The sequence below is a fragment of the Carassius gibelio genome, chromosome A20, assembly GCF_023724105.1.
Source record: "Carassius gibelio isolate Cgi1373 ecotype wild population from Czech Republic chromosome A20, carGib1.2-hapl.c, whole genome shotgun sequence".
Lineage (NCBI taxonomy): Eukaryota > Metazoa > Chordata > Actinopteri > Cypriniformes > Cyprinidae > Carassius > Carassius gibelio.
The window spans coordinates 25112934-25184708 of record NC_068390.1 but is presented as its reverse complement, the minus strand read 5'-3'; the positions used below and the strand labels follow the sequence as shown (position 1 = coordinate 25184708).

Below are 71775 nucleotides of genomic sequence, written 5' to 3'. Positions count from 1 at the left end.
TTTGGCTAAATATATTAAGAATGACTATCTCTTGTAAATAATGTTCAGTTTTGTAAGCAACTGAGTATTTCAATAGGCCAATGTCAATAAAATCACATGTATATTCTCAACAGTACACAAACATTTGAATCTGACAATTTATTCCTAAAATAAACAGGCTACTTTTTTTTCTTTCAGTATCAAAGACAATCTTACTTCCCAAGATTCCCTGGAGGAACCTAAAACTAAAAATATAAATACAGTGTTCTCAGAAAGCAATCAGCTCTTTCCATTTGTCTCATCTTATACTACTAAACATATTTAAAACCTTTTAAATCCATTTTTTTTTACTAATGCAATAAATCCAACAAGCATATGAATCATACTGTATGAAAGGCACCCAAAGCACAATTAGGCCTATCAAATTTATGTCTTTGATAAAAAATTTCACTCAAAACAATTATGTCTTTATTTACTCACCTTTACATCGTTACTGTATGCTGTTTTTTGTTTTTAAACACAGGGTGAAGGGATTGAGGTTGCATGCAGTTGAATCATTTTCTCTAAGCATTCAACACTATAGTTTTGTGGAGACCTTTTTCTTAGAAAAAACAGTCAATAAATGTCATTGACAGTCAGGTGTCTCACTACCAGTGGGAAAAAAGGGACAGAATGTATAGGGTTCAGGGGTTGAGAGAGGCCCAGAATGATGTTCTCCTGGGGGCCCAAAAAACTCTTTTTAAAGGGACCCCATAGCAAAATCAGTGCAAGTGGCCCAGAATTTCTAGTGACACCACAGTTGACAGTGATATTAATAGTGTCACTAACATTAGCTATGTTATTTATTTAATTACTAAGCTTAACATTCTCAGCATCTTTGCTATTATTAAAATCACGTAGCTTGTTAATAGGGACCTTATCATTGAATAAGTAAAACGGTGGTGTGTTTGAAACGGTGCAGCATTTTATTTTTCTTGAAAACATTCTGTGTGTAGCCTACAGTATTTTCTATTGGATGTTTCATAACATCAGTGTTTGATTTGGGACTGAAAGTTTTGAATCGGTTCCTTTAAAACAGTATGAATCATGGTATGAAAAATGAAAGCTTATCAGTTTGTGTTTCAATTGATAGTAGATTGAGTGGATTCAGTGCAAATGAAAAAGCAAATTGTTTTGAACCAGTGCTTTGGAGTGCGTACAAACTGCTGAAGTCACATCATTTAAGTACAAATCTAATGTTTCTAAATGTTTTGAAATTTCAATGATTTTCAATGACGATCCCTGCAAACCCATGAATCACACATCTTTAAACAGGTGTGTACTGGATATAGTTTTTACTTGATCTCGGATCAGTTTTATAAAATTGTATAATTTATTATAAGACATTTGTATAATTAAAAGGCATACTAGTAAATAATAGCTTGTTTAGCTGAGCTATATGTAGCAGTCATGGCCTAATGGTTAGAGTGTTGGACTTATAACCTGAAGGTTGTGGGTTCAAGTCTCAAGTCCATCGGGAATTGTCAGTGGGGAGAGTAAATAACCTCTTCCACCTTCAATACAATGACTAAAGTGAGACCCTTGATCAAGGCACCCAACTGCTCCCTGTGTGTTGCAGTGACATGGCTTTACTGCTCTATGTGTGTGTGTGTGTGTGTTCACTACTCTGTGTACGTGCACTTGGATGGGTTAAAAGTTGAGTACAAATTCTGAGTATGGGTCAACATACTTGGCCACACATCAATTCACTTTCTATTTATTGACACTTATTATTTAATGACATTAGATTATTAGTTAATTCCATTTCTGTCATGAAGGATTAATGTATTTGGTCTTTGCGGAATAGATCTGGTACACTGCTGCTGTGGCAGAGCAAGTACCGAGACTAGCTACTGCTAGTACATTCGCAACATGCTGCTGTGAGCATGTAAGAAATATTGCTGCTGCACATATAAAATACATGAAATCAAACCATAGCATACATTAAACACGTCGTAGCGGATATATGCAGGTGAAGCTGGGGGAGGTAGAGGGTTTATATACATATACAGTATAGATATATGTAATTTTATTTCATTATTAAGTTATTTATTTAAAAGTGTCCCATTCTAGGAATTTACGCTCTGCATTTAACCCATCTAAGTGTGCACGCACAGCAGCAAGTAGTGAACAAACACACACACAGTGATCACACACATTGAGCTGTGTGCAAAGGGATGTCTAATGCTATTTCATGTATTTTGACTTATTTACACTGGTAATCATGGAGAAAAGGCCATCCTATTGGTGTAAGGATTCAAAAGAGGAGGACTATTGGGAGTTTCTATTACTATAAATCTGGGCTCTCTGATGAAGAGTGTGCCTTTGCCACTTGAAAAAAAAGGTAAGGCTCTGGATGGTTATGATACTGAAATTTTAAAATAAAATAAAATAATGTGTTGAAACGTTTCTTATTTTTATTTATTTTTACTTTGGTATTAATAATATGTCTGAAATTATTTTATCGTTTATTTGTTATTTGTAGGAATGATAGCTATTAAGAAAAAAATTTAAGAATCTGTCATTATGATTAGTGACGAGTATTATTTATTCATACATAAACAATAAAGCTTGTTTGCAAGTGTCAGCAGCTAATATTTTTTTATTTTTTACAGAACGGTGAATCTGAATTGCGTAAATGGATGCCCGGGTCAACATCAGCCAAATAGCTGTCTGGGAAAAGCATTTTCTCTGTTATGAGTTTAGTAACAGGTCTTGTCAGAAGTTTGTCTATCCTTTGGAAACTCGAATATTACTCTACATCCTTTTCAGTGTCTCTTCAATTGTCACAATCATAGGAAACCTGCTTGTGATCATAACAGTCATTCATTTCAAGCAGCTTCACACAGCAACTAACTACCTCATCCTATCTCTGGCCGTGGCCGATCTGCTTGTAGGAGGAGTTGTGATGCCTCCCAGCATGCTGCGCTCCATCGAGACGTGCTGGTATCTGGGAGATTTGTTCTGTAAAATACACAGCAGTCTTGATGTAACATTGTGCACTGCATCAATATTAAATCTATGTATAATTTCTTTAGACAGATATTATGCTATATGTCACCCCTTTCAATATCATAGTAAAATGACATCACTCACCACACTAGTTATGATTATTATCTGCTGGAGTGTTTCAGCTGCTCTGGGGTTTGGCATGATCTTCATGGAGCTTAATATTCTTGGCATTGAGGATTACTATTATGAAAACATTGACTGTGATGGAGGCTGCTTTGTGTTTCAGAGTAAAGCTGGAGCTCCTATATTCTCACTGATCTGTTTTTATGGTCCTACTTTTGTGATGCTCTGTGTGTACCTCAAGATCTTACACGCAGCTCAACGGCAGGTTCAGGCCATCCAGAGCGTGAATTCTGAATTTAAAAAAGAGGGGAAAGCCACTAAGACTTTAGCCATCGTCATTGGGGTGTTTCTGACCTTCTGGATACCCTTTTTCATTTGTAATCTTATCGATCCCTTTATCGGTTACTCTGTACCACCACTGTTGTTTGACTTGCTCCTGTGGGTTGGATATTATAATTCCACCTGTAATCCCATAGTGTACGCCTTCTTTTACAGCTGGTTCAGACATGCTTTCAGAGTCATTCTATCCAAAAGAGTATTTCAGAGTAATTCTTCAAGGACAATACTGTTGTAATAAGGAAACAGATCATATGCAAATGCATTTCTCAATGTTTTCTGATTGGGACATATTTAAGCTTATCTTTTCTTATTATTCTGTTTTGTTTGTTATTTCATAAATAAACCTTCACACTCTTCATACTCGAAATGCAAACCTAATCTTTCTTTAAATACTTGTGTGTATGTGATTTAAGTGCCTGCATATATGAGTGCTGTATGTCTTGACATTCAGGGCTCTTCTGAGTCCACCAGTGTTGATGTTTGCCCCCTCATGGATCCCTATGAATTAAATTCTAATAAAGTTTAGCTGAGTGTGCATATTCAGTGCTAGAAGATGACTTACAATCAAATTAATTCATTTTTAAAGGACCGTTTAATTTTATATAATTTTTTATCTATAACAACAAATTCAAGATGTCTGATGTGCCAAGTACATATTTCAGGATATTAGGTTAAAACTATTTTTCTGAATAATATACAAAAGACTTGTACAAAACAGCACTATCTAAAACTAAATTATATCACTTTTGCAAAGATATTTTTTACAATTTACAATTTTACTTACCGCTTGTTAAACATTAATTTTATGGGTGTTTGTTTGATTTGTGCCACTATATATCCACCATAATTGATGATGTGCACTAAACAAATGTATGATGAGACCTTTTATGCACATGTGAAGTCTATAGAAAGAAGATAGCGCTTATTATTTATAGTACACTACAACAATTATATTATAAAATTTTCTGTGCTGATTGTCAAAAGGCTAAAATTGACTGAAATGTATATTCAAAGGGAATGACGATGTAGGCCTAGAATTAAGTTAGCTTGCTAATTGTACCCAAGAGTATGATCTGTTTAAGTTCATGTCATACTAGCAATAAACTATGCTTAACCATAAGTCGAGAGCTGTAGTTCTAACCATGTGAAGTTGCGTTCACACTTCCAGCTATACGTAGCGACAAAATGACACAATCCCATTCATTGAAACAGAGAGCTTTCAGGCAATGCGAGTGTCACTGACCATTGGTGACAGGATGTAGACGTGTCCAGTGAAGCAACAAAGTTGAGATATCTTGAACTTTAAGCAAATGAAGAGCGAATTTTGGGAGTGAAAACCAATAGAATTGAAGTCAGTGGAATGCATGTGATCCTTCATCACATTCTACAGTGGAGTGTAGATGGAAAAGTTAATTTTAGCAGTCAGCAACTTCTGTACAATTTATTATGTCTCTGTGTACATACGGTGATACTGTGCTGACTCCAAACCTGTATTTTTCTTAAATCCAGAAAGGCCGGTGCTTAAGCTCTGGCCACAGATATATAACAATGATGGCAAAGAGCACCCACTGATCTTGTTAATCTTTATTATTGAGCATTATATGCATTGATTCCATTTATACTTGTTTGTTTGGCAAGTGGCAAGAAAACTGTGGCAAGGAAACTGATTTATTGTACAAAATGGAGTAACATCCGTGAATGTCATTATCAAATGTTATTAGACAACCAGTAGTGGGAACACCCACCAGCGACCTGACTGACATGCAGCGAAAAAGTCCCTAGTTTGAACATAGATTAAATTAGTGATGTTGCTTGCAAATGTTTGTTGAAACTAGGGAAACACCGGACCTTTGACTTGTCTACTGAAAATTTATATATATATATATATATATATATATATATATATATATATATATATATATATATATATATATATATATATATATATATATATATATATATATATATATATTATAACTAGATCTGTCTAGTTTTATTTTTAACTAGATTTTGTAATTTTAATATAACTTTTAGCTGGCTATCTGCACATTTGCTGAATGTTGGCATAAATGCAACACAGTAATAGAATCTGAGTGTGTTGAATTTACAACATGTCATTTCATCCACCTCTCCCTGAAGAAATAATACTGAGTGATCAGTCAACTGGGAGAAGAATAGGGTCAACATTATAGTCACCCAAGGTGCAATCAATTTTCTGAGAGCTTTCCTGTGACTTCCATCTGATTGCGGCAGATTCATTTAGGTGCTATAACTGCATTCATGCCATGTTGAATTGCTATAAATTTGAAACCACAACATGTGACGTATTACTCTGAGCGCTCCAAGTCCTCAGATTCTGAATTTTTTCAGAGGCACCATCAACTTCCCATCACACACTGACAACATGAATTGAGGTGGAAATAAGACAGAATCACAGATTAATTAAATTATTTTGTGGGTCAGATTAAATAAGGTGGCGGGCCAGTTTTGGTACTTGGGCCTTGTGTTTGACACCGTTGTAGACTGATGAGAACACTAGGTTTCCTTGGAAACTCAGATGTGGTGTGATTTGACAGGAGGGAGGTTGTTATGAAACTCTTATGCTATAAATGTGTGCTCTCTGCTTCTTGAGGGAGCCTTTTTTTCACCGTAGAAAGAAAGGTAAGAACATGGATGGAGAGACTTTGATGTGCTGTGTTGTATTTAAAATAATCCAATCATCAAGCTTTTAACATTCAATTCTTTGACAGAGATGCATACACCTAACTGCAGGCTGAAGTTAACTTCACTTCCTTGTTTTAAGCAGGGAAGCTCCAGAATTGTGTAAATGGAAATCCGAATCAACATCAGTCAAACTGAAATCTGGGAAAAGCCTTTTCTCTGTCATGAGTTTAGTAACAGGTCTTGTCAGAAGTTTGTCTATCCTTTGGAAACTCGAATATTACTCTACATCCTTTTGAGTGTCTCTTCAATTGTCACAATCATAGGAAACCTGCTTGTGATCATAACAGTCATTCATTTCAAGCAGCTTCACACAGCAACTAACTACCTCATCCTATCTCTGGCCGTGGCCGATCTGCTTGTAGGAGGAGTTGTGATGCCTCCCAGCATGCTGCGCTCCATCGAGACGTGCTGGTATCTGGGAGATTTGTTCTGTAAAATACACAGCAGTCTTGATGTAACATTGAGTACCGCATCAATTTTAAACCTCTGTATTATTTCTTTAGACAGATATTATGCTATATGTCACCCCTTTCAATATCATAGTAAAATGACATCACTGGCCACACTAGTTATGATTATTATCTGCTGGAGTGTTTCAGCTGCTCTGGGGTTTGGCATGATCTTCATGGAGCTTAATATTCTTGGTGTTGAGGATTTTTACTACGAGAACATTAAATGTGATGGCGGATGTACACTGTTTCAGAGTAAAGCTGGAGCTCCTATATTCTCACTGATCTGTTTTTATGGTCCTGCTTTTGTTATGCTCTGTGTGTACCTCAAGATCTTACACGCAGCTCAACGGCAGGTTCAGGCCATCCAGAGCGTGAATTCTGAATTTAAAAAAGAGGGGAAAGCCACTAAGACTTTAGCCATCGTCATTGGGGTGTTTCTGACCTTCTGGATACCTTTTTTCCTTTGCCTTCTTATCGATCCATACATTGGTTACTCTGTACCACCACTGCTGTTTGATTTATTTTATTGGGTTGGATATTATAATTCCACCTGTAATCCCTTAGTCTATGCCTTCTTTTACAGCTGGTTCAGACATGCTTTCAGAATCATTCTATCCAAAGCAATATTTCAGACAAATTCTTCAAGAACAATACTGTTGTAACGTTGAAACTAATTATTATTATTATTTTTTATTTATTATTTTTTCTGTTTGGAACATATTGCAGTGTATCTATTTTCTTGTATTTTGTGTTCCATTTCTTAACTAAACCTTCATATTAGTGCAAAAGAAATCATTGAAAGAAAATGTTTTAAGAATCTTGTATGTGCTATACATGCCTATATGTGCTGTATGTCCTTCAGAGTCCATCAGTGTTGATCTTTGCCCCTCTCATGGATCCCTATTAATTACATTTTAATAAAGTGTATGAAAACTGCACAGTCAATACTAGCATTTCTATCCTTTCACAAACATGCTTTCAGTGTAAACCTACAACATACATGCAGACAAGATACAATTATTGGATGGTGTTGGCACATGCCTTTGGTGTGAGAGACCCGGGTTCGAATCCACTGTGAGGCACCAATGTGTCCCTGAGCAAGACATTAACCCCTAGTTGCTCCAGAGGCGTGCGACCTCTGACATATAAAGCAATTGTAAGTCACTTTGGATAAAAGTGTCAGCTAAAGGAATTAAATTTAAATGTATTTTAACCTAAGATATAATTTTGTGCGTCTGTACTTTTTATTTCCATTTTTAAATTCAACATGTCTGACAAAAATGCTGAAGCATTTCAGAAACTTTCTTAAAAGTATTTAAATTAAAATCATAATTTGAAAATTTCAATAAATACAAAAATATATATTAAGTGTTTTGCATGCCAATCAGTGACAAAATGACTAGTCAAATCAACTTTGTGACTTTAGTGTTGCTTACAAGCGCAAACTCCAGAGAGATGCTTCAGCTGATGCATGTAGCTAAATTAAATATTTATTTTAGTTAGCAAACATTTATTTTTGCATATTTTAACTGACTTTGTCATGAGTTGCTTGTCAATGACAAAATGTTTGAGATGACCAATCAAATTAAAGTGGGCAGGCTTTACTGCTCCAGACCAATGCTTCAAGGGGTCATGATATGAGAGAATTGAATTTGGCTTGATCTTTTGATTGATCTTTGGCTTGATCTTTTGACATATAAGATCTGTACCATTAAAAAAATTCTTCTTCATGGGTAAATGGCTTGGTGCCCATGTCCTTGATGCATTTGTGTCAGGACCTCTCCCCGCAGGACAGATGGAAGAACCAACTGGAAGATCTCTTCGCCCCCATCTGGACATAATATTCGACAATGCAAAGTCCCTTCACTTTCCAACAACGATTCCAACACTTTCCAACAGCTTTGCAAACCCCTCCACAAAACGGCGGTAGTAGCTGGCGAAACCCAAGAATGCGCGTAATTCTGACACTTACTTGCTGGGCATTGCCATTCAGCTACAGCCCCAATCTCCCGAGGATCAGTAGAAACTCCCTGTGCAGAGATCACATGTCCCAAATATCTCACTTCACGTTGAAAAAATGCACACTTTCCCAATTTGGCTTTCAGCCTCTCACGTTCCAGTCGGCTTAAGACAACTTCGAATCGCTCTAGATGCTGTCCCACTGAGGAAGAAAACACTATGATATCATCAAGATAAAGTAGTAATGATCTGCACTGCTGATCCCCAAATACCCATTCCATTAACTGCTAGAAGGTCCTCGGGGCATTACAAAGCCCAAAAGGCCTTCGATTCCACTCAAACAACCCAAAAGGAGTGCAAAAAGCAGTCTTAGGCCTATCTTTCTCAGTGACGGGGACCTGATTGTATCCACTAGCCAAGTCCATAGTGGAAAGCCAACAGGCCCCAATCAAGGAGTCCAATGATTAATCAATGCTTGGCAAAGGGAAGGCGTCTTTCCTCGTCTTTGCATTTAACTGACGGTAGTCCAAGCACATACGCAAACCACCTTCTATCTTTTTAACAAGAACAATAGGGGAAGCATAGGGGCTACAATATTCCCTTATAATGCTGACCTCCAAAAACTAATTAATGTGAGACTTTACCATCTCATACTCCAATGGTGGAATCTTCCGGTACCGCTTCCGAACAGTAACAGAATCCAGCCGAGGGATATCATGAGAAATCAAATGGGTACATCCTAAATCATTCTCATTGGATGAAAACACAGACTAGAACTTGCATAGAAGGGCTCTCACCTGGCCCTGTTCCAGTTCTGGCAAAACAGAAAAATCTACTGCATCAATCTGTTCCTGTACTGCAGGGGCCACCGTCATGGCTTGGGAACTTACTGTAGCTGCAACAGGCTTAACTTCAGTTATCCCAGCAGGCAGACTTACTACACAGACACTATTTAGCATTCCCAAAACAGTGTTATAATGCAACATGACATCAGCAGTTCTCACATTTACCACCGGTAAGTAGGCAGGGCCTCTTATAACCTGCAAAAGCGCCGGAGAAGCCAACAAGCCAGCTTTACCCAGAATCTGGGGGCTCAAACAGCACCACCCCTTCTGCATACTTCTCAGAACAGGTTGCTGCTACAAACGTCATCATGCCACCTGGGATGCGACATGACTTATGACCTCGCAACCTAACAAGATCAGAATGCCTTACTGAACCCCTGTCTTCCATTCGGTGACAATGTTGAAACGCCTGCATGACAAAACTAGAGGCATCAACGGTTACTGCCAAATCAAAAAGAGCGGGGCCATGTCATCCAAATAGCTCCCGGTAGCAACGACTTAGGACATTCATTCCCAGTACCCCTGGGACAGATGCCACCAGGAGGTTCCCGGATGGCAAGCACTCCACACTTTAAAATGACTTGTCCACACAATTCAACATCCAATTTCATATAACCAAGATATGGAATTGAAAGACCATTAGCAGCCGAAACTGCAACCACTGGCACAACTTGAGTTGATCCTGACCCCATGGTTCAAAATGGTCACGAAAACAACTCTCTGTAATTGTATACACCATGGAGCCGGTATCAACCAAACATGGAACCTGAACTCCTCAAATTTGAAGAGCAAGATGTGGGCATGAAGACATTAAATAAGACATACTTAAACTTGAGCCGGTCACTGCCCCAACCGCGCCTTGGCCCTGTGACACGGTGGGAACTAGTTTCCCAATAACTCAGTTGGGCCAGACTGTCTACCTCCAGTTGACGAAGCGGGCATAGGGAGTTGAGGGCGAGGGAGTACACGTTCCTCATTACACTCTCTAGCAAAACGGCACCTCTTACATATAACAGGGCCATGATGAGGGGACTGACTAGGTGGCTGAGAGACCTGCAAGTGAACAAAATTTTGAGTCAACTTATTTAACTGCTGTGATCTCATCATTTGCCTCAGCTCACCCTATCCAGATTGATGGGGAAATCTATCAACACACGACTCACCTTGCACACCATACTGAATCCCATGGGCAGATGGAACTGAATGACTTCGACCCCTCGTACTCCCCAACATACCCTCCCTTTCTCATCTAAGAGCTTCACTCTGAACCTCTAACAACGTTAATGTGGGCTGATGACGTATTAACTGTTTTAACTCGGCGAAAGGTGAGGTCACACACATGTTCAATAAACTGATCACGTTCCAAGATTTGAGAATTTGGCATAGCATAAGGTTATTGCTGCTTACGTTCCAGCAGACCCATCAGGGCGAGAGAAAACAGCAAAGTCTCACCCTCCTGTTGCTTCCTAGAAAAAAAATGCCTCCTGCAATGACACATACGACTTTGAGCAACCATACAATTCCCACAACACAGCAATTATTTTATCTGGATCACCCCGCTCAATCTCTGAATGATACATAATCTCTTCCTTTGCCTCCCCCTCCAAATGGTCAACCAAAAAGAAAGCCTTATCGGAAACCGACAGGTGGCAGGCCTGCATACAAACTCGGGCCTCTTCAACCCACTCGTCAATACTCAGACCAACCCTGCCATAAAATTTTTGACATTTCCTGTCTTGAGGAACAAAGACAAATCTTATTGGCAGGACAGCTGGTGCGTTACTTGATTGAGAGGGGAGGGCAACAGAAGGACCAGGAACAACAATAGGAGGTGTGTCACTAGGGCCAGGTAGTGCAGGGAAACGTTCCTGAGGCAACCTCTCATTCTCTGCCCGCAACTGAGCTACTATTTCCCTCAATTCCTGCAATTCTTTCTCCATAATTTTGACAGCAATAACTTACTAACAAGATTAAGTAGACCCACAATGAAAATCTGAATCCACCGGATGTACGCTGCTGTCTTGCTGGACTAACAAAAAAAAAAAAATATATATATATATGAGAAAAAAAAAAACAACCACCGATACTCGCGCCCTTGCCGAACACAGAGACCCTGCCGACTATGCCAGAATGTAGCGTAGCTATGGAGGAGTAAATGGCACTATGAATACTAAACAAGAATTTATTTAATGCTGACTACGCCACCCCTTTCAAGTGAGGGGAACTAAACACTGACACACAGGTTCGTTACCATGGAGGGCAGAGACATGGGCATCGTAATACAAAACGTTTATTAAGTTCACAATAATCAGATAAGACACTTTAAAATGGCCAGACTAAGATATAACTCAATGGGTTAAACAACTACAACTCAGTACACCACATACATGACTAGAATGACTAAGGCTTAACTGTAGCAGGGTAGGCCAGCTGTAGAGTGATTATTCTTGACCCACGCGCGCACACACACACACACACACACACGAGTCAAGTCACCTTTATTTATATAGCGCTTTAAACAAAATACATTGCGTCAAAGCAACTGAACAACATTCAAGAAAACAGTGTGTCAATAATGCAAAATGATAGTTAAAGGCAGTTCATCATTGAATTCAGTGATGTCATCTCTGTTCAGTTAAATAGTGTCTGTGCATTTATTTGCAATCAAGTCAATGATATCACTGTAGATGAAGTGACCCCAACTAAGCAAGCCAGAGGCGACAGCGCAAGGAACCGAAACTCCATCGGTGACAGAATGGAGAAAAAACCTTGGGAGAAACCAGGCTCAGTTGAGGGGCCAGTTCTCCTCTGACCAGACGAAACCAGTAGTTCAATTCCAGGCTGCAGCAGAGTCATATTGTGCAGAAGTATCATCTGTTTCCTGTGGTCTTGTCCTGGTGGTCCTCTGAGACAAAGTCTTTACAGGGGATCTGTATCAGTGAGTGATTACACATTCCAATCCACACTTTGTGCTCCAAACGCCACCACCAGGGTACAATAACTAGCCTCCCTGCTCAGAAGCCTAAAACACAAGAGAAAACAATTAATTAAATACACCAAACAAAGTTATACCAGAGCCTGATTGGAGACATATGGCACTCTTAAATTACAAATAAACAAGACTCAGATGAAAGTCAGTTGTCACTTAATAAATGAAAAAAAATACACAAACAGAGAGTTTATAAAAGTACACGACAAAATAAGCTAAATCAAACAGCAAGAAACAAATCAATAAAGAAACCATACAATAAACAAAACAATACACAAACATTATGAAGGAAAGGAAGAAGGAAAATTTAATTATTTTGTGGGTCAGATTAATTAAGGTGGTGGCCAGTTTTGGTACTTGGGCCTTGTGTTTGACACTGTTGTAGACTGATGAGAACACTAGGTTTCCTTGGAAACTCAGATGCGGTGTGATTTTACAGGAGGGAGGTTGTTATAAAACTCTTGTGCTATAAATGTGTGCTCTCTGCTTCTTGAGGCAGCCTTTTTTTCACCGTAGAAAGAAAGGTAAGAACATGGATGGAGAGACTTTGATGTGCTGTGTTGTATTTAAAATAATCCAATCATCAAGCTTTTAACATTCAATTCTTTGACAGAGATGCATACACCTAACTGCAGGCTGAAGTTAACTTCACTTCCTTGTTTTAAGCAGGGAAGCTCCAGAATTGTGTAAATGGAAATCCGAATCAACATCAGTCAAACTGAAATCTGGGAAAAGCCTTTTCTCTGTTATGAGTTTAGTAACAGGTCTTGTCAGAAGTTTGTCTATCCTTTGGAAACTCGAATATTACTCTACATCCTTTTGAGTGTCTCTTCAATTGTCACAATCATAGGAAACCTGCTTGTGATCATAACAGTCATTCATTTCAAGCAGCTTCACACAGCAACTAACTACCTCATCCTATCTCTGGCCGTGGCCGATCTGCTTGTAGGAGGAGTTGTGATGCCTCCCAGCATGCTGCGCTCCATCGAGACGTGCTGGTATCTGGGAGATTTATTCTGTAAAATACACAGCAGTCTTGATGTAACATTGAGTACCGCATCAATTTTAAACCTCTGTATTATTTCTTTAGACAGATATTATGCCATATGTCACCCCTTTCAATATCATAGTAAAATGACATCACTGGCCACACTAGTTATGATTATTATCTGCTGGAGTGTTTCAGCTGCTCTGGGGTTTGGCATGATCTTCATGGAGCTTAATATTCTTGGTGTTGAGGATTTTTACTATGAGAACATTAAATGTGATGGCGGATGTACACTGTTTCAGAGTAAAGCTGGAGCTACTATATTCTCACTTATCTGTTTTTATGGTCCTGCTTTTGTGATGCTCTGTGTGTACCTCAAGATCTTACATGCAGCTCAACGGCAGGTTCAGGCCATCCAGAGCGTGAATTCTGAATTTAAAAAAGAGGGAAAAGCCACTAAGACTTTAGCCATCGTCATTGGGGTGTTTCTGACCTTCTGGATACCTTTTTTCCTTTGCAATCTTATTGATCCATTCATTGGTTACTCTGTACCACCACTGCTGTTTGATTTATTTTATTGGGTTGGATATTATAATTCCACCTGTAATCCCTTAGTCTATGCCTTCTTTTACAGCTGGTTCAGACATGCTTTCAGAATCATTCTATCCAAAGCAATATTTCAGACAAATTCTTCAAGAACAATACTGTTGTAACAATGAAACTAATTATTATTATTGTTATTTTTATGTCTTATTTTCTGTTTGGAACATATTCCAGTGTATCTATTTCATTGTATTTTGTGTTCCATTTCTTAACTAAACCTTCATATTAGTGCAAAATAAATCATTGAAGGAAAATATTTTAAGAATCTTGTATGTGGTATACATGCCTATATGTGCTGTATGTCCTTCAGGGCACTACTGAGTTTACCAGTGTTGATCTTTGCCCCTCTCATGGATCCATATTAATTCAATTTTAATAAAGTGTATGAAAACTGCACAGTCAATACTAGCATTTCTATCCTCTCAACAAACATTCTTTCAGTGTAAACCTACAACATACATGCAGACAAGATACAATTATTTTAACCTAAGATATAATTCTGTGCGTCTGTACTTTTTATTTCCATCTTTAAATTCAACATGAATTGCTGAGGCCATTCAGGGCTTTATAAGTAATAAGCAATATTTTAAAATCTATACGATGTTTGATAGGGAGCCAGTGCAGTGTGGACAGGACCGGGCTAATATGGTCATACTTCCTGGTTCTAGTAAAAACTCTTGCTGCTGCATTTTGGACTAGCTGTAGTTTGTTTACTAAGTGTGCAGAACAACCACCCAATAAAGCATTACAATAGTCTAACCTTGAAGTCATAAATGCATGGATTAACATTTCTGCATTTGTCATTGAGAGCATAGGCCGTAATTTAGATATATTTTTGAGATGGTAAAATGCAGTTTTTCAAATTCTAGAAACGTGGCTTTCTAAGGAAAGATTGCAATCAAGTAGCACACCTAGGTTCCTAACTGATGACGAAGAATTGACAGAGCAACCATCAAGTCTTAGACAGTGTTCTAGGTTATTACAAGCAGAGTTTTTAGGCCCTATAATTAACACCTCTGTTTTTTTATGAATTTAGCAGTAAGAAATTACTCGTCATCCAATTTTTTATATCGACTATGCATTCCATTAGTTTTTCAAATTGGTGTGTTTCACCGGGCTGCGAGGAAATATAGAGCTGAGTATCATCAGCATAACAGTGAAAGCTAACACCATGTTTTCTGATGATATCTCCCAAGGGTGACATATAAAGCGTGAAGAGTAGCGGCCCTAGTACTGAGCCTTGAGGTACTCCATACTGCACTTGTGATCGATATGATACATCTTCATTCACTGCTACGAACTGATGGCGGTCATATAAGTACGATTTAAACCATGCTAATGCACTTCCACTGATGCCAACAAAGTGTTCAAGTCTATGCAAAAGAATGATGTGGTCAATTGTGTCAAACGCAGCACTAAGATCCAATAAAACTAATAGAGAGATACACCCACGATCAGATGATAAGAGCAGATCATTTGTAACTCTAAGGAGAGCAGTCTCAGTACTATGATACGGTCTAAATCCTGACTGGAAATCCTCACATATACCATTTTTCTCTAAGAAGGAATATAATTGTGAGGATACCACCTTTTCTAGTATCTTGGACAGAAAAGGGAGATTCGAGATAATTAACAAGTTCTTTGGGGTCAAGTTGTGTTTTTTTTATGAGAGGCTTAATAACAGCCAGTTTGAAGGTTTTGGGGACATATCCTAATGACAATGAGGAATTAATAATAAAGTTTACACAATTCTTCCTCTCCTATAGTAGAGAATGAGTGGAACTGTTCCTCAGGGGGTCTATAGTGCACTGTCTGATGTGATACTGTAGCTGACGGCTGAATGGTTGCAATTTAATCTCTAATAGTATCGATTTTAGAAGTAAAGTAGTTCATAAAGTCATTACTGTTGTGGTGTTGGGAAATGTCAACACTTGTTGAGGCTTTTTTTCCGTTAATTTAGCCCTGTATTGAATAAATACCTGGGGTTATGTTTGTTTTCTTCTATAAGAGAAGAAAAGTAATCAGATCTAGCAGTTTTTAATGCTTTTCTGTAGGATATGCTACTTTCCCGCCAAGCAATACGAAATACCTCTAGTTTTGTTTTCCTCCAGCTGCGCTCCATTTTTCGGGCTGCTCTCTTTAGGGTGTGAGTATGCTCATTATACCATGGTGTCAAACTGTTTTCCTTAACCTTCCTTAAGCGTAAAGGAGCAACTGTATTTAAAGTGCTAGAAAAGAGAGAGTCCATAGTTTCTGTTACATCATCAAGTTGTTCTGAGGTTTTGGATATGCTAAGGAATTTGGATTCATCAGGAAGATAACTTAAAAAGCAGTCTTTTGTGGTAGAAGTGATGGTTCTTCGATACTTGTAACAAGAAGTAGAATTTACCATTTTGGCTATATGAAGTTTGCACAGAACTAAATAATGATCTGAGATATCATCACTTGGCTGAATAATTTCAACACTATCAACATCAATTCCATGTGACAGTATTAAATCTAGAGTATGATTTCGACAATGAGTAGGTCCTGAAACATGTTGTCTAACATTAATAGAGTTCAGAATGTCTATAAATGCTGATCCCAATGCATCTTTTTCATTATCGACACCGATATTAAAATCACCAACTATTAAAACTTTATCTGCAGCCAGAACTAACTCGGATGTAAAATCACCAAACTCTTTAATAAAGTCTGTATGGTGCCCTGGTGGCCTGTATACAGTAGCCAGTACAAACATAACAGGGGATTTATCATTAACATTGGTTTCTCTGGATAATGTTATATGAAGCACCATTACTTCAAATGAGTTATACTTGAAGCCTGCCCTCTGAGAAATCCTGAAAACGTTGTTATAAATTGAAGCAATTCCTCCCCCTTTGCGTTTTAGACGCGGCTCATGTTTATAACAGTAATCTTGGGGGGTGGACTCATTTAAAATAATGTAATCATCAGGTTTTAGCCAAGTTTCTGTTAAACAGAGCACATCTATATTATGATCAGTTATCATATTATTTACAAAAAGTGTTTTCGTAGAAATGGATCTGATATTCAATAAGCCAAGCTTTATCATTTGTTTATCCATATTGCATTTGTTTTTTATTTGTTGAACCTCAATTAAATTGTTAGCCTTAACTTGGTTTGGACGTTTTTTGTATTTTCTAGTTCGGGGAACAGACACAGTCTCTATAGTGTGATATCTAAGTGAAAGAGTCTCTATGTGCTGAGAATTAACTGACCTCTGTGACGGGAGGCAGCTAGCAGACGGTCGGTTTAGCCAGTCTGTCTGCTTTCTGACCTGGGCCCCAGTTAGTCAAGTATAAACACTAAGACTATTTGCCATATTTCTAGAGAGAAGAGTGGCGCCACCCCAGGAGGGATGAAGACCATCTCTTTTAAACAGGTCAGGTCTGCCCCAAAAGCTCGTCCAATTGTCTATGAAACCTATGTTATTCTGTGGACACCACTTAGACATCCAGCCATTGAGTGATGAAAATCTGCTATGCATCTCGTCACCACGGTAAGCAGGGAGGGGACCAGAGCATATTACAGTGTCTGATATCGTGCTTGCAAGTTCACACACATCTTTAAAGTTATTTTTAGTGATCTCCGACTGGCGAAGTCGAACATCATTAGCGCCGGCATTAATAACAATCTTACTGTATTTACGTTTAGCATTAGCCAGCACTTTTAAATTTGCCAAGATGTCAGGCGCTCTGGCTCCCGGTAAACATTTGACTATGGTGGCTGGTGTCTCTATATTCACATTCCGTACAATAGAATCACCAATAACTAGAGCACTTTCATCAGGTTTCTCAGTGGGTGCATCACTGAGTGGGGAGAACCTGTTTAATGTTTTGAGCGGAACAGAAGAGCGGTGTTTTGTCCCACGACTACGCTGCCTCACCGTCACCCAGTTGCCCTGCTGCTCTGTTGCCGGAACCGGACAATGTACAGGAATCCCTGAGCTAGACGCATCCAAAGCCGTATCTAGAGCCCTAACATTCTTACTGTCCTGAATTAAAGTTTGGATGCATGTCTCTAATTCTGAAATCTTCTTTGTCAGCCTAACTATTTCCCTGCATTTATCACATGTGAATCCCTCATCAGCGACAGAGATAGATAAACTGTACATGTGGCAAGAGGTGCAAATAACGATAGCAGGCGAAGCCATAACTAACTGTGCTTGATGAAATATTCTTACTGCGGTTGTTTGATGAACTTGTGAAAAACTGCAGCGTGAGAGAGGAGAGGAGAGGAGAAAAGAAAACGCTAATGACAAGCTAACGAGTGCTTACGCTTTGCAGGTGTACTGCACTCACGGAAAAGTGAACGATCAAAGTTAATCTGATAAGATTGATCGATAATATCAGCATATATATATATATATATATATATATATATATATATATATATATATATATATATATATTTTTTTTTTTTTACATTTTTCATTACATATATTGCACAACGCCAATGTAACTGACTTTGTCATGAGTTGCTTGTAAATGACAAAATGTTTGAGATGACCAATCAAATTAAAGTGGGTGGGCTTTACTGCTCCAGCTTGAATTTGGGTTGATCTTTTGACATATAACAGCTGTACCATTAAAAAAATCGTATAAGTTCCAACAGCTTAAAACGTTCTCCTCATTATAAACAAAGCATTTTGTGACAAGTGTGGTGGGGCCGAGAGCCGTGGGAACGGGAGGAAGGAGGGACGTGCTGCCGAAGATCCCTCGCCTCTGAATCCACGGTGCCATCTAGCAGTGGGCTGGAGTGAGTTGCCAGGGATGGACGAGCTTGCTGCCGGCCGCCCGCATCCATGAGGGAAGTATATAAAAGAGGAGCGACAGCAGTGAGGGATGAGAGAGGACCAGGCCTGGGCTTTATTTTGTGTTTTGCTTTTGTTTGTGTGCAACAGTCGTCCGCGAGGGGCTGTTGCGCTGTTTTGTGTTTATTTTGGTTATCAAAGTTTGATTTGATTGTCCGCAGGTTCCCGCCTCCTTCTTCCCGTGGACATGAATTTTGTAATGGTGTCACGCATTTATTTAATCAAGCTCTACTGAAGGATTTCTGGCATCACACCACTGGCCCTGCCCACTGGCATTCAGTCTCATAATGGCTATATTTACACCATTGATCATCAAATATGGCCCACGAGATCCTCTTTCCTGCAGAGTTTATTTCTAATCCTAATCAAACACAATCAAAGTCTTCAGGATCATTACAAAATTACAGGTATTGGCCTCCAGGACAAGATTTGAGGAACCCTGACCTACACTATTCACCTGCAGAGTTACACAAAATCGAAGCACAATGATAATAATGTTCTTCCACAAAATTTGTAAAATTTAACACATTTGGGACCTCTGTATTTATAAAAACAAATAAGCCTGCACTGGCCTTTTACAGGCCCACTTAGGGCTAGCCTAAGGGCCCCCATCAGGCTGTCAGTGCAGGGCTTCTGAGATGTTACTCACTGGATAAACACTGTCCCATTAGTGATGGCCCTGTACGGGCAGCCCTCACTTAGTCCACACTATTAATCCACAACAGGTGTGCCCAACCTGGTCCTGATCAAACACAACCAAACCAATTAATTAGGATCTGAAGGAGCACTTGATAATTACAGACAGGTTTGTTTAATCAGGGTTGGAACTGAACTCTGTAGGAAGGTAGATCTCCAGGAACATGATGCAGTCCGATCTATAACAATACATCTGTTTCACTTTAAACCAGCGGCCAAGAAAGCAGCAGTGTCTCTACTTCTTCCGCAAACTGAGAAGAGCCAGAGCCCCGCCCCCATCATGTGCACCTTCTACAGAGGCACTATTGAGAGCATCCTGACTAGCTGCATCACTGTGTGGTATGGCGTCTGCAATGTGTCCTGCCGGAAGACTCTTCAATGCATAGTGAGAGCAGCTGAGAAAAGTGTTGGTGTCTCTCTCCCCTCCCACCACGACATTTATTGTACCTGTCTCACCCGTAAAGCCCTCTGCATCGCAGGTGATCCCACACACCTATCAAACAGCTTGTGCAGTCTGCAGCCATCAGGGAGGAGACTGCGGAATCTACAGGCCAGGACCAGCAGACTGAAGGACAGCTTCATTCATCAGGCTGTCAGGAAGCTAAACTCCCTCCCGACCTTGCCCCCCCCCCCCCCCTTTTTTTTTCCCAATGCACCACTGAACTCTGAACCTCAGCCCCCACCACCAGCTCCCACAAACACTCTGGGACCTGCACCAGACACTTTGTAAAGCATTGGTCTGCTCACTACCTCATTTAGCATTGACAGTTTAAACAGACTAAATAAGCTATTTTGCACTATAATAATTATTTCTGCACTGTTTACTTCACTGGTTTGCACTCTAGCTCCCTTGTGCTGCTTTACTTATCTTTCTTTTTTACATGACCTATTTGTATATTTGTATAGTTGTACTTTATATTTTATTATCTTTATTTAATGTTCTACTGTTAGTGTTATCTGTATGCACCAAAGGTCTGAGAGTAATGCAATTTAAATTCTCTGTATGTATGTACTATAAATGTGGAAGAATTGCCATTAAAGCAGACTTGACTTGATTACAAAATCACTGGCAGGTGAGTTTGATCAGGGTTGGAGCTAAACCCTGCAGCACATTGGCCTCCAGAACAAGATTTGAGTAACCCTGACTTAAAGGTACAATTTTTAAGATATTTGCAAGGTAAAATAGCCAAAACCCACTAGGGTAGTGTTGTATATTTTGTCCAGCTGATTACTAACAATATTGTAACGATAAAAACTCCATAATCATTGGGAAGAAGGAGGCGGGAACCGGTGGACAATCAACTGACATTTTAATAATAAAAATAAACACAAAACAGCACAACAGCCCCTCGCTGATGACTGTTGCGCACAAATAAAATGCAAACACAAAATAAAGTCCAGGCCTGGTCCTCTCTCGTCCGTCACTGTCGTCGCTCCGGTTTTATATCCCTCCATCTCCTCCGTGGAACTCGAGACTGGTGGGTCGAGCAGGTGTCGCTCATTTCCCAATCACTCCACCGGCCTCGCTCCGTTTCCCACGTCTCTCAGCCCCAAGGTCTGAGATTTAAGAGAGATTTTAGACTTAAGGTCTAAGTCGTAACCATTAGAATTAAAACAAAAAAAAAAAAAATTCAGTATGTGTGCAATGACTCAAGAATATAAGAAATTTGTTTATTTCATTTTTTTATAAAAAAAAAAAAAAACCTTTTCCATGATATTCAAATATTTTGAGATACACCTGTATAGGTAGCGAAATTCTATTTAAAATGCAATATGCAAAATGGCAATGCAATAATCAAAATGGCAATGTATTTCTGTATGTAAGTCTACATTTTCCATTACTCATACATGCAAAGTTTGGTGCAAAAGGAAAATTGAACTAACAGGACACTTAGGATGGCATTTTCATCATGACACCATGGGATATTTGTAGCAAAATTCAGTGCAGCTTGGAAAATGATTTTTGAGCTGACCACATCCACCCTCCGTCAATCAAGGTGGGGATTGGTGGAAGCATCTTATGTTTCGATCGTTCGACATACATAAACATTTAAATACAGAAATACATTGCCATTTTGAATTTTGCGTTGCCATTCTTCATTTTGGATTTTAAATTGAATTTCACTACCTATATGGTTTCAATAGCTGGCTACTGCTGCTTGCTATTGCTATCTGTCTCTTACACATGGCTTTACTTATACAAACCTAAAACATTCTAGCATCCCTTAAGGTAAGGAAGAAAACTGCCCACAAAAATCTAATTAACAGGCTCCTATCTGGCCCACACTGCGCCATCATTGGATTAATCTGGGAAGTCCCATAATATGGGCTGCTCACAGAGAGCCTGCTGTGAGCCCAAAGCTGTGGGCCTCACTTGTGAAAGCCCGCACTGGGCCTGTTTAGGTTTGGTGTGGGTTGGCCCTAGCCCACTCAGCCCGCAAAAAGCCTGCATGGGCAACACAAGGGGTGCTGTAAATCAGTTTAGCACATTTAAAGACTCTTATTTAACACTGATAATTTGTTGATATGAGTTAGAATGTATTTTTGTTTATATGTAAAATGCCTAAATGACAAATAGCACTCTTTTAATGAGCAGACTCTGACAACAGCAGGGTCAGTTAATTTTTATTTAAGTATTTGCCCCTTGTTGTTCATCAAAATCAAATGTTTATTTATTTTTTTAAATGTAGCTTCAGGGCCCTGTTGTCTTTGTTGCATTTTCTTTTTATATTATATATATATAATGATATATCTGCTATTTTAGGAAGATTAGGTTGCTTTGGAAACTCTGATGTGTTGTGATTTGACAGGAGGGAGGTTGTAATGAAACTCTTGTGCTATAAATATGTGCTCTCTGCTCCATGAGAAGGAAAGGTAAGAACATAGATGAGAGTCTGTGACTGGAGCATTATGCAAAATAAGATTTCAGTTCAGATTTATTTCCTGTTTGTTCGATTTAAGTGTTGCATTTAAAATCTATTAAGGTTTTATGCAATTCATTCATAGAAATGCATAAATGTAGCTGCTTGAATTGACTTCACTCCATTGTTTCAAACGGAAGCTCCAGTTAATTGTGTAAATGGACGTCCAAGTCAGCATCAGCCAAAATGGAATCTGGGAAAAGCATTTTCTCTGTTATGAGTTTAGTAACAGGTCTTGTCAGAAGTTTGTCTATCCTTTGGAAACCCGGATATTACTCTACATCCTTTTCAGTGTCTCTTCAATTGTCACAATCATAGGAAACCTGCTTGTGATCATAACAGTCATTCATTTCAAGCAGCTTCACACAGCAACTAACTACCTCATCCTATCTCTGGCCGTGGCCGATCTGCTTGTAGGAGGAGTTGTGATGCCTCCCAGCATGCTGCGCTCCATCGAGACGTGCTGGTATCTGGGAGATTTGTTCTGTAAAATACACAGCAGTCTTGATGTAACATTGTGCACCACATCAATTTTAAACCTCTGTATCATTTCTTTAGACAGATATTATGCTATATGTCACCCCTTTCAATATCACAGTAAAATGACTTCACTCACCACACTAGTTATGATTATTATCTGCTGGACTGTTTCAGCTGCTCTGGGGTTTGGCATGATCTTCTTGGAACTTAATATTCTTGGAATTGAGGATTTTTATTATGAAAATGTTCAATGTGATGGAGGCTGTTTAATTTTGCATAGCAGAGAGGCAGCTTCTGTAATGTCAATGATCTGTTTTTATGGTCCTGCTTTTGTGATGCTCTGTGTGTACCTCAAGATCTTACACACAGCTCAACGGCAGGTTCAGGCCATCCAGAGCGTGAATTCTGAATTTAAAAAAGAGGGGAAAGCCACTAAGACATTAGCCATCGTCATGGGGGTGTTTTTGACCTTCTGGATTCCTTTTTTTATATGCAATCTTATTGATCCATTCATTGGTTACTCTGTACCACCACTGCTGTTTGATTTGTTCCTGTGGGTTGGATATTATAATTCCACCTGTAATCCCATAGTGTACGCCTTCTTTTACAGCTGGTTCAGACATGCTTTCAGAGTCATTCTATCCAAAGCAATATTTCAGACAAATTCGTCACGAATTATACTGTTGTAATGATGACATAGATTATATGCAAATGTGTTTCTTGACGTCTTATTTTATGATTGGTATATATTGCAGTGTATCTATTTTACTGCATATTGTATGTCATTTCTTAACTAAACCTTCATATTAGTGCAAAAGAAATCTGTGGTTTTAGAATCCTGTGTGTGCTATATATGTTGTATGTCATTCCATCCTTATGATTACACCAGTGTTGATATTTGCCCCTCTCATTTACCCTTGTGAATTAAATTCTAATAAAGTTAATCTCTGTAACAACTGCAGTCTATGCTGGAAAATATTTTCTTTACACTAACACACTTTCAGTGTAAACCTTCAAAGCACATGCAGAGAAGATAAAAAAAAAAGAATTAAACTCTTAAGTTATAATGCTATATTATCCTTTCATAATATATTTTTATTATTTTTTTTATTAGTCTTTTTTTTAGTTTATGACAATATGGGAAGACGTGGCCTAGTGGTTAGAGAGTTTAATTCCTAACCCTAGGGTGAGTGAGTGTGACTGAGGTGCCCTTGAGCAAGGCACTGAACCCGCAACTGCCCCACGGGCGCCGCGGCATAAATGGCTGACCACTGTGTGTGTTCACTGCTGTGTGTGTGCACTTTGGATGGGTGAAATGCAGAGCACGAATTCTGAGTATGGGTCACCATACTTGGCTGTATGTCACGTCACTTTCAATATAGATTCAACATGGCTGATGAAAATGCTGAAGCACCAAGTACATCTACCTCTATATCTTTTATTCCAGGAGATCCAGGCAGGCAGACTATTCATGAACACCATGCTTAACAAGGTGTATTTCTACATTCTACAGGCCCCTCACTAATCTGACACCTATAGAAAACTCTGCTATTGAGCTTAAGGGTTTAATCGCTGTGTTAGACAATTGAAATTCTTTAAACTTGTTTCTTTTTTCAGGGGCGTGTCCAGAATTTTAGAATTGGAGTGGCAAGAGAGGACAGAGCAGAATGAGGGGTGGCAGCTAGGCTTGCATGTAAAACCATTTATAGCGGTTATGAGGGATAAGCTAGCTAGTTTATTGAAAATATAATTAACTGTAACAATCACCAATCACGTAATTTATTTAGATTCTACTTCTATGCATCAAGATAAGAATATAAAGGTGGGGATTGGTGGAAGCATCTTATGTTTCCATCATTTGACATACATAAACATTTAAATACAGAAATACATTGCCATTTTGAATTTCAAAAGAAAGCCTTGGCACCCCTGCTGCCACCCCAGTTGGCAGCATCGAATTAAAGGTTATGGCCAATTTGAAAATTTACGAGTGCGAATCTTTCATGATTCGTGATCCCGCTCCGAACTTATGAACTGATTCAAATGATTTGCGATCCCCAAACTGACTCAAATGATTCGCGAAGCTGCTACGAACTCCCATACTGATTCAAATGATTCGTGATGCCGCTCCGAACTCCCGAACTGATTCAAATGATTTGCGATCCCCAAACTGACTCAAATGATTCGCGAACCCGCTTTTAACTCCCGAACTGACTCAAATGATTCGTGAACCCGCTACGTACTGCCGAACTGATTCAAATGATTCGCGATCCCGCTCCGAACTCCCGAACTGACTCAAATGATTCGCGATCCCGCTCCGAACTCCCAAACTGACTCAAATGAATCGCGATCCCCATAACTGACTCAAATGATTCGCGATCCTGCTCCGAACTCCCAAACTGACTCAAATGATTCGCGATCCCGCTACGAACTCTCGAATTGACATGACTCGTGATCCCCCTCCGAACTCTCAAACTGACTCAAATGATTCGCGATCCCCATAACTCACTCAAATGATTCGCGATCCCGCTACGAACTCCCGAACTGATTCAAATGATTCGAAATCCCCAAACTGACTCAAATGATTCGCGAATCCGCTTTGAACTTCCAAATTGACTCAAATGATTCGCGAACCCGCTCTGAACTCCCGAACTGATTCAAATGATTTGCGATCCCCAAACTGACTCAAATGATTCGCGAACCCGCTTTGAACTCCCGAACTGACTCAAATGATTCGCGATCCCACTACGAACTCCGGAACTGACTCAAATGATTCGCGAACCCGCTCCGAACTCTGACATATATTCAGATATAAATGTAATTAAAAAAATAAATCAATAATTATCGATTTTCAAATATTGCACTTGTCAAACATAGTCTATTTTGCCGTCAATACTGTTGATGGTGTCCTTTATCAGTGGGCTTTATATTTATGCTCAACATGAAGTATAGATATTGTTGTCATGAAGACAAGATCCTGGTCTGTCGGCAGCCTCCCTCTATGTCACCTACAGCAGCAGCAGCGCGCCAGCGCCGCGTCAGGCACGATTCTGGTGTTCATGTGTCACCGGCCTGAGACTCAGGAGGAAACGTTAGGTAAAAATTGATTGTCTATCTATCAATAAATGAAGCTTTAATGAAAGCACATAGTTTGAGATGGTAAATACCGTTACAGTGGTGTAGTCTACTACGTGATACGTTACCCACTTTTAAAACGTGAGGATACATAACAACTTCGTTTTGTGTCAGAACTTTCACACTTTCATTCATAAATTCACCCCATTTGTGTTTGAAAAGCGACAGGGATTGAATCGCGGAAATGGAACTTACTGTATAAAGCAGAACGTCACGGAATTCGGCCATTTTTGAATGAATAAATCAAAAGTAGAGCATTTAATCAAATCTCGATATGGACGAGTGTCTGCAATATTAAAGGTGTTCAGTACCGTCGCTCCCTACACGCAGGGGACACCATCCCAGATGCTCCAAAAAAAAAAAAAAACTTCCTCCATTCTCCCATCCGTGTTCGCGACCTCTCCCACCTCATGTTTGCGGCTGAATGTTCATAACTGATGGATGAACATCTATGCCCGGGTAGAGTACATCAGCAATCCAGCGAAGAGAAAAGAAAACTTAAAGAAAAAAAAAAACAGACATAAAGTTAGCTTGACGTTGGACGTTGGACGAGTCTCAAATTTAGGGACCGTCTCTAAAGTTACATGCGATATTGGTATACACTTTTCTAACGTCAGTAGCATTTGAGGAGAATGACTTATACTCATAAAAACAACTGTAATTGTTCATGTAGGTGTCAGCTATAATGCACAATTGAATTAAATGTTTGATATTTATTAAAATAGTCTGTAAATCATATGTAAATAATGCTACTCTTTCACATGGGCTCAAACGCAAATTTGAAGCTCAAGAGCATTTGAGGAGATTGTAACTGTAATGTGTTCATTTAGGTGTCAGCTACAATGCACACCTTATACATTTTTAATATATATTAAAATAAAGTATAAATCATTTAAGTAAAAACGAGGCCTATTTATCACTTTCAGGCACATTCCTGTGAAAGTTTTTTTTTTTTTTTTCAGGTTCCCTTACGAAAATTGCCCATGGTTTTAACAATAACACCACAAATCATCGTTCTTGTAGCCATGGTAACTGCAAATTAACCATGGTTTTGTGATTTCAAATAATAATTTACAAAGTATTAATATACTGAAATATTTTTTTTTGTTGTTGTTGTTGCTATAAAAACAGACCTAAGCCATCAATAGCCTTTAAAATGACTTAAAATGCATTATATAAAAAAAATAATGAGGCAATAATGATTGGTTAATAATAACACTGTTAAAATACATCATGTAGGCAAATACAAAATAAACTATTTATGTACATGTTATTACAAATGCCATGTGATTGCTGCTGTTACACTTACAGGACAATCAAATCCTTGTTTAGGCTACTGACCAAACATTTCATTAGAACATTCACTTAATCTTTCATTTTTGGCCACCTTTTTGCTATAGATGACACAGGCTTTATAATTTCTTCAACAAAATACATGCATATCACAACCCTTAAAAAAATAAACCATGGTTTTATCATAGTAAAACTGCTTATTTTCTATTTGCATGATTTCTGAATGCTGGAGACTATAAAATAAATTAGAGACATAATAAAGTTATAGCCACAGGTAAATGTCGAGAGCTACAATTGTGATTTGTAAATAATACAATTTATTCATTTAGTTTATTTGATTAAAGTTATTTTTTTCACCTCTATAGTAGTTTTTTTTCCATCATCATATTTGAGGAAGGGGGGCACAAAAATAAATCCTGCTTATGGGAACCCTTAAGGTGTTGTTATACACGTCTCTGGGAATGTGTGCTCTACTACACACACACACACACACACACACGGAAGCACGCGTGGTGTTTTCAGCTCTTCACTATATTGATGCATGATGTATGCTACACATGTGCACGTCAGTGCGCTATGAGAGGATTTCACCATTTCATTTGATAAAACTATCGTCATTGATTTGTATCGTATACACAGACTGACAGAAACGGCAATGTCTTTACGACAACCTGTCAAAATAAAATTTCGGTATAACTTGAAGAAATTCAAACAGAAATATAGTACTATTGCACAGTAGAGTATGCCATACTTATACTATGCTATACTTCCTATTAGCTAATAATAATAGTTAATTAAAAAACACAGAAACTCTGGTTACAACCCACCAAAATAAAAGTTTGGTCTAACTCAAAGAAATTATGTAAGAAATTGCTTAGTAAAATATACTTTTAAAAAAAGATATACTAAAACAAGTTTTCATATAAGTTTTAATTTAAGCTTGAATAAAACAATAACACCATCTTTTTCAAAAGCAATATCTATTTTTATTTGTATTTGTGCCTATAATGTTTATTTATTTATTTATTATTATTGTCAGCTTCAGAGACCATATTCATATAACATCTAAGGCTAAATGACTCTAGACTGGTTGAGTTAGATGATGATTAACACTAAACAGTAGAAAATCAGTTGAGTCTCCCCAGCTGGAAATGTCATTGGCTGTTAAAATCTTGTGGTTCTTATAATAAATTGACATATTGATAACACTGAACCTTTTATAATGCTCTTAATTACAGGTTGATGCATACTGTATGCATTAGTGAATGTGGTTGTGCTTATGGGGTATGGTCACTTATTCCTTATACGTTTGTAATGTTTGTTATAACTGTTTCAAATGCAAGACATTGATTGCATGAGATTAAGTTTGTAAATGATAGCCTGTGTCCTTTTCTAGTGTGCACATATATTTATCATCAATCTGTGATAACTGTGACTAAATTCAGTACATATACGTCTGCCATATGTTGCCACCCCTCAAAAATCCCTGCCCCCTTCTCGCCACCCCATCAATATTTTTCTAGATCCGCCTATGGCTCCAGCTAAATATTTATATTCTGCATGTGCTCATGATCTGTGTTCATTGCCATATTGCTGTATTTTGATAACTGATGGGCCTCAGAATTGTATTATAGTATTTTTCTTTGTCCCCAATTCTGCTTCAGCAACACAGAAATAAAGTCCATTTGCCATGTTAACTGATCATCACTTGATTTAGAACTGAGTTTTAAATAAGTCTTTGACTTGTTTCAAATATCTCTAGTTGTACTTGAAATAATGTGTCTTGAATGAATGCATCTTGAATTAAATTCTGTAAGTTTGTAATACTTTACAACAATATAAAATTTTTCTAACATTCGTAAACTATTTTGTTAACAAGAACTACCAATGAACAGCATATCTTAAACTTAGCTGATGTTAATCAAAACTAATTTTGAGGGGATATTTGGACTACATCTCTCATAATTCTCTGTGGAAGCATGGTTTTCTGCTACACTTTTCCAAGTGTTTATGTAAAGACAAAAAGACTACCATAGCTTCCAGTCTGTAATGGCCATGTTATGCACATGTCAGCATGTTATCATGGTGAGACTGGAATGGAGCTTCTATATTGATTTCTTAACGTGCAGCTATTTGCTCTTGTAGTCCATGCGTGCAAACAAAGTCACAGCTGCTGTTCTTAATGACTCATGGATAAATATATAGACAGATTGATTGGACTTTGCCCATTTAGCTGTAAAGCTGGTGGAATAAATTAATATTGGGTTTATTTGGGAACAGACCGGGGACAGAGCAGGACCTTCTGTAATAAACAAGTATTTATATTGTGGGAAAAGTTGTTGCTTTGAAAGACTATTGTTTATAGTAGCTCCCTCCAATGGATTTCCTTAAATGGAAAATGTAGGAAAAATAATTTCTCCTTTGGGAGGAAGTTGGTTTTCATGGAATGCTTCTTAACTGAAACTACAACTTTATTTATAGCTATTTTGAAGTGTAGATTGTACAGAAGTCAACAGTACTAAACAGGCTAAAACCAAACTATCATTTTCCACAAGGCTGTTTGTTTTCATGAGTTTCTGCTACAGCTTCATCATCGGATGGAGGTGAATGGGCTATCAAACAGCAAAATGGATCTCTGTTATGATGCTTTGAATGGATCCTGTGGGAAATATGTAAGACCATACGGCATCCACAGTCTGATGCTCATCGCCATGATGTTGACCACTATTGTGACCATCATTGGGAATCTACTGGTCATCATCTCCATTGGACATTTCAAGCAACTTCACACACCAACAAACCAGCTGATTCTGTCTCTCGCCCTTTGTGACTTTCTCCTCGGGCTGTTTGTCATGCCGTTGAGCGCCGTCCGTTCCATGCAGGGCTGTTGGTACTTTGGTGATTTCTTATGTAAGTTACACACATGCATTGACATGACTCTCAGCACCGCTTCGATTTTCCACCTCGTGAGTGTGTCTGCCGAACGTTGTTGTGCTGTGTGCTGCCCATTAACCTATCATTATCGCTTCGGTTTTCCAACAGTGCTGTTAATGATCTCTATCAGCTGGTTGATTCCTGCCATATTCTCTTACATGAGTACCTTCCTCGAACTCAACCTTCAAGGTGACAGGGACTTCTACGAAACACACGTACGCTGTGTGGGAGGGTGCCATGTCTTCTTTGGTCCCGGTCCGGCCGTAGTCACCTCCCTTTTTTCTTTCTACGTTCCTGGTCTCATCATTATTGGCATTTATTCTCGAATATACATGATTGCGCGAAACCAAGCAAAATCTATTAGTCTTCAGCTGAACCAGCTTAGGAGAGTTTATCCATCGGAAGGCACACAACGTCGGGCACAGAAGGCTACGATAACGATTGCTATCATAGTTGGAGTTTTCCTGGTTTGCTGGACTCCTTTTTTCCTCTGTAACATCATGAATCCTTTTATTGGCTACACAATATCACCAGTGTTGATCGATGCACTTGTTTGGTTTGGCTATGTCAATTCTACCTTAAATCCTTTCATTTATGCATTCATGCATTCTTGGTTCAGAAAAGCTGTGAGGATTATAGTAACTGGAGAAATATTTAAAAACAATAGCTGCAGAAAACAGTTATACTCATAACTAAGGCCTAATTCAGAATAGCATAGCATACTATTGATCAGTTAGACCAATTGTTTCACTAAATGATTAATCTGCTGGCCAGAACTTTGTAAATGCAACCAAAAATCAGCCATGCCTTCCTAAAACATGTTCAAACATGCCCCCACATATCTACATCCATGAGTGGGAAGATATCCATAATACTGTCCGAATGTACTGTATATGCATAGAAAGAAGGCATAACTTTGATTCTCACTGTAGTATTGTTGCTACTGCCATGTCATGAAGACTCTGTGTTTCATTATGAAAGTCAAACAACTTTGTTTGGTCTTCCAAAAGAGGACACAACTAGAAATCAGGGGTTACGTTTTATTTAGAAAAGTGTTCCAGAACAGTACAACCCAAATATTCAAGTATGTGCAGCATATTTTACAGAGGAAAGTTTCCTGATCCTGATAAGGGGTGAAACATTTCCATCACATGCTTGAGGTTTCCGGCCAATCAAAATGGACTGGATAACTTGCCCATCAGAGCACACTGTGATAAGTTAAAAAAAAAAAATAATTCTGTCCGTCTCCCTAATGACAAAAAGCTAAGCTCTGTAGGGCATTATAGGTAAACAGGTTGGCTGTGATAATAATGTGACAGGACACAGCTAATGAGCTTCATGCACGGCATAAGTGCTAAGCAGGTGAGCGCTGGTTATTAACACCTTTGATTAGTCCAACTGCTCTGAGAGTCACTCTGATAAAATGGAGTATGATAACAAGTCTCATGGCTCCAAGACATTAATGAGGTGTGTGTGACCGAGAGCTGTGTTTTTTTCTTCTAAAAGTTAAGAAATACTCAGTCCAGTGCAGAAATTTGCATTTACTGTAGTTGCAGTTATATAGTTTAATTACTTTTAAAAGCAATTTAAAGACATTAACAGTTTGAAGTTGTAAGTTTAATAGATAGAATATTTCAAAAGGGGTGTGTGAAGTTCTTTTCCATATTTTAAAATTGAAATAGCCTTTTCTATTGTCTAACACTAAAAACAAATAATAATTGTATAACACTGTTAAATTAAACTTCAGAATACACATTGTCCTACTGTTGTTTATAATGTTGTGATGCCTGAATTCACTTGTATAATCAAAAACAATGTTTAGACAAAATTGTATAGAATTTTAATATTAAGCACTTGGTTTCCAGCCATAACATATAAATAATTCTAACCTTATTAGTGTCGGCCAGAATTTCAAAGGGGTCATCGGATGCAAAATTCACTTTCGTTGTTGTTTGAACATAAATGGGTGTTGGAAGTGTGTGTACACATCCATCCTATTATGATAAAATCCACCCAGTGTCTTTTTTTAAATCCCTATTTTAAAATCCCTTTTCTCAAATCAGCCTGTTTGGAAATTCCTGTCAGAATTCCTGCACAAGCCCCTCCTACGATAGTTGATTGACAGGGCCATCTTACCTCAGACCCTCCCTGAGTGAGCTGTGAGCTGGAGCCATTGTGTCGTTGCAGGGGAAGACAAGAATGTCTTCGTTGAATGCAATAAGGGACATAGAAGTTGTCATTTACTCCCAATATCTGAGCCGCTGAAGACGAAGAGAATTAACGTTACTTTCGTTTTTGAAATTAAAGCTCTTAAATGCATTTATGTTCACGCGAATCATTTGTGATCCAGCTTCATCTACAGAACAAGTGTGTTATAAGGGTTTTATGCAAGTTTTTTACGCTAGTAGCCATGTTTCGCGGCTGAAGTTTAAAGTCTGCTCGTCACCCTACAGAAGAGAGAGGCGGGGTGAGTGGAGCTCGTTAGCATTAAAAGCAACATGGACTAGAACAGGGTGCTGAAAACAGCGCTGATTTTGACAAGGTAAAAAGGTTGTTTTTTACACTACCATTGAGACATTTTAACCAAAGTAGGTTATAGACTTTTCATTAAGACCTTAAAGAATCATATCAACTTGTGGAAAATGGGCAACCAATGACCCCTTTAATGTGTGCAGTCATTTTAAACATTGTTGTGGGTCCCGCTTTATATTGTGTCCCTAATACCTGTGTACTTACATAGTAACTAGTTTTGTACATACAGTAGTATGTAACCGCAGTGTACGTACACATTGGTACCTATCAACAGCTCTAATATTTGTGTAACTACACATATGTAACAACCCACTGAATGGTATGTGTAAGTACAAATGTGTAAAAGGACACTGGTAACAACACTTTTTGGTAATGATAGTACAAATGTGTAATGAAAGTGTTACACTTTATATTCAATTTATAATTACTCTGATGTTACAAAACAGCTGCTAGTAAGTTAGGCTTTACATAAAAATTCTGGCTGGTGTCCAGAATATTACGCTTCATATTAAGTGGACAGTTCCTAGGGAGTTACCATGTAAGTGCACTGGTATTACAGTGGTGCACCAACTCCAACTCAAAATCCAACTCCTCCCACTTTACATGTCCCTAAACCTACCCATCTCCAACCCCTGGATCAAATGGTTCCAATTACTCTTATACATATTGTTGTTACAAAATTTAGTTAAATATGTCCTGTTACACATTTGTACTTATAAAAAAATCCTGTTGTTACATATGTGTAGTTACAGAAATATTACAGCTGTAGATACTACGTATCAATGTGTACTTACACTGTGGTTACATACTACATACACATTTAGTTACTATGTAAGTTCACAGGTATTAGGGACATTTAATATAAAGTGGGACCTTGTTGGGTAATTGTCTTATAATAATAATAGATAAATGATATATTTAAAGATGTATATTTCATATCACAGATGTTATTTTCCATCAGTATATATCACATTTTAATGAATAATGTCCTTTTTTTTAATCTCCTGTGTTCATGATGTTTTTGTAACCATGGGCTAAACTGACAGGTGTGGGTGGGTTCCTCTTAATGTGAGAGTATATATGGACAAATCCTAGCTACACTAAGTCAATTTATGGAATTCAATTGGATAGGCATGCACTATATATGTGTAAATCTTTCTTTGGATATTGGTCTTTAACAAACTGTAATATATATTTTTTTATATTTCTCAGCCTTTTTATGATTACAAAGAAAATATTTTAAGTATCCAGGGCAAATGTGATGACTTTAAATAAGACTGATATTTACTTTGAAAATATGTTTTTCTGCTATCCACTCCTGTCAAACTCATGTCTGAAACTGCATCGTCTTACTGTAGTTAAAGTGGTGATGTATGTTTTCATGGTGCTGATGATCCTCACAACAGTTTTTGGGAACCTGCTGATCATCATCTCCATCTCTCACTTCAAACAGCTTCAGTCTCCAACTCATCTGATCGTTCGCTCTCTGGCTGCCAGCGACTGTCTCCTGGGTTCTTTGGTCATGCCGTTCAGCATGGTGCGATCTGTTGAAGGCTGCTGGTATTTGGGAGATTTTGTGTGTGAAATGCATTCTAGTTTAGACATGAGCTTCTGCATCTCCTCAATACTGCATCTCAGTTTGGTATCTGTCGACAGGTACATGGCCATTTGTGACCCTCTAAGATACAGAATGAAGGTCACAAACAAAACTGTAACTGTATTTATTACCTTCATATGGCTGTTTTCAATTCTTTACAGTTTTTTAATTGTGTTTTCAGGTGTAAACAAAATCAGCTTGGAGTCATTCATCATGCAGGTTTACTGTGTGGGAAGTTGTGTTTTGTTTTTTAACAAACAGTGGGGTATTGTATGTCCAGTTCTCACATTTTTCCTTCCCGGGACGATCATGAGCTCTCTGTATATGAAAATCTTCTATGTTGCACAAAAACATGCAAAGATTATGTCAGAAAGAGTGACTGTGATGGCAGCAGGAGGGTTGAAGAGCCAAAGCTCTGTTCACAGAGAGAGAAAAGCTGCTAAAACTCTGGCCATTGTCATGGGTGTTTTTTTGTTCTGCTGGCTGCCTATTTTTATTGCTACTATCATTGACTCTTTTCTTAATTTTGTGACTCCAGCCGGTGTCTTTGATGCTTTGGTTTGGTTTGGATATTTTAACTCCACTTGTAACCCATTGATCTATGGTTTTTTCTACTCTCGCTTTCAGAAGGCCTTCAAAATACTCATATCGTCCTGTATTTATGGCTTCAGTGACTCAAGCACCTTTACTTTTGAATGAATGTAATTTTTATATCAGGTTATCATGTTTTGCATCACAATTAAAATTTTGGTCCCACTTTATATTAGGTGGCCTTAACTACTATGTACTTACATAAAAAAATAAGTACAATGTACTTATTGTGTTCATATTGTATTGTAAAACACTTTTGCTGCTATTGAGGTGGGATAAGGGTAAGGGTAGGGAGAGGGTTGGAGGTATGGGTAAGTTTAAGGGTGGGTTAAGGTGTAAAGTATGGGTCAACAGTGTAATTATAAATGTAATTACAGAAATTAAATACAGATGTAATTACATGTAGTTTTTAAAAAAAATATGTTCAATGTAAAAACATGTATGTACACAATAAGTACATTGTACTAAATTATTAATTAAAATGTAAGTACATAGTAGTTAAGGCCACTTAACATAAAGTGGGTCTAAAATTTCTTCCTTTTATTAAACAATGCTTTTATTGACTAGTATATGTATGCTGAAATAATTTACCATATAATATTGTGGACAATATGACAAAAAACGAATAAGTTTTTTTATAACTTTTGAAATAAACTGTGTTTTTTATCTTATAAGATCCTCCTAAATGTAATGAAAGTTGTGATGTTATTCTTTATAAGTGGAAATTATAAATGCAACAGTTACTTCTAACTTAAATGTAGGGCAAGGTTATACATCAGCGTAAGCTAATTTAGAAATGAAGACAGCTCACCCGCGACTGAGGGTGAGCTGTATTCGGTCTCTGGAAATATGGAGCAACTTATGGATCTAATGGACTGGTCTATGGAAGTAATTCCTGAATCCCCTGTTTTTCCGCTGGTTCCGTCCAGGCCTGATCCCCCTGTATACCCTCTCAGTCTCCCACTCCTACCTCCTCCAGTCAGTTCCTCTGCTCCATTTCCACTGGTTCCGCCCAGCCCTGAATTTTCTGTTTCTCCGCTGGTTCCGCCCAGCTCAGAACTTCCTGTTTCTCCGCTGGTTCCGCCCAGCCCTGAGTTTTCTGTTTCTCCACTGGTTCTGCCCAGCTCAGAACTTCCTGTTTCTCCGCTGGTTCCGCCCAGCCCTGAGTTTTCTGTTTCTCCACTGGTTCCGTCCAGCCCTGAATTTTCTGTTTCTCCGCTGGTTTCGCCCAGCCCTGAGTTTTCTGTTTCTCCGCTGGTTCCGCCCAGCCCTGAGTTTTCTGTTTCTCCGCTGGTTCCACCCAGCCCTGAGTTTTCTGTTTCTCCGCTGGTTCCGCCCAGCCCTGAGTTTTCTGTTTCTCCGCTGGTTCCGCCCAGCCCTGAGTTTTCTGTTTCTTTGCTGGTTCCGCCCAGCCCTGATTTTTCTGTTTCTCCGCTGGTTCCGCCCTGCCATGAATTTTCTGTTTCTCTGCTGGTTCCACCCAGCTCTGAATTTCCTGTGTCTCCGCTGGTTCCTCCCATCTCTGAATTTTCTGCTTCTCCACTGGTTCCGCCCAGCTCTGAATTTTCTGCTTCTGCGCTGGTTCCGCCCAGCTCTGAATTTCCTGTGTCTCCTGTATTCTCTCCCAGCCTCCCTCTCCCACCTCCTCCTAGACCTGCCAGTTCCCCTGCTCCACTTCTTCTGGTTCCGTCCAGTCCTGATCCTCCTGTGTTTCCTCCCATCCTTCCTCTCTCTCCTCCTCCTAGACCAGCCCGTTCATCGACTTCATCCCTGCTGGTGCCAGTCAGTCCCGCAGCTCACCCTCAGTCCGCGCCATCTCGGCGTGATGGTTCGCCGCTGGGCTGCCAGTCTCCAGCTCCGCCTTGGCGTGTTAAGGCCCTGTCTCTGCCTCCAGCCTCCGAGCCCTGGACTCCTCTTCGGTACTTCGACCCAGCGGCTCCACCTCGGCTCTTACCTCCCTCGTCTCCACCGTGGCCTGGCATCCCACCTGCTCCACCGGGCTCCCTCGTCCCTCCGGCTCCACCTTGGTCAGTCGTCGACCATCCGCCGCATCGGGACTCGGTAACCATTCCTCTGTCTGTTCCACCTCCATCCTTGGTCGTTCCGGCTCCACAGTGGTCTTCCAGGACCCCACCTCCGCCTTGGTCGCCTAAGCCTTCTGCTCCACCTAGGCCCTCCAGATCCTCTACATCACCCTGGCTCTGCGGCTGCGCTGCTCCATCTTGGGCTCCCCACACACCGGTGCAGTCTCCGCCTGTTGGCCCCCTGGCGTCGTCGGCTCATTCACCACCATGGCTCCTCATGAATGTCAATGTGTATGTGAATGTGAGTCTTAACCTGAGATCATATCGTATTGTATTGTAAACGTAATATATTATCTGTATTCTCCTTCTTCCTTTAGTAAACTCCTCATTTGTTCCATATCCTCCTCGAGCACTTTAGTCTTTCGTTTAACACACACCTAATTTTGTAACAAGTGCAAGGTGATTGCAAGTTTCTTTTGCTAGTTTTAGCCCAACGTAATTCTCTTTTTTCCCCCGTCCTGTGCCACTAATAGCTAATGCAACTGCACCCATTTGGGCGCCCATGGGCGTGCTGGTCTAAAAAAGAAATGTGTTCAGGTGCATTGTTGGCGTGTTGCTATTTTGAGCAATTGAAAATAGACTGCGCCATAGACCAACTCAAACCTGGGCTAAAGTCTGGTACAATATTTTGTCTTTGTTATTTAAAGAGCGCGGTAGTAATATGCCTATAGGCGGGTGCACAACTTGCGTACATTTTGCTTATTACACACAGAGGGACGCACAGCAGCACCAAAAATTTGTAAAAATGAAAAATGACATTCCGCTAGGTAAATAGCGAACCCGACAAGGCTCGTGCACAAATGGCTTTTAAAGAGGATGGGAGATGCGATTCTGATTTGTTTATTGCAGGTTACACCCAAAAAACACCTATTACTCATTAAGAGAATAGGGACAACACATTTACACTATGTGCTCTGGTGCACTGACCATTTACCCTTAGTTAAACTACCAAAAGTGGATTCGGACACGCCCTAGTCTCAGCCTTAGACATCACGCTAATATATGGCGGAGGAGCACTTCGCAGCACTACGACGCAGTAATATCATCACTCCTGAAAACTTCCCCTCTCCCTCTCCCTGCATGCCTGCACTATTGGTAGTAGTTTGGGTGAGTTTTCAGGAGTGATGATATTACTGCTGTAGGGTCGAAGTGCTGCGAAGTGCTCTTCCACCGTACATTACACATTATAGTTTGGTGGCTTCTAAATTCATTCCTGTTTGGATCCTAAGGAATGAATGATGCTAAGCTAAACTCTAACATAGTGGCGTCAAACGCTACACAAATTAAGTGCATGCACAGAGATGGGAGAGGTACATATCAACTTACATATCAACAAAGTTGAGGGAACAACATTGTGAAATAGGGAAAAATTGTGGCGTTTGCCTTTAATGGGTATTTAAAAGGAGTTAACTTAAATAAAGGTTAAAGAGAATGAACAAATAACATATTCTTGATTTTATGGCATTTCACAAGACGTCCCAACTTTTCTGGAATCAGGATTTTAAGAGGATCACCATGCAGTGTCGAGAGTTTCATTGATTATAACATATTGACATTAGATTGCGATGTACTAAGATGAGTAAAAGTTTTTTTAGTAATTACATATAGATATTACATATAGGTTACATTTAATCCATTCAGTATTTCAGTACAAGTTTTGCTTTATTCTGGTAAGAAGACCAAAGGCCGTATACATGCTGCAAAGTTTCAGCGGCACATCTGTTTGTGAATGTGGTATTCTATCTCAAATCTGCAGTGACTATCATGGTGATTGTCATACCAATGGACGGGACAAAAATACTTAAAATATGTCAAAATACTTGTGCGTTAAGGCCAGAATGATCAGTAATGGTGTAATACTGTCTCCAACTCATCTATTGTGCTTCAGGTCAGGACACACAGTTGAAGTATACATTTTCTCATTTGAATCTCCTGAGTTCATGTTTTTATTTATTTTATTTTTTATTCTCTGGGTAACAGTTACAGGTGTAGGGAGGGTTGCCTCAAATCTGAGAGTATATATGACCAAATCTGAGCTGCTCTGAATCAATTTAGGGCGTTAAACTTGATGGGCATGTACTATATATGTTCACTTGTATTTGGATAATGGTCTTTACCAAACTATAAACTACAAAATTATTCTGCTTGTACTTTGGCTTATAGTTAAATCTTTTTTTACAGTTACAAAGGAATTTATCTCAGTATCCAGAGCAGACGTGATGAGCTCAAATGAAACTAACATTCAGATTGCTTTTCTTTGCTATCCACTCTGGCCAGACTCCTGTCTGAAAGTACAGCATTACATTGTGGTTAAAGTGGCAATTTATTTTTTCATGGTGCTGATGATCCTCACAACAGTTTTTGGGAACCTGCTGATCATCATCTCCATCTCTCACTTCAAACAGCTTCAGTCTCCAACTCATCTGATCGTTCGCTCTCTGGCTGCCAGCGACTGTCTCCTGGGTTCTTTAGTCATGCCAAACAGCATGGTGCGATCTGTTGAAGGCTGCTGGTATCTGGGAGATTTTGTGTGTAAAGTGCATGCTAGTTTAGACACAAGCTTCTGTATCTCCTCCGTACTGCATCTCAGTTTAATATCTGTTGACAGGTACATGGCCATTTGTGACCCTCTCAGATACAGAATGAGGGTCACTAACAACACTGTGACTGCATTTATTATCTTCATATGGCTGTTTTCATTTGTGTACAGCTTTTCTGTTGTGTTTTCAGGGGTAAATGCAGTTGGACTTGAGATGATGATATTGCAGACTCATTGTGTGGGAAGTTGTGTCTTGTTTTTTAACAAGCAATGGGGTATTATATGTCTAATTCTCACATTTTTTCTTCCCGGGATGATCATGAGCTCTCTGTATATGAAAATATTTTATGTTGCCCAAAAACACGCAAAGGTTATGTCAGAAAGAGTGACTGGAGGGATGAAGAGCCAAAGCTCTGCTCATAGAGAGAGAAAAGCAGCTAAAACACTGGCCCTTGTCATGGGTGTTTTTTTGTTCTGCTGGCTTCCTTTTTTTACTGTTACTGCTCTTGACCCTTTTTTCAATTTTTTCACCCCAGCTGTTGTTTTTGATGCTGTGATTTGGTTTGGATATTTAAACTCTACTTGTAACCCCTTGATCTATGGTTTTTTCTACCCTTGTTTTCAGAGTGCATTTAAGATTCTCATTTCCACTTACATCTGTGGTATCAAGGATTGTAACACTTTGGTATTTTAATGAATAGGGTGCTCAGACTTGTCAGACAATTTATTTTTGCCCTGCAACTCTTTTATATGGTACTGTTCATTTTATCTTTATCTTTTGTACAACAGAGCTTAAAACAAAAATCCAGCCAGTGTCTTTGATGCTTTGGTTTGGTTTGGATATTTTAATTCCACTTTTAACCCATTGATCTATTTTTTTTTCTACTCTCGCTTTCAGAAGGCCTTCAAAATACTCATATCGTCCTGTATTTATGGCTTCAGTGACTCAAGCACCTTCACTTTTGAATGAATGTCATTTTTATATCAGGTTATCATGTTTTGCATCACAATTAAAATTTCTTCCTTTCATTAAACTATGCTTTTATTGACTAGTTCATGCATGCTGAAATAATTTACCATATAATATTGTGCACAGTGTGACAAAATATGAATAAGATTTTTACAACTATTGAAATAAACTGTGTTCTATATCTTATAAGAACCTCCTAAATTTAATGAAAGTTGTGATGTTATTCTTTATTATTCCATATTATTAGGAAATTATAAACGCAACAGTTACTTCTCACTTAATTGTAGGGCAAGGTTATAAATCAGCGTAAGCTAATTTAGAAATGAAGTAGATAAGACATAAAATGATATGTGATGTTCAGATGCAAAAATATTGATCACATACGCATGTTTTTTTTACATTAAAATGATCCCTTTAGAAGAACATCTGTGTCCTGGTATGCATTTGATTATGATTTTGTTGAAATTTGGAAAAATATGTATTTTTCCAAATCCAACATTACAGTCAAAAACATGACTGGAAAAAAAATCTGTAGTTTTTGCAAAATGATTTTGGCAGCTGTGATTTTAAGAAACATGTTGTAAAACAACAGAAAAACCGTAAAAACTTTTACAAAACAAAATAGTAAACTTGTAAAATAAACAGTGCACACTGCTACTGAAATCTGCTTTGCATCTTTAACATAAACTGACAACCACCATAATAATGCAAGTGGTAAAAGAGGCAGCAATATGAGAATCAGTTCATCACAAGTAGTTTTTTTTTTTTTTAAGAGCTGTAGTATTTACTGATAAATAGAAGGCACACAGAGTCATTCACGCAAACACTAAACACCATCATGGTAACACACATGACACTAAAAGTGTCCCTATTATGCCATTTTTAAGATTCCTAATATTGTTTTGGGAGTCTCCTACAATAGGATTACATTAATGCAAGGTCAAAAAATGCTTTTGTTTTCTCAGAATATGCAATTAATATCACCTCATTTTCCAAAGATTCTCAAACGAATTTGTTCAAAGCAGTTCTGAGATTCAGGGCCCTATCATTCAAGTGTTTTTGCTAGTTTCAGCCCGACACAATTATCTTATTCCTGTCCTGTGCTGCTAATAGCTAATGCATTTGTGCCCATTTGGGTGCCCATGGGTGTGCTGGTTTAAAAAAGAAATGTGTTCAGGCGCGTTGGTGCATTGCTATTTTGACCAATTGAAAACAGACTGCGCCATAGACCAACTCAAACCTGGTCTAAAGTCTGGTGCAATATTTTTTCTTTGTTATTTAAAGAGTGCGGCAGTAATATGCCTATAGGCGGGTGCACAACTTGTCTACATTTTACTTATTACACACACAGGGGCGCACAGCAGCACACAAACATTTAAAAAAAAATAAAAATTTTAAATTGCAATGTAATTACATTACATTGCTGCTTAATGTTACACTGTCAGATATGCAAAATAAATCCATTGTCTCTCTTGCTCTGGCTTCTGTGTATAGACCACCAGGGCCGTATACAGAATTCAAAAATGTCAAACCCGATTCTTTGTCACGTCTTTTGATCCCTCCACCCGTCCGGTGACTCCCGAGTGTATTCTGCCTGAGAAAATAGTGGTCTCAGCACTCGTATGGGAGGTCGAGTCAAAGGTCAAGACGGCCTTAGAAGGGTAACGCCTACGTCCGGTTGCCCACCGAACCGTTTATTCGTGCCAGAGGAGTTAAGATCCGAAGTTGTTCAGTGGGGTCATTGTTCTAATGTGGCTTGTCACCCAGGGATAAGTATAACTAATGGGTTGCTTAGACAACGATTCTGGTGGCCATGTATGGCTCGCGATGTCCGCGATTTTGTTTTGGCTTACTCAATTTGTGCCAGTGGTAAGTCATCTAACCGACCTCCTGATGGGCTCCTTCAACTGCTGTCTGTCCCTTCGAGACCCTGGTCCCATATCGCTCTAGATTTTGTTACCGCCCTCCCGCCCTCTAATGGCATGACGGTCGTTTTGACTGTAGTGGACCGGTTCTCGAAGGTGGCACATTTCATTCCCTTGCCCAAATTACCGACAGCCAAGGAGACAGCGGTCACTGTTTTAGATCACGTCTTTCGGCTTCACGGCCTCCCGGTAGATCTGGTTTCAGACAGGGGATCTCAGTTTATATCTAAGCGAGTCAACCAAGATTTAGAGAGAACGTTGTGATGTTTGGTCTCCAAGAATCCTTCTTCCTGGAGTCAACAACTCTCTATGGTGGAGTACGCCCACAATTCGTTGCCAGTGTCAGCTACAGGCATCTTTCCGTTTCAGTGTAGTGAAGGGTACCAGCCACCAGGGTTTCCCAGTCTGGAATCTGAAGTCGCAGTCCCCTCCACTCACGCATTTGTCCAGAGGTGTCACCACACCTGGACCAGAGCCCATGAGACTCTGCTCCGGGTGAGGGAGCGCACTAAGGCCAAGGCCGATCGCCACCGGTCAAAGCCTCCCGTCTACGTCGTGGGTCAAAAAGTGTGGCTTTCTACCAGTAACATTCCTCTGCGATCCGTTTCTAATAAATTAGCTCCCAAATTTATCGACCCATTCACTATCACCAAAATCATTAGTCCGGTGACAGTCCGCCTCAAACTACCTCCTGCGTACAAGAGGATTCAACCCGCCTTTCATGTGTCCAAAATTAAACCCGTGTTTTATGCACGTATTAATCCGCCTACTCCGGTTCCCCCGCCGTCGCTTCTCGTAGATGGGGAACTGACATATTCGGTTAATAGTATTCTGGACTCGAGTCAGAGGGGATGAGGATTCCAGTATCTGGTGGACTGGAAAGGTTACGGTCCGGAGGAGAGGAGTTGGGTACCTGCTAGGGACATATTGGATCACTCCCTTATTGATGACTACATCAGCAGGTAGGCCCTTCTGGGAACTCCAGGAGGAGTTCTTGGGGGGGGGGGGGGAGGGGGGGGGTACTGTCACGGTTGGTAAACCGTGATCTCGAGATGTTTACACTTTGTGGTGAATTCTGTGTGTTCCGCGTCTGCACTGATTAGTTGTGGGCGTCTCTGTTAATTGTATCAGCAACAGCTGCCACTCATTATTCATCCACTATATAATGGCTTGTCTCACGTCTTGTGTTTGTGAGATCGTTGTCTATTGTTTGATGTGGTTACCCTGTTCGTCTGGCTCTCAGTGTTGTTTGCGTTTGGATGTCTGTGTTTTCCCTAGAACCTCATCCACTCTCCGCACGTTCACTCAGCCATGGACACTTACCTTCGGCTCTATTCCCCGCAGTTCCTGTGCCATCCTCTCCTGCTGCCTCACGCCGTCATCATCCAGATTGCTCACCTTCTCTCAACCATCAGCTGGATTCCTCACCTCTTCACCATCTCCTCGGAGTGTCGCTGTCTCATCGTCATTGTTTGTTTATGTACTCATTTCATAACTTCTCATTAAATCCGTCAACTTGCAATTGCTTCCAGAATGTCCTTTCACCCACCGTCACAGAAATAGGGATAATTAGTGGTGCTTTCCTTTAATGTGTATTTAAAAGGAGTTTACTTCAAAATCTAAATTTGCAAAAGAAAATTATGTTGGCCAGTGAAAACATTGATTTTTTTTATTTGTACTTTAAAATAAATTCAATTAGTCAATTAAATGTTAAAGAGCATGAACAAATAACATATTCTTGATTTTATGGCATTTCACAAAATGTCCCAACTTTTCTGGAACTAGGGTTGTAAGAGGATCACAGTGCAGTGTAGAGAGTTTCATTGATTATAACATAATGTCATTAGATTGTGATGTACTAAGATGAGTAACAGTTTTTTAGTAATTACATATACACATTACATATAGGTTACATATAATCCATTCAGTATTGAATACAAGTTTTGCTTTATTCTGGTAAGAAGACCAGAGGCTGTATACATGCTGCAAAGTTTCAGCGGCACATCTGTTTGTGAATGTGGTATTCTATCTCAAATCTGCAGTGACTGTCATGGTGATTGTCATACCAATGGACGGGACAAAAATACTTAAAATATGTCAAAATACTTGTGCGGTAAGGCCAGAATGATCAGTAACGGTGTAATACTGTCTCCAACTCATCTATTGAGCTTCAGGTCAGGACACACAGTTGAAGTATACATTTTCTCATTTTAGTCTCCTGAGTTCATGTTTTTATTTGTTTTCCCTGGGTAACAGTTACAGGTGTAGGGAGGGTTGCCTCAAATCTGAGAGTATATATGACCAAATCTGTGCTGCTCTGAATCAATTTAGGGCGTTAAACTTGATGGGCATGTACTATATATGTTCACTTGTATTTGGATAATGGTCTTTATCAAACTATAATCTACAAAATTATTCTGCTTATACTTTGGTTTATAGTTAAGTCTTTTTTACAGTTACAAAGGAATTTATCTCAGTATCCAGAGCAGACGTGATGAGCTCAAATGAAACTAACATTCAGATTGCTTTTCTTTGCTATCCACTCTGGCCGGACTCCTGTCTGAAAGTACAGCGTTACATTTTGGTTAAAGTGGCGATGTATGTTTTCATGGTGCTGATGATCCTCACAACAGTTTTTGGGAACCTGCTGATCATCATCTCCATCTCTCACTTCAAACAGCTTCAGTCTCCAACTCATCTGATCGTTCGCTCTCTGGCTGCCAGCGACTGTCTCCTGGGTTCTTTAGTCATGCCAAACAGCATGGTGCGATCTGTTGAAGGCTGCTGGTATCTGGGAGATTTTGTGTGCAAAGTGCATGCTAGTTTAGACACAAGCTTCTGCATCTCCTCTTTACTGCATCTCAGTTTAGTATCTGTTGACAGGTACATGGCCATTTGTGACCCTCTCAGATACAGAATGAGGGTCACAAACAACACTGTGACTGCATTTATTATCTTCATATGGCTGTTTTCATTTGTGTACAGCTTTTCTGTTGTGTTTTCAGGGGTAAATGCAGTTGGACTTGAGATGATTATATTGCAGACTCATTGTGTGGGAAGTTGTGTTTTGTTATTTAACAAGCAATGGGGTATTATATGTCTAATTCTCACATTTTGTCTTCCCGGGACGATCATGAGCTCTCTGTATATGAAAATATTTTATGTTGCCCAAAAACACGCAAAGATTATGTCAGAAAGAGTGACTGGAGGGATGAAGAGCCAAAGCTCTGCTCACAGAGAGAGAAAAGCAGCTAAAACACTGGCCCTTGTCATGGGTGTTTTTTTGTTCTGCTGGCTTCCTTTTTTTACTGTTACTGCTCTTGACCCTTTTTTCAATTTTTTCACCCCAGCTGTTGTTTTTGATGCTGTGATTTGGTTTGGATATTTAAACTCTACTTGTAACCCCTTGATCTATGGTTTTTTCTACCCTTATTTTCAGAGTGCATTTAAGATTCTCATTTCCACTTACATCTGTGGTATCAAGGATTGTAACACTTTGGTATTTTAATGAATAGGGTGCTCAGACTTGTCACTTGTCATTTTCTTCATCACAGTAAGAATTTATTTTTTTTCTCTTTTTTATGGTACAGTTATTTTATCTTTATATTCCAGTGTACAACAGAGCTTAAAAAATACCCTAACCCTGTAAAGCCTGACATTAGAAATCATAGTCATATTTATAGTTTTTGATGAGACGATTTAGACTATATATATATATACACACATACACAAGTTTGCATACAGTATGTGTTTTTGCTGAGTATCTTATTTGATTCCCCAGGCTTCATATAAAATTATATAGTGAGAATATGAATAATGCCAGATCCCTCCATCCGGGATATTAGAAGCGTATTAGTGTATTATGTGTAAGCCAGGTTTAAGAGATAGGTCTTTAATCTAGATTTAAACTGCAAGAGTGTGTCTGCCTCCCGAACAATGTTAGGTAGGTTATTCCAGAGTTTTGGCACTAAATAGGAAAAGGATCTGCCGCTCGCAGTTGATTTTAATATTCTAGGTATTATCAAATAATAGAACGCAGCGGACGTGGAGACCATGCCACTATAGATAAATGGAGGAGTAGCTTCCATCCTCTCTGATGACAGATCAGCCATCCATTGCTCCTGATTGCATTTCATTAGCTTCCTACATGTAATACATTTGTAGATGTGAGATGCAGTGTTGTGCTAGTTACTAAGAAATAGTAATGATTGATTACTTTGGATTTGATTTGATTTTGATTTGATTACTTACACCAAAAAGTAAAGCATTACTGTTATGTATCTGTTATGTATATATACTGTATGGTCTATACAAAAACAAAGTAAAACAGAAACTAATTTTTAAACACTATTTTGGTTAAGTCAGACCAGCACAAACAGAATATTGTATATCACAAGGATTTCTGAAATAAATAACAAAACACTTGAATAATATATTCAGAATCAAAAACTAAAGTGGCTTCTGCATCATCAAAGCTGTTGTGTTGAGCCCTTAAAAATGTTCCTTTCACAGTTTAAGTATGAAAACTATCAACAATGGACAACATAACACAACAAATTTTGAAATAATTAAATGAAAGCAATCTGAATGACTCAGAATCAATTTCGAGAAACATACATATATATATATATATATATATATATATAAATGCTGTTTAAAAATGAAATCTGTTATCATGCTAAGGAGCTGACTAAAAGCCGGCGACTTCACAGTAGAGACAGGCTGCATGTTTTCAACAATGTTTCACCTGTATGAGAAAAACATACAGAGAATCACTTAAGACACTTTGCTGTAGACCCATTCCACATAATTATATTCATTAAAACTCTATGTTAACATGTAGGAACTTGCTGCATGAATAGATTACAGTTTACAAATCCTTGGGAACGGATTGCGAAAGTGTGCACACAGATTATGAATTCGTGGGTACAGATTCAAAAACCAAGGGTACGGTTTACAAAATCTGAGCACACGGATTGGAAATTCGTGGGCTAGGATAGGACATTCGAACCAGAAAGACAGCTTACATTTGACTAAAAGGTTTTTTTCAACTAAACTGAAATAATAAGCATATTTCCACTTTGAGAAACTCGTGTTGCTCTCGCCTTGACTCGCCATGACTGCCACACATACTTAAATAAATGGAAACACGACCACAGTGCGTCTTCTTGTTTACAGTGGTTGGCATCCACCAATCCTAAAATGCGTCGCTGCTGCAAACAGGTTTGGCTGCACTTCAGTCAAAATTTGTAATTTTTTTTAAAAGTAACGGACAATGCACCATATGGTAACGTTAACGGAGTTAATTTATTTAAAAAGTAATGCATTACAGTATTAGTTACTGTCAAAAGTAACTGCGTTACAGTAACGCGGTACTAATAACGCGTTACTGCCCAACACTGGTGAGATGACACTTCAGTACTGCACCCCAGAATCCAAATACCACTAATCCAAAACGAATATATATATATATATATATATATATATATATATATATATATATATATATATATAAATTAAAATATATATAAAAAAAAATTATGCCGGCGCTGATGGACACCATGCTGCGTTGTAACAGGAACATGCCAGCTGAAGATAATGAGGAAATAGCATTACTCCCTTTGCCAAGTGCATTCTAAACAACAAAACAATGGCACACCCTGGAATGAGCCACGTGCCCTGCTTACTCCAAAGTCCCCACTCCAAGGGGATAGGGATGATCACTTCCATTTGGAATTTGCCCCTGAACCATTCGGTACCTACAGTGTATACTCGTATTCGTACATTTTATGAATTGGGTCTGATTTATTTGATTTAATTTTTCTCCTGAGGCATGTTGTTTTTGTAACCAAGGGTTAAACTGGCGAGTGTAGGAGGGGTTATGTCAAATATGGGGTATATATGGAGAAAACCGCTACACCAAGTCCATTTATAATGTTAAAATGTATCAGCATGTTCTATGTTTATCTTTCTTTGGGTATAATAAACTGTTTTCACTAAAATAATTATTTTTATAATTATGTTTATAATTGTAAGCATCTGGATTAGATGTGATGACTTCAAATGAGACTCAAACTGAAAATATGTTTCTCTGCTATCCACTCCGGCCGGACTCCTGTATGAAACTGCATCGTCTTACTGTAGTTAAAGTGGCGATGTATGTTTTCATGGTGCTGTTGATCCTCACAACAGTTTTTGGGAACCTGCTGATCATCATCTCCATCTCTCACTTCAAACAGCTTCAGTCTCCAACTCATCTGATCGTTCGCTCTCTGGCTGCCAGCGACTGTCTCCTGGGTTCTTTGGTCATGCCGTTCAGCATGGTGCGATCTGTTGAAGGCTGCTGGTATTTGGGAGATTTTGTGTGTAAAGTGCATTCTAGTTTAGACATGAGCTTCTGCATCTCCTCAATTCTGCATCTCAGTTTAATATCTGTTGACAGGTACATGGCCATTTGTGACCCTCTGAGGTACAGAATGAGGGTCACAAACAACTCTGTGACTGTATTTACTACTTTCATATGGCTATTTTCATTTGTGTATAGCTTCTCTGTTGTGTTTTCAGGGATAACTGCAGATGGATTGGAGATGCTTATATTGCAGACTTACTGTGTGGGAAGTTGTGTTGTGTTTTTCAATAAACAGTGGGGTATTGTATGTCCAATTCTCACATTTTTCCTTCCCGGGATTATCATGAGCTCTCTGTATTTAAAAATATTCTATGTTGCACGAAAACATGTAAAGGTTATGTCAGAAAGAGTGACTGGAGGGATGAGAAGCCAAAGCTCTGCTCACAGAGAGAGAAAGGCAGCTAAAACTCTGGCCATTGTCATGGGTGTTTTTTTGTTATGTTGGCTGCCATATTTTACTGCTGCGGCTCTCGACCCTTTTTTCAATTTTTGGACCCCAGCCGTTGTTTTTGATGCTTTGTTTTGGTTTGCATATTTCAATTCCACTTGTAACCCATTGATTTATGGATTTTTCTACCCTTGTTTTCAGAAGGCCTTTAAGATTCTCATATCCACTTATATCTGTGGCATCAAGCATTCTAACACCTTGATATTTGAATGAATACTGCTCTCACACTTATTTCAGGCATCACAATAAATTTGTATTTTTAATTTTGCAAATGTGTTTTACTTGAAGCAATGATCTTAATATTTTTTGTAATTTTATGCTGTGATGTGTTATTTGAAAATAAATTATATTTAAAAATCATAAAATCATAAAAAAATTATATATTTTTTACAAATATAATATAATATAATATAATATAATATAATATAATATAATATAATGAACAATTTAAGAGTTTACAGTGAGATGGCTTGGGACAACCATTATGTGTTTTTTTATGTCTAAAACCATCAAACAACTTACTTTTATTATGTTTTGCAACCATCAAAAATTAAATAAAGTCATTCATAATGCGATACGATTCACAATACTGATTTCACAATATGATTTTCTCACAGATTTTCTTAAAGGGATCATATGATTATTTAAAAAAAAACATTATTTTATATATTTGGTGTAATGCAATGTGTTTATGCGGCAGCAACAATATTACAGCAAGAATAAAAGTTAAGTCTTCTTTCTTTGTGTGAACATTTGGGAGGTGTTATGCAAATCTTCCCACACAGTGACGTAGACGTGGGGGTGAGTTTAAACTAGGCATTCTAGGAGGGTATGGACGAGTCTTAACTTTGATAAAGCATATCTCTTTATGAGTTATGAGTTTGAGACTTTAGTCTTTGAAACTTTAGGGATCTTATCTATATCTTATCTTATTTATGATCTCTATCTAACACTCCAAAGAGAAAGGGAAACTTGAAATTGCATCATGACCTCTTTAACAAAATGAGATTTAGGACAAATTATAAATGAAAAGGTGTCCTTTATTATTGCTTGGACAAAATGATGCACATTTCTTTTTGAAATTTAAATATCTAAAATATCAGAATTAAACTGAAATTTTAAAACAAATCCCAAGTCAATTAAATAAATGTCATGGCTGGGTATATGAAAACGATGTGTAAACAAGGGTCTGGGTCCAATTGCAGGTGAAACTTCTCTTTAAAGAACAAAAAGGTGTCAGGTGTTGCTGAAATGAAGGACCCAGATGCAGTAGAAATGCAACAAGAGTTTTATTCAGTGATAAATCGAACTGCTGAATTCCAGATCACAATCCCAGAACTCAATAGCGGGGCTCATAGTCCAAACCGATGTGTTCCAGGCGAGCGATAGTCAGAACCAGGCGATGGTCATTAAAGATGATAACCCAGGAAGATTCAAAGAGATCCACAAATTTAGATAATAATCCAGAGCAAAAATCCAAAAGTCCCGATGGACAGACCACTGGCCAAGTAGCATAGACAGTCCAGACAGCAGTTGAAATAACTGGCATGTGCAAACAAAAAACAAAAGCTCCTCCATGAGAAAGAGACAGATCAAACCTGAGCCCTGACAAAAGGACGACAAGGCGAAACAGAAACAGATCAAACAAGATCTGAAAACCACTCAAACAGGAATGGGGTAATAACTAGAATACACATAAAAAATTACAATTTAGCAATTCAGCCAGGCAGAGTGGTGGGAGTGTGGTTTATAAATAGTCCAAGACAATGAGGAACAGCTGAGGGTGTGATAAGTGACCAGGTGTATGGAGTTTGGGGAATGGAGTCTGGCAAATGGCTGGACTTCCTGACAATAAATGAATTATACAAATATAAGAAATCTCTTCATATGAACCAACTAAGGCTTTGCCTGTGTCTTTTCCATTCAAAAATAAGAGGCAACCACAGCATTTTATTCCAGATCCAGACAAAGATTCTGCATGCACACGGCATAAGCAGTTTTTAATTTAAACAGGTGTCAATGGCGATGTGAACAGGTCTTTAGCAGTATGAAGCAAATAATGTGCAGTGTGAATGAAGCTTAAAGGGGTCATGAAATGCATTTTTAATTTTTAATTTTTAAGGTGCACTTGTAATGTTTGTACATAAATATTGTCAATTTAGAAATAAAAGGCCATTTACTACCCTGACACTCGTTGTGTTTGCTGGGAGACTTTCTGTAAACGCCCACTACTGATTGGGTAATATCTTCACATTTGAAACAAGTACAGTATTAGATGTGGAGCCTCTTGAAAACTTTTACTACGTTTTAACTATTACAGCTGTCGAAATTAACTACCCTTGTGAAAAATAATTGCACAAGTATACTTTTATAAATTGTACTTATTGCAGAAATAATATATTCTAATTCACACATAAGTGCAAATTAAATATGTTATTTTCAGTGCTTGAATGCATTGTATTTGTAACTAACTTCAAATGTATCACATTTTAAAGTGATATTAAATGCAATTAGTTTAACTTATGAGTGATTTTTTTAAACCACTTAACTGGGACTTTTTAGTACATCTTTATATTTACTTTCATAATTGCTTATAGTGTCTTTAAAATATGGTTATAGTGTACTACTAATGTACTGACAATCAATTAATGTTAACTTCACATACTTTAATGTCAGTTAACAATACACTTGTGAATTAAATGTAACACTTTCGACACGTAAATGCTTGTTATTTGAAAATGATTTGCAAATATATTACAGTTTAAAATTATATTGAATGCAATTGGTTGAACTTTTGAGTGATATCTTTTAAACTCTTAAGTGGGGCTAATATATTTTATATGCACTTTGAAATAGTATATGTATAAGCAATTAATGTGAACTAAAATATACTAATTTCAATGTATTAATTACCTAGTTACAATCAAAACAAACACAAAATGGAAAACATAATTCTGTATGATGTATAAGATTGTTTCCTCATTGGGGACCTAAAAATGTCCACAAGGTCAATACAGTTTACTGGTATTACTGTCCTTGTTGAGTCATTTGGTCTTCATAATGCATAGGATTACTAACACACAAACTTAATGCCAAAAAAAAAAAAAAAATAGATATTTTCATGTAAACTGAATGAGACCTTATTGAAAAACATTACCAAACTGTGTTAATGGTACCCCCGGTTTCATGGACAAGGCTTGAGAGCAGCCCCAGACTAAAATGTAATTCTATAATTATGCTTTGGCAATACTGTGCAAGTCAGTAAAGCTATTTGAATTGAATTGAATGTAATTCTGAGCTATTTCAACTGAAAGAAACTTGCTCAGACTGGTCTTTAAAAATATCAGTGCCTTTGTTTTGTCTCAAGATGCACACCAGTCATGTGTGGCATTAATGAAAATGACTTAAATGTCCTAACTGAACTATGGCCTAATCTTGGCTAAGAGCAAGACTTGTCTGTGAAACAAGGCTATAAATTCTCAAACCTTTACTAACACCAACATTAAACAGGACCGAAAGGTTTCTTATAAAATCTTACTCCAGAATACGTGAATGCAAGTTTAACTAAATAAAAAAATAAAAATAAAAAAACTCCAAATGAACTTACTGGGTTTGTCAGTGTTCGGGAAGCTCTTCATCGGCAGTAAACTTCAAATGTCATGGAGCTGCACACCATCTCTCCACATGCAGTCTCTGTGAAACGTAAATTTTCCAAAGAGAGAAAGTCTAAAAATAATTCCTTGAGGAAAGAAAGAAGATCAATTGTAATAAAATATATCCAGTCATTATAAATGGTTCAGCTGAGTGAAAGCCATTGACACAGTTGCAGTCCAAATTTTATATACACCTTGCGGTCTCTGAAAATTAATAATTTAAGCAGTAAGAGTGTAGAGGGGTAGAATCATAAACAAAAAAATAATAATTTCTGCCCTGAAAAAGCAGTTTATTCTACAAGGTGTATGTAAACTTTTGACCACATCTGCATCACCTAAGAGATGAATAACCTCAATCATCAGGGCAACATCATAGTAAAATGCTGGGAGATGTTCCTTCAGATTTCCTACAAACACCATATTTCCTGATCGCACCATTTTCACTGACACTGGGCTTTAAAAATAGATTAAAAAATATAACTTTATCAATTACCCAAATGTATTTTGTACCCAAATCTATGAAAATGAAGAAAAGTGCCTTTTTTTTCATCATTTAGTTAGCTATATGAAAAGGTTACTGAATTACATTATTCTGCCTGACATCTCCTTTTGTAAGTCATATGGATAAGAAACGAAATAACGGTAAGTGATAAGTGATAAGACGTTTTATTTTTGAATAAACTATTTTATTCACAACATACCTTAAAATACCTTAAAGGGTTATGATAATCAAAACAGTCCTGTGCTTGTTCAAGTTTTGATCTCTGCCAACCAAACCAACACTTAAATGAAATATTTATAGAATGAATATATATTTTTGGGTGAGCTATTAGACCCCAGCTAAAGCACAAGATAAAATGCAATAGAGGTGTGACATGCATTCATTTTCTGTGTGCTGTTAACATTATTCTAAACTATTTTATAATGAATCCCAAAATACAACCAAGTCAATGTTAAGTCAAACACAGGAGTGTTGATACTGCATGACGTTCGAAGCTTCAAACATCATCAATTACATGGTATTGTCATTTGATACAAGCATTGGCACAGTGTGTGATACAATAGTGCTTTGAAAACCAATCAATCAATTTGAGTATCAATTGTCCCATTTCTATTATAGTATTTTACAGTTATGATACAAAATATAAAGATTAAATTTACAGTGCCTTCATAAACTGAAAACGCAAAAGTACCACATTTTGTAGATATGGAGTAAATGAAATCAAGCTGGATTTTATGCAGAAAAACCATCTTGCTAACTTGAAACCCTTGGTATCATAATAACGCCTTCCCAAATAGTAAATTTGAACTTCCCAGGAGGACTTGAGCTCACCATTAGTCACAGTCTGGAGCCTACAGACTTGGAGCATCTAAAGGGACATATTTAATGGGAGATAAAGTATTTAAGTGCATTTGTGTTAGCTTGAAAAACTTTTGTGTTTATTTCAGACAATAAGTAATAACTATTTAAAGTATAAATTCCACGCATTCTGGGTAGATTTTTATTTAATTTTTTATCACTCGTGTTCATGTTGATTTTTGTGACTACGGGTAACACTGACAGATGTAGGAGGGTTAACTTGACTCTCAGAGTATAAATTGACAAGCTTGAGCTACTCTGAGTCCATTTAACTAATTATTTTGGGTGGGCATGTACTGTATTTATGTTAATCTTTCTTTGCATATTTGTCTTTACCATGCGATTATTTTTAAAATAATTCTAGGCACAGTTTGGTCAATATTTGAGTGCCTTTTTACATTTACAAAACAAATATTGTGTTTAAGTCTTGCATATCAGTCACTATTTGATGCAGACGTGATGATTGCAAATGGAACTGATATTGAGAATGTGTTTCTCTGCTATCCTCTTCTGCCGGACTCCTGTCCCAGAGCTCATCGACTTCCCATCCTTAAAGTGGCGATGTATGTTTTCATGGTGCTGATGATCCTCACAACGGTTTTTGGAAACCTACTGGTAATCATCTCCATCTCTCACTTCAAACAGCTTCGGTCTCCAACTCATCTGATCGTTCAGTCGCTGGCAGCTTGCGACTGTCTCCTGGGTTTTTTGGTCATGCCGTACAGCATGGTGCGATCTGTTGAAGGCTGCTGGTATCTGGGAGATGTTGTGTGTAAAGTGCATTCTAGTTTGGATATGACTTTCAGCATCTCTTCCATACTACATCTCAGTTTAATTGCTATTGACAGGTACTGGGCCATTTGTGACCCTCTCAGATACAGAATGAGGGTCACAAACAACACTGTCACTGTATTTCTTACCTTCACATGGCTGTTTTCGTTTGTGTACAGCTTTTCTGTTGTGTTTACAGGGGTAAACAATGTTGGTTTAGAAGAACTTATATTGCAGATTTCTTGTTTTGGCGGCTGTGTTTTGTTTTTTAACAAAGAATGGGGATTAATTTGTGCACTTTTTGTGTTTCTGATCCCAGGAACTATCATGAGCTCACTGTACATGAGCATCTTCAATGTTGTGAAAAAACATGTCAAAGTCCTGTCAGAGAAAGTGTCTGTTGCCCCTTCTGTAGGCAGTAATAACCAAACCTCTTCACAGAGAGAGGGGAAAGCAGCTAAAACTCTGGCCATTGTCATGGGTGTTTTTTATCTCTGCTGGTTGCCTTTTTTTACTGCCACTGCTATTGACCCTTTCCTTAATTTTGTAACTCCTGTTGATGTTTTTGATGCTCTGGTTTGGTTTGGATATTTTAACTCCACTTGCAACCCCTTGATCTATGGCTTTTTCTATCCCCGCTTCCAGAAGGCCTTTAAGGTTCTAATATCCACTTATATCTGTGGCATCAGTGAGTCACACACCTTGACATTTCAATGAATATGAAATTATATCACCTTTACCACACAATTTCATCTTTTAATTAAATATCTATGCATGAATAAATATTTGCCACATGTTAAGGTTTAATGACAATATTTAATTTATTTTTCATCCAGGATGAATATTGTGTTACTTTTTATAGTAACATTTATACATGAATCAATACTGTGCGTATTTCTAAGATTTAACATCAAAGACAATTTTATTGTAATGCATTTCAACACCCGTTAGTCCAAACATGATTAAAAAAACTTTTTTTTTCTTGAACACTAATAAAAATTTTTTAGCCCATCATAAGCATGTTGATGGGGCATCCAGTCTTTTATATTAGATGTAAGAAAATGTTAATAATTTGTACCAATACCTCAAAAATGGTTTCTTAAATATAGGTAAAATGTGGAAGTTGTTCCTAGATATGGAAATAATGTCTGTATGTTCCTCTTTCAGGAAAAAAAAGCATAGTTCTTTTTTTGTTGTTGTTTGTGATTCACGACCAAATATCTCTTACATTTTAAGTAAAATAAATAAATAAATACATATAAAAATAGGCTATTATGTTATTAAGTTAATGACTACTAATATTGTATCATGTGTCCATGTTGAAGTAAAGTGGGTTGACATGATGTGAGATCACTGTGACAGTAAACCACACTCTGGGACACTGTTTCATAAACGTAGATGAATGACTTAACAGTGAGAGCTACTCACCTTTGAGAATCACACTGTCATTAAAAGTGAGAAATATCATAAGTCCTCTGGGTACTGTTATTGGCATAAAACAAACATTGCATCATAACTGGTGTGTGTATGTGTAGAACGACTGAGTGACATATGTGGAAGTTCAAACATTGTAATCAATTGCTGCAAAATATTAAATTACAACTGAATATAACTGTACTCTGTATATACAGTAGTACTTGATATAGGACACAACAATGACACCAGAGACACGAGACGTATCTTAAAACTGTTAAAAAGCATTTAAAAATCCTTTCTAATTATTATCATTGCAATTTTCATGACACAAGTAAAGTTCTTTTTTTTTCGTCTTTCGTTAATCAAAAAGTCATTCAAATAAAGAAATATTAAGCCCAGAGTCGATTATTCAAAAATAACTGTTTTGATCTGATCATAGCCTAAAAGAGTCATGGGTCTGAGTGCAGTTATTTGATAGCACTATTGTATATAGCACGTTTTATATTGTAGACATATTGGAGATTAATTCTAATGAACATGCCACTACAAATAAAACCATTACATTAAAATACATTTAATACAGTGTATTTAAATAATTTCTGCAGCGTTCAAATTCTTGTTTATGTCAGACTGTGGCAACAGCAGTGAGGATGGTCACTTATCGCTCACATAATGCACCATATAATGGGAAAACATATTGTTTTATGACATGATATGTCGTTATTACGAGAAAAATATGTTGTTTTAACTAGATATTTATATTGTTTTTATTACATAACATCTCGTTATTACGAGAAAAGATGTCATTATAATGAGAAAACATCTTATTACGAGAAAAGATGTGGTTGTAACAAGAAAACATCATAATTACTGACCCACTTTATATTAGGTGGCCTTAACTACTATGTACTTACATAAAAAAAATAAGTACAATGTACGTAATGTGTTCATATTGTATTGTAAAACACTTTTGCTGCTATTGAGGTGGGATAGGGGTAAGGTTAGGGAGAGGGTTGGAGATATGGGTAAGTTTAAGGGTGGGTTAAGGTGTAAAGTATGGGTCAACAGTGTAATTATAAATGTAATTACAGAAATTAAATAAAGATGTAATTACATGTAGTTTAAATATAAGTACAATGTAAAAAACATGTACACAATAAGTACATTGTACTAAATTATTAATTAAAATGTAAGTACATAGTAGTTAAGGCCACTTAATACAAAGTGGGTCCATAATTACTAGACATCATTATTACTAGAAAAGATGACGTTTTAAGGAGAAAACATCTCGTTATTACAAGAAAAGATGTCGTTTTAATGAGAAAACACTTCTTTATTATGAGAAAAGATGTGGTTTTACCGAGAAAACATCTTGTTATTACCAGAAAAGATGTCGTTTTAACGTAAAAAAAAAATCTCGTTATTATGAGAAAAGATGTCGTTTTAACGAGAAAAGTTGACGTTAAAATGACATATCATCTCGTTATTATGACATATTTGAGTGGGAAAAAAATGTGTGTGGCAACAATGTGTCACCATACACTATAGTCCCACACTATCGAACTCAGTAATTTCTCTGGTGGAAATAAAGGATCGCTGTTTGGTTCCTCTGTCGTGTGTAGCCTCCGTGTCTCTGATAAGCACAGCATTTTAAGCTGGTGCACCGCTAGTATAACTTTGTTTTCATTTTGTGCAAGTTTGCAACTGTTTCGTTCCATGCAACAGAAACACTCGGTGTAGCGTGGCCTTTACGATTAATTAACCGTGGCGTTTTAAAGCGCGGTTAATCGTGAAACCGTTTAATCGCTGCATCCCTAACCTCAATTACTTAGGAGACATTCTTGTCTAAATCTGCTCTGTGTCAGGGTTGGCAAGGGAGGAACTCAGGTGCAGACAGGAAGTAACTAAACACAAGATTTATTTAACAAAAAGGGAAAACAAAAACCCACGAGGGGGAAAACACTGACTAGGAAAAATACAAAATAACTGAACAGGACTGAGTTAACGAGATAAACAAAGACTCAAAGCACGGGAACACTAACTATAAACAAACACTCACGGTAATACAAACACTTCTTCAGGAACAATCACAATCACAAATGTGGAACAGTTAGAGGAAACAGTCACAATGAACCGACGCAAGACAGAGCACACTAGGAGATCTAAATAGGGGAACAATTAAGACACGACAGGTGACACAGATAGGACAATCACGACAAGACTAGGATAACAAGGGGGGCGGGGCAAGGGAACGAGACAACACAAGCACATGGCCCAAAGACAAGGCCATGTGCTTGTACACAAAACACGGGTCTGCCATGATCCTGCCTCAAGACTAGGAAAAATCAAGGACACGAGGGCAGAATCATGACAGAACCTCTCCCTTAAGGAGCGGCTTCCAGACGCTCCTCAAGGGGAGATCAAACACGGGACATGACTGACATGACAGACTGGGACACAGACACAAACCAACAAGACATGACAAATAACAACAAAGGCAAACATGAGTACACAACAGCAGGGTTAGGGTGACAAATCAAAAAAAACAAACAGGGAAGGGGAGGAGGCGGAACCACAAAGTTCATGGGGGACAGACCAGGGTGGGTGGGTGGGGCAGGAGTCTTAGGAGGGCGGGCCGAAGGCTGACGACGAGGGGTCCGGGCAGGTCTGGGTGGTGAGGGGTGGGAAGGGGTCTCGGGACAACTGACAGAGGACATGACAGGAGGGGTCACTGGACACGGGGCAACCTCTACAGGACGAGGGGCTACATTGACTGGACGAGGGCGACAACAGCTGGACGAGGGACGACTATATCAACGGGACGCGGGGGGACAACAGGACACATGACCACATCTACTGGACACGGGGGGACAACAGGACACGGGGGGACAACGGCTGGACACTCGGGATTTCTGGGGACAGGGTCAGGGGACAAGACAGGACTGACGGGGACTTCTAATATTTGAACAAGACGGGACAAATAATCAGACAAAGCTTTAGCAGCTATGATAACTGGCATATCCTTACGAGATGAGACAGACTGTACTAGAGTTTCTGCTGCAGAGTCGGCCGCGGCTCTCTCCTCCGCTCTCACGACTGCAGACTTGAATACAGCTCTCTTCTTTGCCGGCTCGGGCACGCCAGCGCTCACCGCTGCTGGCTCGGGCACGCTCACCGTTGCTGGCTCGGGCACGCTCACCGCTGCTGGCTCGGTCATGCCAGCGCTCTCCGCTGCTGGCATGGGCACGCCAGCGCTCACCGCTGCTGGCACGGGCACGCCAGCGCTCACCGCTGCTGGCACGGGCACGCCAGCGCTCACCGCTGCTGGCTCAGGAGACCTCGCCAACTCAGGAGGAGACAGGGTCACAGGACCGGCAGGCCCCTTCTTCTTCCTCTTCCTCCTTGGGCGCGGTGCAGAGGCCACAGCTGGGTCAGAGGCGGGTTGGGGGAGTTTGGTCTCGGGCAGGGCAGCCTCGGACGCCGAAGACTCTGAAGCTGACTCCCATGAAAACCGTCTCCCTCGCTTGTTGGGGAGACTGAAGGTAGTGGGAGGTGCCTCAGGATCTTGGGAGGGACTTGCCTGATCCCCCAGGGTTGCCACGGCCAGGACACGACCCTCTGGGATCGTTGGCAGCTGGGTAGGTGGAGGGGACCTCTGTGGCTCCTCCTGGGAGAGACTCTCCCACAGCCGGGCATAATTGCGGAGGATCCACTCCCCCTCGGGCGAGTAGGGGAGGGTGACCCCCTTCCTCTCGGTGGGGGATGACGTCCAGCACTGCCTCCGGAACTCCGCTTGACGCTGAAGCTCAGAGGCCCTCCTGCCTGCTGAGTTCCTTGGTGGTCGGTTCATTCTGTCAGGGTTGGCAAGGGAGGAACTCAGGTGCAGACAGGAAGTAACTAAACACAAGATTTATTTAACAAAAAGGGAAAACAAAAACCCACGAGGGGGAAAACACTGACTAGGAAAAATACAAAATAACTGAACAGGACTGAGTTAACGAGATAAACAAAGACTCAAAGCACGGGAACACTAACTATAAACAAACACTCACGGTAATACAAACACTTCTTCAGGAACAATCACAATCACAAATGTGGAACAGTTAGAGGAAACAGTCACAATGAACCGACGCAAGACAGAGCACACTAGGAGATCTAAATAGGGGAACAATTAAGACACGACAGGTGACACAGATAGGACAATCACGACAAGACTAGGATAACAAGGGGGGCGGGGCAAGGGAACGAGACAACACAAGCACATGGCCCAAAGACAAGGCCATGTGCTTGTACACAAAACACGGGTCTGCCATGATCCTGCCTCAAGACTAGGAAAAATCAAGGACACGAGGGCAGAATCATGACACTCTGGCGGTGAAACAACAGAGGACTGATAACAGTCACTCAGGACGGGTCTATTGTAATACACTAGTCCAGTATGTGTTGAAATGCTACTGTCAATCAAACTATCATGGGAGGGGCCTGTCTGTGTGACGTCACAACAGGTATCTGAGATCAACTCAATTTGGGAAAGGGGTAAAGATTTTAGTAGATAAAAAAAAAAAAACACTCGGTGGATTATTAATCATTATAGGGTGGTTGTGTACACTGCCAACACACATTTCAGTTCAAACAACTTGTAAAAGTGCATGTAGCATCCGATGACCCATTAAAGATAAATCATGGTGCACAAAGACCCCATTAGTACCTTAAAAGGCATTTAATAAACTGGAAAACTGAATAATCTTAATTAAGTTTTTAATGGATGACTTCCAGTTTTGTTGCAAGTGACATGATGAATTTGAGGCTTGAGCGGGATTCGAACTTGTGTCCCTGATGTGTAATGTATTAAGCAACACATAGCTTATACATGCTTTAAGTCAGTTTACATTTGAACATATCTCTTATGATTCTTAAACAACATTATTTAATAGAGTAACATGAAATAAACTTGAAAAATGTAGGTACAAATTATGTAGTCAAAGGCTTTCACAAGTAGAGCACAGGCACCTCATTATAAAGTGACCTTATATTTTAATATATCGGTAGATAATTGTCTCTCCCAGCAGTAGAGAATCGTTCACAATCTACACACATCGGCTTCATCGCTGACGAACAATGGAAGTCATGTGAAAGTTTCCCTACAACGGACTGTCTATAAATATCACCTCATCCAGAACTCTCTTCTGTCTTAAAGTTACTCATGGAAAAAAAACGCTGCAAATGATTCATTGTGTGACTGAACTCTCTGAAAGAATCAAACTTAATCACGAATACATTAAAAGCTTTTTGCAATCCGTTGGCTGATTAGATCAAAAGAGTGTTTCATTTGCTGATCATGGCATCGATAGTTTAAACAGCTATGAAAGCTCAAATATTATAAAGAAAATCGACTCTCAGGTTGATATGCGGTAATCTACATCATCAGAAAAGGGTTTATCAGTAATATTTTACTCGGTCACAGCAGTATTTAAAATAAAAACATTAGAAATGAAAAAATAAAAAAGACCTTTTTATTTTTATTTTTGGTGCCACACAATTTTTTGCTTATTCAAATATGTTTATGCCAGTAAGGGCGTTACCCTTTTTGGACTCTTGAGTATATATATAACCCAAACTAGGTTACTGATTCCATACATGTTCTTATGTGCATTTACTGTATATATATATGATCGTTTTCTTCATATTTTGGTCTCTCTGACTGTGGTTGATTATCTGTGCTTTTACATTTACCAAGTAAATATTGTTTTGATCTTGCATACCATAATATTAGTAATGACTTCAAATGAAACTGACATTCACCCTGAGAATGTGTTTCTCTGCTATCCACTCCGGCCGGACTCCTGTATGAAACTGCACCGTCTTACTGTAGTTAAAGTGGCGATGTATGTTTTCATGGTGCTGATGATCCTCACAACAGTTTTTGGGAACCTGCTGATCATCATCTCCATCTCTCACTTCAAACAGCTTCAGTCTCCAACTCATCTGATCGTTCGCTCTCTGGCTGCCAGCGACTGTCTCCTGGGTTCTTTGGTCATGCCGTTCAGCATGGTGCGATCTGTTGAAGGCTGCTGGTATTTGGGAGATGTTGTGTGTAAAGTGCATTCTAGTTTGGACATGACTTTCAGCATCTCTTCTTTAATACATCTCAGTTTAATATCTGTCGACAGGTACATGGCCATTTGTGACCCTCTGAGGTACAGAATGAGGGTCACAAACAACATTGTGTCTGTACTGACTACCTTCACATGGCTTTTTTCATTTCTCTACAGCTTTTCTATTGTGTTTTCAGGGGTAAACAAAATTGGCTTGGAGTCGGTCATCATGCAGGTTTACTGTGTGGGAAGTTGTGTTTTGTTTTTTAACAAACAGTGGGGTCTTATATGTTCCCTTCTCACATTCTTTCTTCCCGGGACGATCATGAGCTCTCTGTATATGAAAATCTTCCATGTTGCACGAAAACACGCAAAGCATATGTCAGAAAGAGTGACTGTGTTGGCAACAAGGGGGTTGAAGAGCCAAAGCTCTGATGAAAGAGATGGAAAGGCAGCTAAAACTCTGGCCATTGTCATGGGTGTTTTTTATCTCTGCTGGTTGCCTTTTTTTACCGCCACTGCTGTAGATCCTTTCCTCAATTTCGTGACTCCTGGTGATGTTTTTGATGCTTTGGTTTGGTTTGGATACTTTAATTCCACTTGTAACCCACTGATATATGGTTTCTTCTATCCTCGCTTTCAGAAAGCTTTTAAAATTCTCATATCCACTTATATCTGTGCCTGCAATGACTCGAGCACCTTTGATACTTGAATCAATTTAAATTTGTTCATTAAAAATAAGCATGTTAATGCTATTGTAAGAATCTGGCCTGACATGCATTTCCTCTAAAGGTCTCCACAAACACATTAACTATCTGGATTACTGAAATATTGACAAACCTAAAATAATTATATTTAGTTGTAAAAAATAAAATGCTTTTTACTGCAAATACTGGTGTTTATGTCAAACGCAGAAGTTATTTTAGCTTTGATTTCATATAGGTCATTATTGTTTTTTGTAATAATTATCAATAAAGTTGTTTAATGCTTAATGTTGGGTTTACATAACTAAGTATAATGCATGTTTTTACTATTAACTATTAATATAAAAAAGTAACATTTTCTTTGCAGAATTCTGTCTAAAGTATTCATAAATCACAGTCCCGTCTTATTCAGATAAAACTGTATTATTTAGACTGCAATGCATGTTTGAGCAGTCCTAACTAAAAGCAATTTGCATTGACATATATTAAAATAGGTCAGTGACATTGTTTTATCTCAGGATGCACACCAGAAATAATTTTCAGCCCTGCAATCAACATTGAGTATAGGTTTGTGTATGGCAAATTTATGAAAGCTATTTAATTGTCCTAATTCTTTCCTGGCTTAATCTGAACCATCTACAAAACCAGGTCCTACTCTTATATTTTGAATTATTAAGTGTGCATTTGTCTCCATCTTGTGGACAATATTTGGACAGGGGACATTTTGACTGAGAAAGTGAGGCAATCTGGTTGTCATATTTCTAATATTATAATTCAGAGTTTTTCAGCCTTGCTGCTTGTGACCTACTGTCTTGCAGACTCTAGCTCTAATCAAACACTCCTGAAGCAGCTGATCAAGCTCTTTAGGATCACATGAAAATACACATGCAGGAGTGCTTTAGGTTGGAACTTTAAACAAAATGTTTCGGTTATACTTGTACTACTTTATGAAAAGTCAAATTTTGTTTCAGTTTCTTTTTAAGTTTTATGTTTCAAACGTTTTTTTCTTTTTCTTTTTTTTTTTTTTTTTTTTACATCATATTTAGGCCTATATGCTACTATCAAATTAGTTTTGAAATGTAGAACCTATACCTAAGCTGTACGAATGTCAAGTACAAATGCAATTTCAAAACTATTCTTTTTTAAAAGGCCAGTAGTGAAAAATGACCACAGAAACATTGCAATACTCATCATTTATTGTTTTCAAGATGTATGAGCTGATGCTCATATTCTGCACCATTTATTCAGATATATTCTCAGCTTGAACACGTTGGCATGTCATGCATTTCTCTTGAACATTGCCAACATGTCTTGACATCTGCCATACACCCTCACAGCAGAGTGTTCTCCTGGGCTGGCTGTTCACAGAGTGCTGTATCAAAATATATTCATAGAATGTTGACTGGAAGGAAAATGTGTGGTAGAAAAAGGTGCACAAGCAACAGGGATAACCACAGCCTTGGGAAGATTGTCAGGAAAAGCTGATTCAATAACTTGGAAGAGTTTCATAAGGAGTGGACTTATGCCAATTATTTCTCACTGACAAAAGTTTGTAAATGTTTTGAGATGTTTCTCAATCCTGCACGGTCCTTTTCCCACCTAACCTTGTTCGTTTATTTAGTTCAAATAAAATTAAGATTTTATATTTAGTTTCAGTTAATGCCTTTATTTAATTTTATTTTATGTTATTTATTTTTATTTATTTTATTAGAAAAAATAAGAACAGTAAATTCATGAGATGTGTTTAATAATAAAAAAATATCAAATTGTAAACCTCAGCCACATTCCAATTGGGTTTGTTGCTGTGAAAACGGCAGTTTATAGTCCAACACATTTCCCAGAGACTGAATAAATCTCCATTTTTGCCTGCTTTACAAATAACAACAAAATAACTTTTTCATATTAGAATTTGGTACTATCTTATAAAAGTACTTTCTTACAAAAAACCCTGACTCTAATGTACCAGCATCTTATTTTCAGGCAACTTGCCTATTTCTGATTTTATATTTTGAAATGGGTTGATACATCCTTGTAATTTAATAAAATCAATATCATGGTTTAATGGCATGGGAAGGTATTCTGGGAAGACTCTATGTCCATTATATATTAAACAATATTCATAAGTTGGGGAAAGGACATAAATGTTTATTTTTTAAAACCCTAGACCTCTGCTGATCCAACCGTCCTCAATATCTGATGACCAAGCTAAAATGTAACAGGGAAACTTGTCTGATAACATTTTTCATTACAAGATGTAATCTCACCATTTTCGATAACTAGTAGCTCGACACACACTAGCTACAGGTTGTTGACAGTATAGTGTCCCCATCACTATACTGGGGCAGACCACGGGATGAGCACCCCCTGCTGGCCTCACTAACACCTCTTCAGAATGAATTGTAATCAGAATTTCAACCCTCAGCTCAACCCTACTTAGCTTCAAAGGAAAACCATTCTTATGGCTGTGGATAGAACAAAAAGATTACTTAAATTTTTGTATTTTTAATTCATCCCCATATTGAGTTTTTTTTTCTGTTAATCAATAATGATATCTTTTCATACATTTTTCTAATATGTGTGCGAAGGAAATAAGATTGCCTATGGGTGCTCTGTAATAAGATTAAGATAGCTATGAATTTCATGGCTTGATTGATTGTTTCAATTGTATTTCCATCCAGAAATGTACATATCAGTGAATAATTAGGCTAAAGTTTAATTCTTAAACTGCAATTTAGGAAATTCTGTATTCTGTAATTGTGATTTATGTAGAACTGGTTTTAAAACTCTTTTATTTCAGATTTAATTTAGGAATTAATGTTTTGTTTGAAAACTACGTTATCGATTGATTAATTGTGCCCTCAACTAGTTCCTATTGGAAAAAGTGTTGGAGAAGCCCGTTCCAATAGTATGTTCCTGCACAACCGGAGGCTGCAGATTCAGGACCACAGATCTGGGCCGCAGTTCTAGGACCCTAGTTTTTCCTGACAGCGCCACCTACCGTACTGGCCAATATAGCGATGGCTGTAGTTTCAGGAACGCAGTTCTAGTAGGGGAGACCGGGGATGGTTGTAACACGGGGAGAGTTGTAACACTACCAATTCCATGAATCAGGGACAAGATAGGAGTCATGTGACAATTTCAGTTTCATCAGGCTTCCTTTACAATCCCACATGGAGGTTTTCCAGTCTGTGTTGCTATCTCTCCTGAAGCTACAGCAGAAAATCTAATTCTGAGGTTAGAAAGTAAAAAAAAAAAAAAAAAGATAATATTTTGTTTAGTACTTCTACCGTTGTAGATAATATTGTATGACTTATATCAGATCAAACTGTAGTTTCTCTAGTAAAGAATGGTGTATCAACCTTCTGCCAATTTCAAAGCACCATGCTAATACAGCTTGTTAAACATTGGGTGACAGTGAAGGGGTAGGTTGTAACACGTGTTTTGAAAGTGTTACAACCATCCCCTTACATACAACCAAGAACATTTTTGTGATTTTAACAATACTACAGAATGCCTACAACTTGGTTGGGAAAAACAGATATTGGAGTCGATGCTAGTCTTTTAAAAAGAGCAGCAGAGAAAGTTAGGAAAGGAAAGTCTGTCAGGGCAGTGGCAAAATCCCACGGAATCTGCCATGTAACATTGAACAGATATTGGCAGAAATATAAAGAACTGAAAGACCAGGGATTGAGGGACCTTTCCTCGTGTAGGATACTGCAGTCCTCACCAGGTCTTCACCAGGGAGCAGGAGGAGTCTTTGTCATAAACCAGAGAAGAAAATGGCAGGGCCTGATTGGTTTGGCTCGTTTATGAAGCGGAACCCCAGAGTTTCATTTTTTATTTATTTTTTTGTTCTTGTCACCATTGTGACTGGTAAAGAATGCATTTCATTTGTTCATTCTCTGGAGTGGGGATAAACATACGTCTGTTAATTTGCTCACACACACACACACACACACACGAATGTGCACGTACAGACATACACATGCACAAAAACACACAATATGCTCATACACTCCCCATATTCACACATATTTATTGTTGCAGCCATTCATTTAAAATAAAACTGTTTTTGTGGCATATCACTTGGAGTACCCTTAGTTTTTGTATATTTTGTCTACCTGTTACAACTTACCCCAGTTACCCAGTATGTTACAACCTACCCCAGTAGTGGGGTAGGTTGTAACAAAGGACCACCTTGTATTTGTCATCATCTCACAAAGTCTGTGATATAGTTGAATAAATTTAAATTGTTGCCATTTGTAGTATAAACATGTGGGTACTTTGCCTAGAAGTTTTAGACATGTAGCCAAAAGAAAAAGGTAATTTTAGGCGCTGAAGAAAAAAGTGTTACAACCATCCCCGGTCTCTCCTATCCTGTTGTAAACTGCGTTCCTGAAACTGCAGTCACGTTTGCAGTCACGTTACTTTGTATATAGCATCAATATATTAATCTCAGTAGCATGTTTTTAAATGTAAGCTTCAAAATGCAGCAGAGTTAAATTACTAAGTGTGCTTTGAGTCACAATTTTAAATTTAAACATGAATTTACACAAAATATAAATGAAATATCAATTTTGTAAAATTGATGTATATCAATGTTAAAACAATTGTAAAAAATGAAGAACCTTAAAAGTCTTGAAATGTCTCTTGAATTATACAGTATATTGATTCACTTCCTTAAGGTGAATTAGCTCATTATCAGGTAAGTTAAAGTTGGAATCAGCATATGGAGTCACTAAATTACTGCAAATATTTTAAAAGTTGTTGAGAAGCAAGACAAGACACAAGAATGATTCAAGAATGTTTATTTATATACAAATTATAGAGTCACACTGAAGGCATCAAGGGCTATTTGATCAAGAAGGAGAGTGATGGGGTGCTGCGCCAGATGACCTGGCCTCCACAGTCACCGGACCTGAACCCAATCCAGATGGTTTAGGGGTGAGCTGGACCGCAGACAGAAGGCAAAAGGGCCAACAAGTGCTAAGCATCTCTCGGGGGAACTCCTTCAAGACTGTTGGAAGAGCATTTCAGGTGACTACCTCTTGAAGCTCATCAAGAGAATGCCAAGAGTGTGCAAAGCAGTCATCAAAGCAAAAGGTGGCTACTTTGAAAAACCTAGAATATGACATATTTTCAGTTGTTTCACACTTTTTTGTTATGTATATAATTCCATATATAATTCCACATGTGTTAATTCATAGTTTTGATGCCTTCAGTGTGAATCTACAATTTTCATAGTCATGAAAATAAAGAAAACTCTTTGAATGAGAAGGTGTGTCCAAACTCTTGGTCTGTACAGAATTTACATGTCATTTTTGTGACAACATCACAACAGCACCAAAGTGAACCCCTTTTCCATCAGTTGCTGCATGGATAGAATGGCTGTAGGCTTCAACTCTAGAGAAAGAGAGAGCGAGAGACAGAGAGAGATAAATAAGAAACATTTGTTTAACATATTCAACTGGAATATATATATATATATATATATATGAAAAGTGAAAGTCCTTGCAGCATGTGGTGCATCTCTTCAAATCGGGCAGGGATTTCCCTTTTTGATTGTTATACAGTATTGTTCAAAATAATAGCAGTACAATGTGACTAACCAGAATAATCAAGGTTTTTCGTATATTTTTTTATTGCTACGTGGCAAACAAGTTACCAGTAGGTTCAGTAGATTCTCAGAAAACAAATGAGACCCAGCATTCATGATATGCACGCTCTTAAGGCTGTGCAATTGGGCAATTAGTTGAATTAGTTGAAAGGGGTGTGTTCAAAAAAATAGCAGTGTGGCATTCAATCACTGAGGTCATCAATTTTGTGACGAAACAGGTGTGAATCAGGTGGCCCCTATTTAAGGATGAAGCCAACACTTGTTGAACATGCATTTGAAAGCTGAGGAAAATGGGTCGTTCAAGACATTGTTCAGAAGAACAGCGTACTTTGATTAAAAAGTTGATTAGAGAGGGGAAAACCTATAAAGAGGTGCAAAAAATGATAGGCTGTTCAGCTAAAATTATCTCCAATGCCTTAAAATGGAGAGCAAAACCAGAGAGACGTGGAAGAAAACGGAAGACAACCATCAAAATGGATAGAAGAATAACCAGAATGGCAAAGGCTCAGCCAATGATCACCTCCAGGATGATCAAAGACAGTCTGGAGTTACCTGTAAGTACTGTGACAGTTAGAAGACGTCTGTGTGAAGCTAATCTATTTTCAAGAATCCCCCGCAAAGTCCCTCTGTTAAAAAAAAGGCATGTGCAGAAGAGGTTACAATTTGCCAAAGAACACATCAACTGGCCTAAAGAGAAATGGAGGAACATTTTGTGGACTGATGAGAGTAAAATTGTTCTTTTTGGGTCCAAGGGCCACAGGCAGTTTGTGAGACGACCCCCAAACTCTGAATTCAAGCCACAGTACACAGTGAAGACAGTGAAGCATGGAGGTGCAAGCATCATGATATGGGCATGTTTCTCCTACTATGGTGTTGGGCCTATTTATCGCATACCAGGGATCATGGATCAGTTTGCATATGTTAAAATACTTGAAGAGGTCATGTTGCCCTATGCTGAAGAGGACATGCCCTTGAAATGGTTGTTTCAACAAGACAATGACCCAAAACACACTAGTAAACGGGCAAAGTCTTGGTTCCAAACCAACAAAATTAATGTTATGGAGTGGCCAGCCCAATCTCCAGACCTTAATCCAATTGAGAACTTGTGGGGTGATATCAAAAATGCTGTTTCTGAAGCAAAACCAAGAAATGTGAATTAATTGTGGAATGTTGTTAAAGAATCATGGAGTGGAATAACAGCTGAGAGGTGCCACAAGTTGGTTGACTCCATGCCACACAGATGTCAAGCAGTTTTAAAAAACTGTGGTCGTACAACTAAATATTAGTTTAGTGATTCACAGGATTGCTAAATCCCAGAAAAAAAAAATGTTTGTACAAAATAGTTTTGAGTTTGTACAGTCAAAGGTAGACACTGCTATTTTTTTGAACACACCCCTTTCAACTAATTGCCCAATTGCACAGCCTTAAGAGCGTGCATATCATGAATGCTGGGTCTTGTTTGTTTTCTGACAATCTACTGAACCTACTGGTAACTTGTTTGCCACGTAGCAATAAAAAATATACTAAAAACCTTGATTATTCTGGTTAGTCACATTGTACTGCTATTATTTTGAACAATACTGTATGTATCTTGGAAAAGTGAGAGTGTACTTGTTAGAATATTTTGAGATCATGAAAATATCCCTAGTGCCTTTTTTAATCATCTGTCCTACAATGAGCCTAATCGAATCCATAAATCACTTCATATTGGCCATGCAGAACATGACAGGAACACATGATATCAATGGACTGTATGTGGAGTAGACCTGCAGATTAGGCCAAATTGTAACAAACTATTAAAATTGCCAAATGCCTAATTTATCATTGCAAAATAATGCCAAAACAACAGGCTAACACATACTGCAACTAGTGAAGTTTAATTATGAAATATATTTTATACCTAAATATGGTAAAACAACGACTATTAAGCCAGTATTCACTCTAATACATTAAGCTGCCTGCAGGTAAATCTAACAAACCTTACATCAACCATGCTCTTGTCATCTGATAAGTTTAATTAATGTGCAGGCTAGGTTCACTTATAATACTTCGTAATTAAAACACAATTATAATTTATGAAATCATAGCCACGAATTAACGTCGTAGTAATTAATAAAACTAGCTCACAAATTCTTAATTTGGTGGGAATTAATTATTAATTAATAGGTAGCAGTTCTCACTATGTAAACTTTGCACCGTTTAAACGTTATAAAATAAAACTTAATTAAATATCGATACTCACCGTCTGGTTGCTGTCCACGTCGTCCATCTTTAATTAGTGTTGATTCAGTACAGTAAGTGGCGCTGTTACAAAAATACTAGGGTCCTAAAGCTGCGGTCACAGAATTGCGGTCCTGTAACTGTAGCCTCCGGTTGTGCAGGAATACCCTTCTCGCCCGTTCTGAAGTGCTGAAGGTGTGCAGTTCGTTAAGTAACCACAAGGTGGCGGTGTAAATCTGTGAACGAGTCAGATGACAGTCTCGTGACTGTAGCATCTATGCATTTACTCCCATGTGCGTGCAAGTGACGCTTATGAAAGCACCTGTTTTTCATCAGAGCGGTAATCCAACTCCAGTGCCTCTTAAGAGGAGGAGAGATAGAGGTGAAAGGGTGAGTGATGCTAGAACTGGGGATGCAAACACTGTGGTTAAAGTGCATATTTGGTGGAAGTGTGTTTCTGCTTAAAGACCAGATCAGAATCTAATTGTTTGTTATTTAAGGCAAACAAACCAGCGCACATGTACCTTGATGGCGGTGCAGGTTTAGGTTTGAGGAAAAA

General features: G+C 38.4%; 11 protein-coding genes and 1 long non-coding RNA gene across 12 annotated transcripts; 11 read left to right on the top strand and 1 right to left on the bottom strand.

Moving 5' to 3' along the window:
- The first annotated feature begins 2656 nt into the window (after positions 1-2656).
- Positions 2657-3667, top strand: LOC127938517 (trace amine-associated receptor 1-like). The gene has a single exon (XM_052535180.1). The coding sequence runs from the start codon at positions 2657-2659 to the stop codon at positions 3665-3667; it is 1011 nt and encodes a 336-aa protein (XP_052391140.1).
- Positions 3668-6256: 2589 nt separating this feature from the next.
- Positions 6257-7270, top strand: LOC127938529 (trace amine-associated receptor 1-like). Its single transcript, XM_052535196.1, has one exon. The coding sequence runs from the start codon at positions 6260-6262 to the stop codon at positions 7268-7270; it is 1011 nt and encodes a 336-aa protein (XP_052391156.1). The 5' UTR covers positions 6257-6259.
- A 5818-nt stretch (positions 7271-13088) lies between these two features.
- LOC127938528 (trace amine-associated receptor 1-like) lies at positions 13089-14102 on the top strand. The gene has a single exon (XM_052535195.1). It carries the CDS (start codon positions 13092-13094, stop codon positions 14100-14102), a length of 1011 nt encoding a protein of 336 aa, XP_052391155.1. The 5' UTR covers positions 13089-13091.
- Positions 14103-22598: 8496 nt separating this feature from the next.
- LOC127938531 (trace amine-associated receptor 1-like) lies at positions 22599-23612 on the top strand. Its single transcript, XM_052535197.1, has one exon. It carries the CDS (start codon positions 22602-22604, stop codon positions 23610-23612), a length of 1011 nt encoding a protein of 336 aa, XP_052391157.1. The 5' UTR covers positions 22599-22601.
- A 6180-nt stretch (positions 23613-29792) lies between these two features.
- LOC127938508 (trace amine-associated receptor 1-like) lies at positions 29793-32154 on the top strand. Its single transcript, XM_052535172.1, has one exon. The coding sequence runs from the start codon at positions 29949-29951 to the stop codon at positions 30975-30977; it is 1029 nt and encodes a 342-aa protein (XP_052391132.1). The 5' UTR covers positions 29793-29948; the 3' UTR covers positions 30978-32154.
- Positions 32155-34066: 1912 nt separating this feature from the next.
- On the top strand, positions 34067-35503 carry LOC127938527 (trace amine-associated receptor 4-like). Its single transcript, XM_052535194.1, has one exon. It carries the CDS (start codon positions 34079-34081, stop codon positions 35111-35113), a length of 1035 nt encoding a protein of 344 aa, XP_052391154.1. The 5' UTR covers positions 34067-34078; the 3' UTR covers positions 35114-35503.
- A 3805-nt stretch (positions 35504-39308) lies between these two features.
- LOC127938514 (trace amine-associated receptor 4-like) lies at positions 39309-40322 on the top strand. Its single transcript, XM_052535178.1, has one exon. The coding sequence runs from the start codon at positions 39309-39311 to the stop codon at positions 40320-40322; it is 1014 nt and encodes a 337-aa protein (XP_052391138.1).
- A 4695-nt stretch (positions 40323-45017) lies between these two features.
- LOC127938516 (trace amine-associated receptor 4-like) lies at positions 45018-46031 on the top strand. The gene has a single exon (XM_052535179.1). It carries the CDS (start codon positions 45018-45020, stop codon positions 46029-46031), a length of 1014 nt encoding a protein of 337 aa, XP_052391139.1.
- Positions 46032-48576: 2545 nt separating this feature from the next.
- LOC127938513 (trace amine-associated receptor 4-like) lies at positions 48577-49593 on the top strand. Its single transcript, XM_052535177.1, has one exon. It carries the CDS (start codon positions 48577-48579, stop codon positions 49591-49593), a length of 1017 nt encoding a protein of 338 aa, XP_052391137.1.
- Positions 49594-54852: 5259 nt separating this feature from the next.
- On the top strand, positions 54853-55881 carry LOC127938509 (trace amine-associated receptor 4-like). Its single transcript, XM_052535173.1, has one exon. The coding sequence runs from the start codon at positions 54853-54855 to the stop codon at positions 55879-55881; it is 1029 nt and encodes a 342-aa protein (XP_052391133.1).
- A 6474-nt stretch (positions 55882-62355) lies between these two features.
- On the top strand, positions 62356-63387 carry LOC127938582 (trace amine-associated receptor 4-like). Its single transcript, XM_052535293.1, has one exon. The coding sequence runs from the start codon at positions 62356-62358 to the stop codon at positions 63385-63387; it is 1032 nt and encodes a 343-aa protein (XP_052391253.1).
- A 4785-nt stretch (positions 63388-68172) lies between these two features.
- Positions 68173-71280, bottom strand: LOC127938532 (uncharacterized). The gene is made up of 2 exons (XR_008148730.1): positions 71239-71280; positions 68173-68782 (listed from the first exon to the last, which is right to left on the bottom strand). It is a non-coding gene; the product is annotated as an uncharacterized LOC127938532 (long non-coding RNA).
- Between the last annotated feature and the right edge of the window lie 495 nt (positions 71281-71775).

Bases quoted from the DNA above. Each gene is read 5' to 3' on its own strand.
- LOC127938513 (XM_052535177.1), top strand. From the start codon at position 48,577: ATGACTTCAAATGAGACTCAAACTGAAAATATGTTTCTCTGCTATCCA.
- LOC127938529 (XM_052535196.1), top strand. From the start codon at position 6,260: ATGGAAATCCGAATCAACATCAGTCAAACTGAAATCTGGGAAAAGCCT.
- LOC127938531 (XM_052535197.1), top strand. From the start codon at position 22,602: ATGGACGTCCAAGTCAGCATCAGCCAAAATGGAATCTGGGAAAAGCAT.
- LOC127938508 (XM_052535172.1), top strand. From the start codon at position 29,949: ATGGAGGTGAATGGGCTATCAAACAGCAAAATGGATCTCTGTTATGAT.
- LOC127938528 (XM_052535195.1), top strand. From the start codon at position 13,092: ATGGAAATCCGAATCAACATCAGTCAAACTGAAATCTGGGAAAAGCCT.
- LOC127938527 (XM_052535194.1), top strand. From the start codon at position 34,079: ATGACTTTAAATAAGACTGATATTTACTTTGAAAATATGTTTTTCTGC.
- LOC127938514 (XM_052535178.1), top strand. From the start codon at position 39,309: ATGAGCTCAAATGAAACTAACATTCAGATTGCTTTTCTTTGCTATCCA.
- LOC127938582 (XM_052535293.1), top strand. From the start codon at position 62,356: ATGACTTCAAATGAAACTGACATTCACCCTGAGAATGTGTTTCTCTGC.
- LOC127938516 (XM_052535179.1), top strand. From the start codon at position 45,018: ATGAGCTCAAATGAAACTAACATTCAGATTGCTTTTCTTTGCTATCCA.
- LOC127938517 (XM_052535180.1), top strand. From the start codon at position 2,657: ATGGATGCCCGGGTCAACATCAGCCAAATAGCTGTCTGGGAAAAGCAT.
- LOC127938509 (XM_052535173.1), top strand. From the start codon at position 54,853: ATGATTGCAAATGGAACTGATATTGAGAATGTGTTTCTCTGCTATCCT.